This window comes from Trachinotus anak, unplaced genomic scaffold (assembly GCF_046630095.1).
Source record: "Trachinotus anak isolate AG129_WGS33_773 ecotype Australia unplaced genomic scaffold, CSIRO_AGI_Tana_v1 ptg000013l, whole genome shotgun sequence".
Lineage (NCBI taxonomy): Eukaryota > Metazoa > Chordata > Actinopteri > Carangiformes > Carangidae > Trachinotus > Trachinotus anak.
The window spans coordinates 1,768,713-1,840,801 of NW_027273864.1; the positions used below are offsets into that span (position 1 = coordinate 1,768,713).

General features: G+C 40.4%; 1 protein-coding gene, 1 long non-coding RNA gene and 1 other non-coding gene across 3 annotated transcripts; all 3 read right to left on the reverse strand.

Moving 5' to 3' along the window:
• Nucleotides 1-34,980: 34,980 nt before the first annotated feature.
• Nucleotides 34,981-51,418, reverse strand: LOC139630657 (casein kinase II subunit alpha). Its single transcript, XM_071494289.1, has 13 exons — nucleotides 51,265-51,418; nucleotides 49,616-49,911; nucleotides 49,409-49,520; nucleotides 49,206-49,307; nucleotides 44,269-44,319; nucleotides 43,914-43,973; nucleotides 43,530-43,613; nucleotides 43,199-43,309; nucleotides 42,507-42,608; nucleotides 40,468-40,568; nucleotides 39,904-40,052; nucleotides 39,726-39,815; nucleotides 34,981-36,527 (listed from the first exon to the last, which is right to left on the reverse strand). The coding sequence occupies exons 2-13, from the start codon at nucleotides 49,714-49,716 to the stop codon at nucleotides 36,409-36,411; spliced, it is 1,182 nt and encodes a 393-aa protein (XP_071350390.1). The 5' UTR covers nucleotides 49,717-49,911; nucleotides 51,265-51,418; the 3' UTR covers nucleotides 34,981-36,408.
• LOC139631411 (small nucleolar RNA SNORA57) lies at nucleotides 44,077-44,213 on the reverse strand. Its single transcript, XR_011693377.1, has one exon. It is a non-coding gene; the product is annotated as a small nucleolar RNA SNORA57 (small nucleolar RNA).
• Nucleotides 46,436-49,198, reverse strand: LOC139630659 (uncharacterized). Its single transcript, XR_011693202.1, has 2 exons — nucleotides 46,788-49,198; nucleotides 46,436-46,682 (listed from the first exon to the last, which is right to left on the reverse strand). It is a non-coding gene; the product is annotated as an uncharacterized lncRNA (long non-coding RNA).
• Nucleotides 51,419-72,089: the final 20,671 nt, after the last annotated feature.

Here is a 72,089-nt window from a genome sequence, read left to right on the forward strand (position 1 = left end):
TGTAATAAGTTAAACTTAAAAAAATTGCATTTAAAATTATAAACTCAAAGACTCTTCCATCATGCCACTATAAAAGTATTCCCTCCACTGCAGTTTGAATGTAGAATTTTAATCACTTTAGTTGTGTTTTTTAGTTCTTGACCTAAACAAAAATGACAAGCAGAAACTAAAAAGTGCTTAAAGTGTTTTTTGAGAATTGTGACTGTCTTCAGACTCAGAACTTTTTCAAATAAAGTCAAATTTTTATTATTTTTTTTGACAAAAACCATCAAAAAAAATGACACAGATATAACTATTCATGAAAAAAAATAAACATGAAACAGATTGTGTGAATGTCTGCTGCAACAAATTGTAGCAGCAGATTTTATTCATCTTAAGAGAGGTGACACCTCAGGGTGTGTTATAAACAGAAAATGCAGGCAGTGATGGAAGCATGTTCCAACTGTGTAATTCAGTCTGACCAACACCTGCACTGACACCACTCCATCGCCAGGATGCTACTAGTTGGTCAGCATCTGGCCTGTTTGGGCCAGCCAGCACCAGTCTGGCACGCACCCCAAGCTTCAGTGTAGAGCGTGTTCAACTGGGCACAACGTGCAACCAATTACTTGCAATCACAGCTGGCTTTTTGGTGGTGAGCCACAGCAAGATCGTCTTCAGTGTAGGAAAGAGGCCACATTCAGAAATCAAAGGAAAACAACTGTCTCCAGTTACCCCAATCCGAAACAGCTGACCTAGGCTGAGTTGAATATTTGCGTCTTTTGTGTTGAACCATTGCTGAAGAGCTAGTTGGTATGTGTGTAAATCCCACCATCTCACCATTTGCATAATGTTGACTGTCATATGTACAGTAACTGTGACACTCCAACACTGTCAGTCAGTCAGTCAGTCAGTCATAGGACTGGCCCCACTATGAAGCTTTTAAAAGTTGCCGTTAAGTCAACTTACAGAAATAACTTGACAGCAAGACAGACACATCACTCACTATTGATTTAATAAGAAGAAAGCAGCAACAAGAAATCAGCTAAGATGGACACAATGTCAGGCTGAATAAGTCAGGTGAAGAAACGGCTGATTATTGAGCCAACTGTAACCATTCTTATTGTTAATAATTCATATATTCATATTACAACAAAACAATAACTACCATGACCTTCCATACATCTCTCTCTCTCTCTCTCTCTCCCGACTACTTTATGCCATTAACTTTGTATTTTTTTTCTCTCCCCAGTAGTTTGTGTTTCTCCTCTCTCTCCCTCTCTCTGTCCTCATTCTGCAGGTATCTCTGCCTCTGGAGCAGCAGGATCCAGATCCACCACTATTCATCATTACTATTAACCACTGTTATCTGTCATTATTATTGATAACACTATTACCTATACAGCTGTTCCTGGTCTCTCTCTCTCTCTCTTTTCTCCTCTCTCCTCCCCCAACCCCCCCTTTTCTCCTCCTAAACCCAATTGGTCGAGACAGACAGCCGCCCACCCGTTCTGTTGGAGGTTTCTTCCTGTTAAAAGGGAGTTTTTCCTCCCCCCTGTCGCCAAGCGCTTGCCTTTACTTTAAGTTCCGCTCGTTTGCAATGCTGTGGTTCCGGCAAAGAGGAAACAGCCAGGTCGCTGGACTCGCCGCTCCTGTGTCAGCACAGAGAAGGCACACTTTGCCCCCCCCCCCCCCCCCCCACCCCCCCCCCCCACCCCCTTGTGTTTAGATGTTGCGCCGTAACATGAGTCACGTGACGTGACATGACTTAGACGCGCAAGGAAACAAACAAACAAACAAGCAAGTTGCCAGCTCAGGTTCATCAGCACAGAAATAATAAAAGAAAGAGAAAATACAACAGAAGAATGGCAGAGAGGAAGAGGAGCGCCGTGTGGCTGTATTTTCAAGCTGAAAATGAGACAACAGCAAAATGTGGGATTTGTAAAAAGCTAGTCAGGTATAGTGGAAACACTACCAATTTATATAAACATATAAAGAATAAACATCCAAAAGGAAACATGGAGCTAAAATGGAGAGAGGAGGAGAGAAATCCCCCACCCCCTGGCCCCGCTGCAAGACCCTCAGTCCAGAGGCAGAGGTCATTGGCAGAGGCTGAACATGGCAGAGAATATCCAGGCAGGTTATAGTGTTGAAAGTAACAAAGTGAAACTGTTATTTATTACTTTAGCCAACTCAAAAAGTATAAATTATACTAAGACCTTGATGTAATACATTTATCCCATTGAAATGTGTTAAGAAAATGAAATTGAAATGTGAGAATTTTAATTTAATTTTTGTATTATAGTTTCTCAACAGTACTTGTTTGTTTTAATTTGTTTACTGGTTTGCGTGCACTTTTTATTTAAGATTTTTCTGAAAAAAATTTGATTATAAAACATTTAATTATAAACTTTGTCCTAATCCTGTCCTGGGTTTTAACTATTTAATAGTAAAAAAGGAAACATCACAAAAAACACTTAAGGTCATGAAAATTAATTGAGATTTAGCATCCACCTTATTTATTGAAAAGTATCGGTATCGGTATCGGCGATACTGGCCCGTATTTACTTGGTATCGGATTGATACCAAAATATGCAGTATCGCACACCACTACTGTAAAGTGCCTTGAGATAATGTATATTATGATTTGGCGCTATACAAATAAAATTGAATTGAATTGAATTGAATCAGCTTTTGGTCAGCCCACACTGCCTTCAGAAATGATTTTTTGCAATTATAAAAAACAAACCTTGCTATATCAAATGACATATTTCTTACCAGATGTAAAGATAACAACAGTTACTACTGTATTTTATTCTAAATGCAATGAAAAGTGAAAGACATATAATATATACATTGCGCTGGTTAAACTAACAGCAAATTGTTAGAAAACGCTAAAACGAAAGCTGTTTGTATGTAAGTCTTAGTTCATCCTGAATCTTAAAATGTGGCAAATTGTTGTAAACTGAGCAACTGGTTGAGACAAACTACCCCAAGTTCTGTTTATTCTTTTTAAAGATGATCATCTAAAAAAAAAAGTTTTTAGCAATGATAAAGAACCTGCAATAATATGAGCTATAAAACTATAGATGAGGTAAAGACAAAATCCTGATGGTACCCATCCCAACAGCTGGTTAGTGGCTGATTTTGGGATGATGAGCTAATCAAAGTTCAAATCCCATCACTGTAAGTCTTGTTTAAACAGTGCTATTTTGTGATTATTATTTTTTATGGCAAAATTAATTAGAATTGACAGTTTTTTTTAATATCTTATGTCCTTGTAGCTTTTAAATACTCTCATAAAGTTATGAAGTCATCTGCTGCTGCCTTAGAATTTACATTGAATAAGTGTTGAGAAAATGTTTAGGTCAGAATCTAGGCTTTTTCTACAGTGACTGACCATGTTAGTATGTCATTTCGATTTTCTGGAGGAAAATTAATCGTTTGGATTAATCAACTAATCGAGTCAATAGATAAAGCCTTAGAAAAATCATGGCAGTTCTACAGTAGTGATTAGGGGATGGAGCTACAGTATTGAGGTCCTGCCCATACACCCACCGTCTCAGTCAAAAGTGCACACCTTTGAACTTTTAGTGAAGCCTGGCTGCTCCAATCTTGACAATTTTTGCTTATGGTTGTACTATGACTTAAAACTTGTTAAAACAAGGTAAACACAACAGCTAACCACATAGTCGCATTAAATATGACACATTTAAAATCATTTACCTTTAGCTCATACAGTCTATGCTTTAGCTAAATTAGCACATGTATTCAGTTTTAGCAACTGGTAGTAATTCAACTCACCTCTGATTTGAATGGATAGTTAGTCATTGTTGGTTGTAGGCACCAGTTTGACATCCTCCGCGGTCAGTTTATCATTCATTAATACTGGGTTTTTTCATTAACGGTATTAAAAAACAAAAAACAAGTGGCTATTTGATTTTCATTTTAATATTAAAAAATTATTTTCTTTTTCATGATCAAAAAGTGATGACTGACATTTTTTTTTAAATGTTTGATTCTTCTTTTCTTTTTTTTTTTAATGCCTTTATGTATAGTCACAGTGAGAGAGAGAGACAGGAAAGTTGTCACCAAGGCGCCCCCCTGACTTTCCTTTTCTATTGTGTTTAACTAAAATATCACAAAAAAACATAAATGAAAAATTGCCTGTTTTTTCATATTCTGAGACTGGATGTGAATGCTTTCACTTTCCCCTGAAGGCTGACTACACTGTCTCAGCTCGCACGTAGGTTGTGCCTGTGTGTTTAAACATGGGGAAGGCCAGGAGGGACTCAAACACACGGACATCCCACATTTCCAGCCTGGTTACCAAAACTAGGAGTACAAGACAGACTCAGGACACTGTCACCCCATTTAATCTTTATATAGATAATAGTTGTTTACTGTTATGTTATTGCTTAAAATGTTGTTTAATCTTATATTTACAACTTTTAAGCAGAATTCCTGGTAAAACTAAACTAACTGAAAATATGTTAGTGCCTGTTGTGTTCTCTCTACATTTTGCACAGTGCAGGTTGTCTGTTACTGTTACACACATTTTCAGCCATTAGTGCTTTGGTAGCATTATGGGCTCCTTGATGAACTCTAAAAATCAAAATGAGAATAACTAGTCATTCTCTGTGTGTGTCCCCATCTGTTCTTAAAGTGTTCTTCATGTACTGAGCGACAGAGTTTGAACTCAACATTGTTTTTTTTTAACCATTAAAACTTATTGCATTTTTACACCATTTTCTACCACAGAGGTTTGCATCAGTACTTGTGGTAGATGAGATACAGCTGACCTTGATGTAAAAATGTGTGTTTGTTTGGAAATCTCAAATTATGACACACACCATAATAAAATGGTTGCCAACTTATTTTCTTATTTATGTGTGAAAATTACCATCCATTGCACACTTGGTCATACAAACAATATGGCAGAATCCTTGTTTGATGGTCTGTAGCTGTGAAGGAGTCAGGGTGACTCTTTGAGTGACACCTGCATTGGTGAGCTCTCTGGTTGCTGCTTTGACATCTTGTAGGCTCACTACCTCATCTTTTTGGCAGTTACAAGATAAAAACATGATAGATATGTACTGTTTGTGTTTTAGGTCTTTTGGTAGTGGAGGTGGGGTAGAAGCCTAAACTTTAGTTTGAAAGGTTAGAAAAAGGGGAAAAAATAATAAGCAACAAAACCACATGTATGTAGCTTGACCAAGTCAGGGCTGCTTCTTATGAAAATCATTCATTTTTCAGAAAGGCTTAAGTAAAAAACCATAATGCATTTCACTGTTTGGGCAAGTGAGAGTGATGTGACTACTTAAGATGTACCTCATTCTCCATTGTTTGCCCCGCAACTCCTGAGGTCCTGCAGCAAGAATCTTTTGTGGATTTTGTTTCCAGTAGTGTGACCCTTTGGAGTGGGGGTGTAAACCAGGAAAACCATTACAACTTACAGATGTGTCCCACCTGTTGTTCCGTCTCACTCCAAAATTGCATTTCCCTGTGCATCAGGATTATTGACCTACACTGGCATCTTGACTGGTAGTTATTTTGTTTTCTAAAATGTTGTTGTGTTTTGACCTTCAGGGCCACCATAAGAGATTAATGACTCTTACATGCATTTGATATTGCAAAACAACCCAAAAGAAGTAAAGTTGTGGAGGAAATTGCACTGGGTATGTAAATTGCAATATCATAAACTACCTAAAATCTCAGAGGATGCCTTCCACAGCCATACAGTTTGTTGCCTTTACCTCTTGCATCAATTAGGAGACAACGTGGCATGGTGCAAGTAGAACTGCTTTACCATGCAGTAGTAATTACTTTTCTGTGGTGTCCTTCAGAATGATGATGCATTGGCAGAGAGGATGGGCGCAGAAAAAAGGGTTCTTCTCAGCTCTGAAGATGAGGATGGGATATGCAATCTGTTGTACTTGAAGTATTTCCTCCTGTTTGACTGGAAGAAAAATTATTTTGTGCCACTGACAAATCAAATTTAGATAGTGTTGTAAAGTTTGTTCTTTCCATTCCACTGGACAGAGAAGCAGCTGTACGTAACCTCAGTGAAGTCTGCAAGACAGACCAAGACAGCTGGGAAGTTATAATGAACCCATTTATGTTCAAATTCAAATTTCAGTCTGACTCTGTAAAGTTTATGGAGAAATGTGTAGAAAAAGAGAACCTGAGTTATAGCCTCTTCTGAGGAGGGCAATTGAATTGAGAGGGTGAATTTAGCAAAAAGTTGGAGATGAAGAAAAATATTTTATCAGCAAAGCCTTTCACTGTTGTATAGATTTAGATTTATTGTATACTTGATATTTGCTTCATTTATTTACTGTATTTGCTCTATCAAATGCAGTGCGATGTAGCATTTAAAATATATGTACTAGATAGGAGTAGCCACTGTAGTGAATAAATCAGAAATTATTTAAATAAATTAAAAAATATATTCATAATGAATCTTGATACACTATAATATACTGAATATAAAAATATGTATGTAACATGGAGAAAAACAATATCTATGTTGTATGGACAGTATTACAGATTTGTACTTGTATTTCTTGCTGTCGTCCAGCAGATGGTGCAGTTTGTCTCATCAGGGAAGAACCTGTTAAATTTCTAGGCAGATCTGAATCATTTAATATGACTGAATTTTTTTCTGTAAAGTATGGTTGGTGTCGGGCACAGAGTGACTACTCGGAAGGCACAATGATTCCTGGAGAGCAAGAAGGGTTCTCAGCGGAGCAGGCTCTATCATCTCTCTCATGTCTCCCTCCCCTGCAAAACTACGTTAGGTTCGCTCCTGCGCGGCACCAGACGGGAGCAGAGTAACAGAGTGAGTTCAATCCCGCAGCTGTGGGTCCAATTTTATAGAATAGGCGGTAGGAAGAAGACAACAGAAACCAGTCTGGGTTAATTTAGTAGGATAAAGTTGTATAGCTTCGTTTTCTGCTCTTGTTTCATCAGAAATTCTAATATGATAATTAAAGTACTCAAAGACTGTGTGATCAGATCTGACCTACAGAACATACAGGTGCTGGTCATATAATTAGAATATCATGAAAAAGTTGATTTATTTCAGCAATTCCATTCAAAACGTGAAACTTGTTTAATGAATACATTCATTCCACACAGACTGATATATTTCAAGTGTTTATTTCTTTTAATTTTGATGATTATAACTGACAACTAATGAAAACCACAAATTCAGTATTTCAGAAAATTAGAATATTGTGAAAAGGTTCAATATTGAAGACACCTGGTGCCACACTCTAATCAGCTAATTAACTCAAAACACCTGCAAAGGCCTTTAAATGGTCTCTCAGTCTAGTTCTGTAGCTACACAATCATGGGGAAGACTGCTGACTGCTGACCATTGACACCTGGCACAAGGAGGGCAAGACACAAAAGGTCATTGTTAAAGAGGCTGGCTGTTCACAGGGCTCTGTGTCCATGCACATTAATAGAGAGGCGAAGGGAAGGAAAAGATGTGGTAGAAACAAGTGTACAAGCAATAGGGATAACCACACCCTGGAGAGGATTGTGAAACAAAACCCATTCAAAAATGTGAGGGAGATTCACAAAGAGTGGACTGCAGCTGGAGTCAGCACTTCAAGAACCACCTCAAAGGCGTTTTAAATCGAAAGCAACTGGACTTGGTTATTTGTCTAGGAAGACGTTTCACCTCTCATCCAAGACTACTCCATATCGATACTATGACCTGGACAAACGAGAACATTCACAGGCTTCAAGAACCACCACGCACAGACGAATGCAAGACATGGGTTTCAGCTGTTGCATTCCTTGTGTCAAGCCACTCTTGAACAAGAGACAGCGTCAGAAGCGTCTCGCCTGGGCTAAAGACAAAAAGGACTGGACTGCTGCTGAGTGGTCCAAAGTTATGTTCTCTGATGAAAGTAAATTTTGCATTTCCTTTGGAAATCAAGGTCCCAGAGTCTGGAGGAAGAGAGGAGAGGCACAGAATCCATGTTGCTTGAGGTCCAATGTAAAGTTTCCACAGTCAGTGATGGTTTAGGGTGCCATGTCATCTGCTGGTGTTGGTCCACTGTGTTTTCTGAGGTCCAAGGTCAATGCAGCCATCTACCAAGAAGTTTTAGAGCACTTCATGCTTCCTGCTGCTGACCAACTTTATGGAGATGCAGATTTCTTTTTCCAACAGGACTTGGCACCTGCACACAGTGCCAAAGCTACCAGTACCCGGTTTAAGGACCATGGTATCCCTGTTCTTAATTGGCCAGCAAACTCGCCTGACCTTAACCCCATAGAAAATCTATGGGGTATTGTGAAGAGGAAGATGCGATACGCCAGACCCAACAATGCAGAAGCGCTGAAGGCCACTATCAGAGCAACCTGGGCTCTCATAACACCTGAGCAGGGCCACAGACTGATCGACTCCATGCCACGGCGCATTGCTGCAGTAATTCAGGCAAAAGGAGCCCCAACCAAGTATTGAGTGCTGTACATGCTCATACTTTTCATGTTCATACTTTTCAGTTGGCCAACATTTCTAAAAATCCTTTTTTTGTATTGGTCTTAAGTAATATTCTAATTTTCTGAGATACTGAATTTGTGGTTTTCATTAGTTGTCAGTTATAATCATCAAAATTAAAAGAAATAAACATTTGAAATATCAGTCTGTGTGTAATGAATGAATACAATATACAAGTTTCACTTTTTCAATGGAATTACTGAAATAAATCAACTTTTTCATGATATTCTAATTATATGACCAGCACCTGTACAGTATGGCTGGTGTTGTGTTTACTGCTTTACTGTCCAGTCTGAATTCTAACCTTACACTCTACGTAGGTGCTAACTTCTTTTGTTAATGTATTGTTCTACAAATTATCATAATTAATTTTTCCTCTGTTTACTCCATGATTTTTATAAAGTGTAACAGAGGCTGTAGCATATGTGATGGTGCCTCCAGATAGGTTTTGGTGAGTCAGTCTAAGTCAAAAATCCGCTTCAGTCTGCTTTTTAGCACATTTCTCATACGTAGACGTACATACATATTATACAATGAGCAAATAATGGCTGCAGTATTTACCAGAGATGCACTGCTGCAATCTTTGTTGCTGCAGATGTTCATGTTGTCTACTTGCATATTCTGGATCAGATTCGGACTCAAACATGTACTCATGGATTTGAGAAGTTGCTGTTTCCAGTTTTTTGTTTGTTTGTTTTTTTTGATACTTAGTAGTTTGCTTTCAGAACATCCAGAACCTAGTGGAGATGCAGGATAAAGATATAGAGCTTGAAATGGGCATGATAGGTTCATTTTAAACACCTGTCTATGTTTCTAGATAAAATAGCAGAGCCTTTGTCATTAAGATGAAGGCCCTCTGTTTTCAGCAAGCCAGTACTTTTCAATAGCCAGATCAGAATGCAGTTCACTGAGTGTAGCTCATAGGCCAGACATACACATAGTTCATATTCCTGTGATTAATATAGTTGTATATAACAGACCAAAACAATCAAATTACTCAGGTCTAGTTTGATGTACAGGCTGGGGTCTTAACCCAGTCTGGTCTCATTCAGGATAGCTGCATGCAGGGCCTTTCCTCCATAGCCAGTCACCATTTATGTCAATTTTATATTGACAGTTGGCTACAGTACCTACAGAAGGCTTGTTATCTCTGGATTTGGATGGTGCCAAGGTCAGGATGACCTCGCAGTCACCTTGTTGGGTCACTGTTTAATGAAAGCATGCCCTCCCTGATGTGTAAGGTTGCGGCCTATGTGCCATCCAACACCCAGTCACCACAGGAAAAAATGGGGTTGCCAGAGGTTAACCAAGTGCACTTTCTTTCTCTTAGTGCCATGTGCAGTATGTGTAGCAGGTGATCCGAGGAAGTTGGTCCCCCATGATGGTTAAGATGTAATGTTGCTGCCATGTTTAAGGCAATAAAGCCATCTCAGCTGAAGACAGCTCTCACTTGACAGACTCTGCCTCTGATAATTTATATCTGAAGATATCAGATATGGCAACGAGGATAAAGGCCAAAGTCAGCAAAACAATGAGACCCATTTGAATTTACCAAGTGAGGTGAAGCTGGGCTGAGTGCTAACGAGTCACTGTTAGCTGAGCTACTGATGTTATGCTGCTAGCTCATATCACTTGCTCAAATACATTTTCCACATGACACATTTGTCCAGCAACTGTAACTGCTCTTGCAAACATAGTCGTCAATTCAATTCAATAAAATTTTATTTGTATAGCGCCAAATCATAATATACATTATCTCAAGGCACTTTACAGGGCAAGGTCAACACCTTACATTTTTTTACAGAGAAAAACCCAACAGTTCCCACAAAGAACAAGCACTTGGCGACAGGGGGGAGGAAAAACTCCCTTTTAACAGGAAGAAACCTCCAACAGAACCAGGCTCAGGGTGGGCGGCCGTCTGCCTCGACCGGTTGGGTTTAGGAGGAGATAAAAAAGGGGGGATGGGGGGAGGAGAGTGGAGAAAGAGAGAGACCAGGAACAGCTGTGTAGGTGATGGTGTTATCAATAATAATGACAGATAACAGTGGTTAATAGTAATGATGAGTAGTGGTGGATCTGGATCCTGCTGCTACAGAGGCAGAGATACCTGCAGAATGAGGACAGAGAGAGGGAGAGAGAGGAGAAGCACAAACTACGGGAGAGAAATAAATTACAAAGTTAATGGCATAAAGTCATCGAGAGAGAGAGAGAGAGAGAGAGACAGAAATAGAGAGCGAGCGCCCAGTGAATCATGGGAATCCCCCAGCAGTCTAGCTCTATAGCAGCATAACTAAGGGATGGGTCAGGACATACCGAGCCAGCCCTAACTATAAGCTTTACTAAACAGGACAGTTTTAAGCCTGATCTTAAAGGTAGAGAGGGTGACTGCCTCCCGAACCCACACTGGAAGCTGGTTCCACAGGAGAGGAGCCTGATAGCAGAAGACTCTGCCCCCCATTCTACCACAAGTGGACCTGCATTTAGAGAGCGAAGTGTCCTATTGGGAAAATAGGGAACTATAAGCTCTCCAAGGTACGATGGTGCCTGACCATTAATGGCTTTGTAGGTGAGGAGGAGGATTTTAAATTCTATCCTGGATTTTACAGGGAGCCAATGCAGAGAAGCTAACACAGGAGAGATGTGATCTCGTTTCCTAGTTCCTGTCAGTACTCGTGCTGCCGCATTTTGGATCAATTGGAGATTTTTCTGAATTTTTGGGACATCCTGACAATAAAGAATTACAGTAGTCCAGTCTTGAGGTAACAAATGCATGAACTAGCTTTTCAGCATCCTTTAGACACAGAATGGGTCTGATTTTTGCAATATTGTGCAGGTGGAAGAAGGCTGTCCTAGAGACTTGTTTTATATGTGAAGTAAAGGACAAGTCCTGGTCAAAAATGACACCAAGGTTTCTGACCGTAGCACTGGAGGCCAAGGTAATGTCATCCAGAGTCAGTATATTATCACATTACTGTATCTCTGATGTGTTTTGGACCAATTACAATAACTTCAGTTTTGTCTGAATTTAAGAGTAAGAAATTACTGGTCATCCAGGTTTTTATGTCCTTAAGACACACCTGAAGCTTGGCTACCTGGTTAGTTTCACCTGGCTTCATGGATAAGTACAGCTGGGTGTCATCGGCATAACAATGGAAATTTATCTGGTGCCTCCTAATAATGTTTCCTAGAGGAAGCATATGTAGACTGAAAAGTATTGGTCCTAGCACAGAACCTTGTGGAACTCCATGACTGACTTTTGTGATGATAGAAGAGTCATTATTAACATGAACAAACTGGAGTCTATCTGACGAATATGACTTTTGGATTTAGTTGCTCCTCTCACCACTACTGACATGGGCTCATAAACTGGCCTGCAGGAGACTAGAGCGTTAGACTTGTTGTGTCTCAGGAGCTGTCATTTCACTCACTAATAATCTTCTTGAACTATTCCAGTCAGCCTTCAGGGCCTGTCACTCCACCAAGACAGTGCTCACTGAAGTAGTAAACGATCTTTCTATGGATTTCTATGGATTCTGACTCCCCTGTGCCATACCAAAGATCACTATATTCTCCTTGACCAACTGGAAAGCACATTTGGTGTCTCTGGCCTGGCCTTCACCTGGCTAAAGTCTTACTTATCTGACAGGACACAGTGTGTCTCCTACAATAACACTATATCAATATACTCTGCTGTGAAATATGGAGTACCTGAGGGCTCTTTCTTGGCCTTCTGCTTTTCTCTCTCTATATTTCACCTCTTGGCCAAAGTATTCGTAGTCATGGGATTAATTTTCACTTTTATGCTGATGATACTCAACTGTATCTGCCCATAAAGGCCGATGATTCCTCTCAGATTACAAATTTAGAGCTCTGTTTGTCTGCTGTAAAAAGATGGATATCTCATAATTTTCTGCTCCTAAACCCAGACAAAGCTGAGATGCTGGTAATTGGCCTGACCCCACATTGACACCAGTTTGCTGAAGTATTATTAACCCTCAACGACTTTGTGATTTCTCAGAGTCTCACAGCATTTGATTCTACTCTCTCCTTTAATCAGCAAATTAAAGACCTAACTGGAATATTATACATCTAACTTTCAGTTAGTTGTATGATATTCCACAACCTCAGACCCCACAACAGGATACCTGTTATTATCCTATCACCGATGGGTTGGCCTCAGTCTAAAAAAAAATCAATCATATCCAGTATATATACAGTATAGTCTAGGTTGTCCTGCTGATTAGATTATTGTGAACTTTCCGAAATCACTGCACTATTCTAACTGCTTGTTTTGTCCCTCAAGCACATGAGCGCCCAGGCTGTGTGCCCCTTTCCTTCTCCTTCTCCATCTCCCTGTGATTCTTTCTCTCCTCCTGTTATTCTCTACAGGTCCTTCTGCCTGCAGAGCTATAGAGTCTGGATCTGCAAATGCAAACCAGCCACTGTCCCCATGATCCTGCTCAACATCTGCTGCTGAATCTAAATTTCTACTGTTATTAGCTACCATTAATACTATATATCAGTAGCAGTATTATAGTTACCATTAACATTATTGTTGTTGCCGTTACTGCTTATTGCTATTATTACTATTAGTGCATAGTGGTCTTTTTTCCTCTGCTGTCTCTCTTGCTCTCTCTCTCTCTCTTGCTCTCTCTCTCTCTCTGTCTCTCAAACCCAATCGGTTGAGGCAGATGGCCACCCACTCTGAGCCTGGTTGTCCTCGATGTTTCTGCCTCTTAAAGAAAGTTTTTCCTTGCCACTGTCACCAAGTGCTTGCTCTTAGTGGGAATTGTTCGGTCTCTGTAAAAGATGCTATAAAGAGAAGGTCTAGACCTGATCTATTTGGAAAGTACCTTGAGACAACTTCTGTTGTGATGTGGTGCTATATAAATAAAAATTGACTTGATTTGACAATGTTATTAGTTGTTAGCTATGATATAACAACCACATCTGATTCCTTTAGACAATTCAGTATCACTCTGCATGAGAGGGGGTAAGGTGTCATACCAACTGCTACAAAATTGAAACATTTAAGTTCAACTTCAACTTCTGTGGTGGCCTGACTATGGGGGAGTGAACTGAGCAGTGTGTATCTCAGGGGGGGTGGGGGGAGTCCCTTGCTGAATCTAAAATACATGCAGATGTGCTTAAAAAGGAAGCCAACAAACTAGAAAAAAAAACAAATGAAAAGAACACCATTAAGCAAAAAAAAGGGCCGTCAAATGCTTTGAAAACCAGCGTAAGGATAAACGTGTAGTTGTAGACCTTAAGACAGTGTCAAAGCATCAGGTCAATAACATTTTGCGAAATTTCTATGACACTGCCAGAAACAGTAAAGGTGAGCCCTATGGCCTCAGCAATTATTTTAGACTTAATGGGACCTGGTATCTCCTCAAAGACATGGAGTGGATAATGTGCAACAATCTCCTTACCCAGTCCAGTTCCACAGAGTTTCTGTAAAAGCTATTAGAAGATATTTAGTGTCAGACTCCAAAGGTCTCCATTGATAAAAATTTAATGAGACCCTAGAGTGAGTGCTCTTTGATTACCTAGTTTTAAAACATATTATTTGGCTGCATAAATGCAACTTATTTCTTAATTTTTGAGGATCGCAATACTGTGGGCTTTCATTGCTCTAAAAAGTAAAGTTTCCGGTAATTTAATTTAGAAATGAACTTCAAGAACCATAACCACTATGACTGATAATCTAGTTTTGATAAATACAACCAAAATATGGTATGATGTCAGCAAGAATCATGGACTAGAATCTAATCTGTCACCCAAAACACCTTTAATTCTGAATCAACTCAGACCAATGACTCTGGACAACAAGCATTCGGAAATGTGGCAACAGAAAATGATTCACTATCAGAGATTATCATAATTAATTAACTTTTATGACAATGATGTCATTAAAGTCCTCTAAATGTCTTTCGAGATTGGATTTGTCTGATAAAAATATCTATTCATGTGTCCTGAGAACCCTAACACTTCCTGTTTTCTTCATCTGAAACTAACAACCAAACAGCTTTGACCTAGCCAAACAACTAGCAATGACCACAAGCCGACCTCTAACAGACCATAACAGCCAAGTTTGCCACACATTAGGGCTGTGGTAAATAAACTTAGATTGACATATAAGCTTGATGTTCATTTCTACAATGATACACTTGAATAACTGACAAGCTGGCATCACAGCCATCTCATACAAGAGGCTTCTTCAGTTCTAAAGACCAGTGTGGGAAACCCAGGTATTTAACTCTAGGTGGGAACAAACACCTTGGAGGTGGTCCTGAGAGTCGTTGACTGCCATCATGTGAGTCGTTCGGGTCACATGAGCCAAGGTGTGACTCAACAGAGCATCTTTGCCCCCCCCAGGTATCATGTGACCCGTTAAGGTCACATGGCTCCAGGTGTGAATGGGGGTTAAACTGTCTGGGGAGGGCTCCCAAGATAGCATTGTATGTGGTTGACAGATGGTGTCGTAAACCACCGCCTCTGTTCAAGGAAGGTTTTTCCAAGTGGACATAGATGGCGTCCTTTACTCCTCTCTCAAACCATCTGTCCCCTCTGTCCAAAATGTGGACATTGGTATCCTCGAACGAGTTTCCTTTCTCCCTGAGATGTAGATGTACCGCTGCGTTCTATCCGCTGAGCTGGCTCTTCCATGTTGTGCCATGCGTCGATGGAGGGGCTGTTTAGTCTCACCTATGTAGAGGTCTGAACATTCCTCACTGCACTGGACAGCATACACAACATTGCTTAGTTTGTGTCTGGGTGTTTTGTCCTTGAGCTGGACCAGTCTTTGCCTTAAAGTCTGGCCAGGTTTGAAATTGACCCGGATCTTTTGTTTGAGGAAGATTCTTCTGTTCTTCAGATAAGCCTGCCACATATGGGATGATAATGTTTCTTCATTTGTCGTTCTGTTCATCTGAAACTGTCTGTGTCATTGACAAAATAAAGTGGTAGCCAGTGGTTGTCAGCCTTTTCTGCTTATTATGTAACCAAACAACAGATGTCTTGTCTGTCTTCATTTTAGGCCGAGGGCCTCATAATAGGTTATCTGAGGTAAGTCTGTTTCTAGTTGCCTATTCAAGCTTTGTAAAGTTTTCTTTTGGAGTCATTCCATGGAAATGCCACCTAGTATAATAAATTGTCTTATTATTATTAAAATATATAATATGATAAATATATAAAAACATACATATAAATACATAAGAAAAATATGTGTATTGTTTCTGACACTCTGTGTAGTGGTTTGTTATTTGTTTACATACATTACCTTGGTGTTGCTTGAGTAACAGTACTAACAGTTACATTCCACCAACTGTAATAAAGCAGGTATGTGAATAACAATACAATGTTTGTTCAGTGTGTGAATTTGATGAAATTTTTGTAAATTAAAATAGAATAAATACTGTGAAAGTATTGAAGTGCTGAATCCACAGAGACATTCACACAACCCATATTCAGAAACTGTGCTTTTAAACAAGCTGTCAGGACTGCTGTTACTTTGAGACAACTATACAACTATATAGCCACCGCCCTCAGCCAAGCCCACAGCATAACCCAACTTGCCAACCATCCAGCCTTGAAGGAATTGGTTTCTCCTCGTGTTAACCCGAAATCTTCTATATTTTGATTCACTTTACTTTTTGATTGAGGTCTCTTAAAAACTGATGATCACTACAACGCCACTGTGATTTCCAAGGCTCTGGTGTATAGCTCCACATCAAATCCAGCTGGAGCATTTTAGTACGTTTGGCTAATTTCAGCACGGACTGACCATTGCCAATTGCATTTTACCATTTTTTTTTGCATTTGGCATTTTATCAAGCTACAGTAGTGGGCCACAATCCATTACCTGTGGTTGGCTGGCTATGCATCCAGCCATCTTCTGGGCTGACCTACCTGTTCTTGCTAGAGCTCCAGAGAGTCTATATCTTCATATGGATATCAACATACATTTGTTGTTCACTGTGAAATTGATGGAATTAAGGCACCCTAGTCAAAACCCTCTGAGTCTCTTTAAGTTGCTAATTGTAAGTAATTACAGTTTGCTGATGTGTTTTCAGGATTCAAAATTGACTTGCATTATATGTAAAAGTATGATTAAACTATTGAAAATCAATACCATAAATGCAAATGCATTGGTGAATGTGGCTTCCACTGCAAAGCGCTTTAAGTGGTTGATAAGAGTAGAAAGGTGCTATGTAAGTGAAGTCATTCATCCTCAGAGGATGATCACTTGTGTTATTTCCTCTAGCACAAGGTCAGGACAAAGTTATTGCTGCACTGATGGTGAGCATAAAGAAATGAGCAAGACTTTCTATATGTTTACAGTTCTCTACAACATTCAGATTGTTAGATAGTCAGATAGTGCTCTGAACATTGCAGCCTCTTTGGGGAACTACTGAGGCTTTTGTCATTCAGGACAAATGCAAACAGTACATCAGTAACTTCATTAGTTTGAGAACAGTTTAAAAAAGGTTTAAAGTTAAAGCACTACTAGTGATGTCACTTTAACCAGACTTACCTTTCTATTTTTTAATCTATAAGATAATATATATATAATATAAAACAGGTAGCACAGACTCCAATTGTCATATAGTAAACCTAATTGTACATCTATTAGTACATTCATATTCAAATGAATTTTAAACTTTCCCTCAGTACTTAATGATTAATTTGGCTATCTGGCTTGTATTTTCATATTAAAGTAGTATTATGTCCCTTGAGCTGAGACTGCAGCGGCAGCGGTGGCCAAGAAAAATGCTGCCTCTCAACTCCAAAACAAAGAACTTAAAGTTATTAAGGGACATTGATTTTATTTTATGAATTTGCACACTGCTACAGAGGGAGCGCTCTCTCTTCCCCTCTTTGTCTGCATCCTTTTCTCTCACTCTCTTCCTCCCCATCTTTCATTTCAGTATTCACAGTAGACCATTCTACTACTTCTGGGACACTGACATCATGATAATTTATATGTACTGCTATATACCATATGAAAAGGTTGTATGGAAAGGTTTGGGTGCCCCTGGGTAAATTCCATATTTTCTTTATTTTTTAAGGAGGAGAAAAGATGTAAATACATCCCCTGCAGCAAACACACATCAAAATGAACCTTCCTTCTCATATTTTTGTAGAATTATTTTTCATTTCATTACCTTAAAAAAATTACAGTAATTTGGTGTGAAAGGGTTTAGGTACTCACCTAAGTTCATAGTTAGTAACCTCCCTTTGGCAGATATCACAGCTCGATTTAGGATTTTTCACCCACTCCTTTGCAGATCACTTCTTTATTTCTTCACGCTCTATTCTTTGGCTGTCTTGCAATATGTTTAAGATCGCCTTGAGTACAAGTGAGGGCCACTCCAAAAGCTTCAGCTTATTTCTTGAAGTTCATTGTAGAGGTTGAAATCTGCTTTGGATCACTGATCTGTTTGCAGAAGCCAGGCTCTTTTCAGTTCCACTTTCTTGACTGACTGCATGACATTTGCATTTACATTATTCCCTGTATCCATGCAATGTTTCCTGTGGCTCTGGCCACACACAACTGCGAAGAATGTTTTCACCTTTGGTGATTGTGGCCAAAGAGCTCAATTTTAACTTCATCTGTCCATAGCACATGCTTCCATAACAATTCTGGCTTATGCAGATGTTGCTTTGCAGAATTCAGACTTTTGTGTTGAGGGTATAGGGAAGTTTTCCCTCCATGCAGACCCTCCTCCATGCATCAGTGGAAGGGTGCACCAGTCCTGTCAGCTAAACCTTCCTGCAGGTTCTCTTAAGTTTTTGATTAACATTTTCATGGTTTTCCGGATCTTGCCTTGACTTCAAGAGTTTCCCATAACTGCCATTTCTCCATCACATTTCTGCTGATCAGAATTTCATCATTAGGAATAACTTGCAGTGTAATATAGGTACAGTTTAATAAAAATTATTAAAGGTTTATGAAGAGGAATGGAAACAGGAAATTTGAAAGAAGCCAAAGCTTAGAAATCACATTCAAATTAAACATTACTACTATGCAGAACCATATATAAAATGAAATTTACAGAGAATGCAAAGGTCTTTGTGTGCTCAGTGAAGAACTGGGACTTTGCCACTGGCAGATATAAAGATGTTCCTGAAGAGCAACACATTTTATGTGATCTTGTGGTTATTGAGGATGAATTTCATTTTGTATTTCATTGTTCTCTGTAAACTGATCAATGGAAATATTTGTTTGACAAGAATCCTGATTTGTTTTGGTTGTCTGATTATGATATGCTGAGTTGGCTTTTTAATGTGTTTTGGTGTACATTATGATTTGTCTTGTGGCCATCTAAGATTATTGTGAAGTGCAGAGTTTCAAGGCACTCAAAATATCAAATATATCTTAGTATTTTCAGTATTCTCAGTATGTTGAATTGGAACATTAATCAATGGCACCCTCGTGCGGTTTTGCTCTTGTCCAGAGTTCAACAGCTGGGTGACCACAAGGTGATAACATAGTTCAGTCCTGTGGGTAATTGTAGCAGCAGATTAAAACATCAGTATCTCCATGTCGAAGATGGTGGTGCCAGGTCTAGCATATGTTATTCTTGACACCTTTATTATAGGGTGAGAGGTTCCTGAGCATACCTGAAAAAGATGGGAAGGGCACTTAATCAGTCTGGAGAGTGTGCACACTTCAATCATAACCCACCGTTTGTCTTTTAGTGGTATCTGTGATGAAGAAGAATTCTGTCCTTGCTGCAGAATTCTCAAAAAGGTTTGGCTTATCCTCTAAATGCACAATCCATGATTATAATAGTGATCTCTCTCTAAGTATAGATTTAAATGTTACACACACACAGTATATTAATATAAACAGTATATTAACATATAGGTTAGGGTTAGAGGGCTCTGTATAAGTTGAAGCACCTTAGTGGCACAAGCCTGTCAACCAGCTAACAGAGCAATGCAACACTTGAGGCGTGACATGACTGTTAACTGAGTTGGGGGGCTTCTTTTGTCAGAAATGGTTTGGGGATTCTTCTCACATTGCTCAAGAGGAATCTGCAGCTTCTGATTGTTGAGGCAATGTGGGGAGAGAAGTCCAGTCAGTTGTCCGGGAACACAACTCAGTTCTTGGTCCCTAGAGCCACGTACGCATTCTCCACAGTGATTGAAAGGTACTATGGTCTTCACATAGCAATAGAAGAATAGGATATGCAGGAGTCCTAGTGAGAACAGGAGGGTAGAATAAGAGACTAACCAGAATTATAACTACCGTAAAACTTCAATTAGGAGCCAAGTCCGAATTAAACACCAAGTCCCTTTTAGTGGCCTGCTGTGGCTACACATTTTGTCAAAAGGTCTCAATTAAACACCCGGTTCTTTGGATGTATTGTAGGGAGAGTGAACAACGTTCATGTTCAAAAACCATGGTGGCAAAGAGAAAAAGGTACAATGTGAAATTTAAACTGTCTGTTATCAAATTTGTTCTTGCAAATAAGGGTTTAAACAACTATGGTAACCTTCAACTTTCATCCTTTCTAAAGTACACTGCTCAAAAAAATTAAAGGAACAGTTTTTTATCAGGGTATGGCATGAATTCAGTTGCACTTTTCTGATAATGATTTGGTCAGTTAAGTGGCAGAGGGGGTTGTTAATCAGTTTCAGCTGCATTGGTGTTGATGGAATTATCAACAGGTGCTCTAGAGGGGCAACAATGAGACGACCCCCAAAACAGGACTGGTTTTGCACGTGGAGGTCATTTCAAGTTTCTCCCTCTTGATCTTTTTGAACTGGTTTTCCACTAGTGTTGGCTTTAGCTAGAGTCATTATCACGACTGGGAGCATGAGGCGATTTCTTAACCCTACAGAAGTTGCACAGATTGTCCAATGCCTCCAGGATGGCACATCCACGCGTGCCGTTGCAAGGAGATTTGATGTGTCTCCTAGCACAATCTCCAGAACATGGAGGAGATTCCAGGAGACAGGCAGTTAATCTAGGAGAGCTGGACAGGGCCGTAGACAGTCCTCAACCCATCAGCAGGACCGATATCTGCTGCTTTGTGCAAGGAGGAACAGGTTGAGCACTGCCTGAGCCCTACAGAATGACCTGCAGCAGGCCACTGTGTGAATGTTTCTGCCCAAACAGTCAGAAACAGACTTCATGAGGGTGGCCGCAGGGCGCGACGTCCTGTAGTGTGCCCTGTGCTCACTGCCCAGCACCGTGGAGCTCGATTGGCATTTTCCATAGAACACCAGAATTGGCATGTCCGCCACTGGTGCCCTGTGCTTTTCACAGATGAGAGCAGGTTCACCCTGAGCACCTGTGATAGACGTGAAAGGGTCTGGAGAAGCCAAGGAGAATGCTATGCTGCCTGCAACATCATTCAGCATGACCGATTCGGTGGTGGGTCAGTGATGGTCTGGGGAGGCATATCCATGGAGGGACGCACAGACCTCTACAGGCTAGAGAACAGCAGTCTTACTGCCATTAGGTATCGGGATGAAATCCTTGAACCCATGGTCAGACCCTACGCTGGTGCTGTAGGTCCTGGGTTCCTCCTGATGCACAACAATGCCCGGCCTCATGTGGCAAGAGTGTGCAGGCAGTATCTGGAGGATGAAGGAATTGATACAATTGAATGGCCCTCACGATCACCTGACCTAAACCCGACAGAACACCTCTGGGACATAATGTTTCGGTCCACATCCACATCGGCTGCTCCTCAGACTTTATAGGAGCTCACTGATAGCCTTAGACAGATCTGGGAGGACATCCCACAAGACACCATCCGTCGTCTCATTAGGAGCATGCCGCAATGTTGTCAAGCATGCATACAAGCACGTGGGGGCCACACAAGATATTGAAAAGCATTTTGAGTTGCAGAAATTGAATTTTGGCAAAATGGACTAACCTGCCACATAATTTTTTCACTTTGATTTTTGGGGTGTCTATATATTGAGCCTTCTGTAGGCTGAAAACTTTTATTTCCATCAAAAGATGTGACATCCTTTTGTTCCTAAGACATTAAACTGTCCATATCAGTATAGATATCCAACATATTATTTTTTCACATTGAAATCTGATGTGTTTTCAAAGTGTTCCTTTAATTTTTTTGAGCAGTGTATTTTGATATGGGTCTCTCTATCTCACTCTCTCACTCTCTCTCTGTGCACAAGGTTGGACTTGATGCGCTGTCTCTCAGAGCTAGGTCAAATGAATGATTCTCAATATGTTATTTGATAGCCTGGTAATATTTATACGAGTAATATTCATACTGGTTTAAATAATCAATTTGAAAGTATTTCCCATCGTTGCTGTGCACAAGTTTTGTGCAAAAGGAGTTAAAGGCCTGTCCCATGTAGATGCCTTTCCCAAATATAAGCCAATTGAATTCAGTCACTGAGGCAAATAAAGGCCCAGGCTATTAATTGAAGTTTTAGGGTATGTGGGTACTTGATACAGGCATTTTCTCCTTTAATGTATGTATGTATTTAATGTATGTATATGTAAAATATATGCGCATAATGTGCAAATAACATAACTTTCTAATTAGGAATATGTTGTTGATGTAGGATAGGGGCTTTGCTGCTGGCGCTCGTCTGGAGATAATGGCGGGAATATAACAGTTCAGGTTAACTGACATGGGGTTGTATGGGGAAGTTATCCATAATCAGTGTTTTACCTGCAGTAAGTTGCAAGTGGCCAGTAGGGGAAGCTTCTGACAATGGAATTATCTCAGGCCCACATGATAATCAAAAGACTGTCTTCGCTGCTAATTGCTGACAGTGAAGGTGTGGGAACATTCTGTGTGAGCTTGTGACAAGTGTCAGCACCTCTTTTCAGTTATTTATGCTAAGTTAAGCTTGTCATAATTGTTTTTATATTCCAAAGATATCGATGTAGTTGGAGATCATTTTATGATACGTGTTCAACAAGATCGCATGAGGTTTCATAATGCAGTGCTGTATTTAAAAGAAAGAAATTGTGGGGGATGGGAGGTGGGATGGATTGTTGAGCTGGAGGGAGCACTGTATTGAGAGTTGTCTAACCAGAAGGAAGGGCTGATTAAGCAACTGTTGTTGCCTGTAGTATTGCACCAAGAGGTGCTTACTCGCATGCATACAGATCATGGGCACCAAGGGGTTGAAAGAACATTCAAATTGGTTGGAATTCGTTGTTATTGGCCAGGAATGTTTAAGGATGTTGAAATCTTCTGTAAAGTTTGTGAACATTGTATTGTCTCTGAAGTGCCACAGCCAAGGATAGTCACAGCACTAGGGAGTTTGTTTGCCTTAAGACAGTTGTAAGTATTTGCAGTGGACATCACTGAGCAGAAGAGGAGGTGGGTTCAGTATTTGACTGAGTTGGTGTATGCTTATAACACCATTGAACATCAGATTGCTGGCTATTCCCCATACTTTCTTATGTTGGGAAGGGCCCCTGTGAACCCAGTGGACATCTGCCTGGGAAAGGATGTTTATGATGTTTAGGGTAATGTTCATGAATATGTTGAGGAGCATCAGAGGAGATTTTGCCATGCCTACTATTTGGAAGAACTTAGAGCAGAAGCTGAAGCTTGTAAAAGGTACACGTGGCCATCAAATTTACATGAAGTTTACATTACACTAGTTGATACTTGGTCATGTTTACAAATAACAAAAAACAAAAACACACAAATTTTTAATTTTTCATTCACATAAAATGTTGTTCCTTACATTTCATTTACATTTATACATGTTATTATTGTTGATATTGTAAAGAATATTACAAAATCTAAATACAATCTGTGCATTTTCTTTGTGCACAATAAAAAACGTAATATAATAATATATAATGTATAATATATGATATATAATACTACAATGATATTATAATATAATTAGCATTTTTGTCCCAGACAGGACAAAATGTGTGTCTTCTTTGCCAAGTATGTCCTCTCTTGTGTTCCCTCTCATGGCCTTCACCTTGTCGTGGTGAGTGGGCTTTAAATTGAGATGGGCTGCCTGCGTTGAAATGTTGGTTACATTTGTTCTGTAGCTGAAGGAAGAGAACCTCACAGAGACTTGTTCTTTTCATCAACCTTTTCATTTACGCGGCACTGTGGTTAATCAATGCCCAATCTTTTTACTTACACCCTCATCAGGGGACAAACAGGAATAGAGGGTTGAAAACCATATCTGAAACATTTTTAAACATGACAAAGCGTCCTATGGGATAATTACATCGTTCAGTAATCAAGCCATCATCAGTGTCGTTTTTATTGTTACCTGTTTGCTTTACACCCTAAAAACTTATGTTCACCTCCGTTTTCAATTGCTGCTAATAATTGCATTCTGACTGTTAAATGCTCTGAGACTTTGTTATGTATTTTATTATTTAATTCTTTTTAATGTGTTTATACTTATTACTCATTAATTTTTCTATGCTGAATACTTTTTATCTAGCTTTCTGTTAGGCACTTTGAATTGCTTCTGTGTATGAAAATCCCCCTCTTGCTTTTACATGCTATGGCACCATCTTGTGGTTAAATTAAAACACATCAATCCAGCCAAAAACAAATTCCAGTAATAATTTTCATGCTGTTTGGTTTGATCAAACCTCCAGTTTAAAAAAATGGATTAACAGAGCAGGTCTGTGTGCGGTCATTCTCCTTCAACTTCTTAAGTGTACCAAGTCTCCAAGCACCAGCATAATGATGATGTGGTGATTCTTCATTTGATTCATCTGTTGTACAAGTTACACAAGTCCCAGAACACGTAACGCTTTCAGGTGTTATACAGTGATTTTTTTCAGTTATGTAACCCACTCTTGGGGCGCAATACTCTAGATTCGGGAGGAGCTGAGTGCAGGGTGGAATGACCATAAACACACAGTTCATACCACTTATGACTTAATTCTCACTCGTTTTCAAACCTCAACGTGGGGACACGGAGCAATGTCCAGCTCAATGTGGCAACTTGAAGGCTTGGAGAAAGTCGAAAGCTTCGAGAAAGTCAGGAGCTTTGAAGAAGTGGAGGTACTCGGATGTGCTCGGAGTGACTCGGAGTGATTCGTCTCCCTCGTCTCATCACAACCCCTCCCCTCTCTCATTCACACACTCACAAATTCAAACATTTAAAACTTTATTAATTCCTTTTTTTTTTTTGATTTGTCTTAACCCATTTTTCAAGTGGGTTACAGTTACATAAAACAGTTTTTTTTTTATTACATGATCAACCTAAGTCTGTGAGAACCCACAGTGTTTGTTTTAACACTGAGTTTATTGAATACTTATTTTTTTTCCTGATCTACAAACTCTGTCATTACAATCACACTAATCAAATCGTTGCTGCCTGTTCCAGAAGCTTGCATCAGTTACATCACACATTCACAAACTAATCCTTGGGGCACCAATCATGACATGGTCATGTAACAGTTATAAAAATTATGCATAAACAGGAATTTAATCAGATAGTGACAAGAACTCTCTGCTTTGTCATGCTTTTGTTTTTAAACATCCGTATATAAAGCTGTCTTTAACTTTATTCTAATTGTCCTATGTAACAAATAGTTCGCCTGTCGGGCATACAAAAAATGATCAGAACTGTAGATTGAAAAAAATGTAACTCAGTTAGAAAACAGAGCAGTAAAGAGTCTGAAGTTTGTCCCAACAGCGTAAGCATTACATTTAATTAGTAATGTTTTTTATTATTATTTTTCTTTATGTATGTGATCACAGAAGGTGACCTAAGATTCACACCACTGTGCCACCAGTGACAACATGAATGACTCATCCCATGTGTAATACTTGACCACTGTTAAGTACAATGTAGTCACCACTGTGACTACACTTGGAGATGGACAAGTTAATACTGATCCTTTCGTATATGTTGCCCTTTACATTTATTGGCATGAACTTTAATTCAGTTTTGTGATTAAGAATCTCAGACAATTATAGCTTACAGCTTCTGTTCTCAACACCAACTAAATGTAGAGCCAGAGGGGGTGAGAAGAGAGTTTCCTTTGTTTTCTGTGAGAATTAATGTGATTTTGGGTGCTGTCATCTCAGTCCCCAGCGACCTCTCTTTTCTTGATGTGTTGGAGAGCATCTGTCATGGAGGTCCCTGGTCTGTCAGTCTCAGACAGAGGCTTGCTTGTCACTTGTAATTTCCAGTGCCATATTCAATCTTTAGAGAACCTCTGTTTTTGTCATTCATGCCAATATTGATTCTGACAACTGGGTGGAGGGTGGGGAATGGGGGCTTTTGTCTCACTCTGCTCAGTGTATATCTGGTGGAGAGTGGGAGTGAGAGTAGATGTAACCAGAGGAATTAATTTTTTTAATTCATGCCTGGTTGTGGTGTAATGTACAACTACATGTCACATTTGCTTGCATGTTAGAAGAGTTAGATCCCATTTCAATGTTGCACAGAAAAACACCTCAACTCACCACAGACAAACTAAGGATTATCTAGGTTTGTTTTTCATGACCTCTCACTGATTTCAAATCAAATCAAGCTGTGTACTGTGGAAAGAATTAATGGTCGAGGCTCTGCCCTCTCACTCTCACCACCCACATTTCTACAAGAGAGTGCAATCTCCAGAGGTGTTCTCATCAAACTGAACCACAACCAAAGTGATCTCAGCTTGGTTCATCTGTAAACTCTCCCCTAATAGAAACTGTTTGTGACGATTTATTTCGAAAGAGGTATGACCAGTGGGGAAACTCTAATTCAGCAATATGGCATTCAGTTGACCACTGGTGGAATTATGATCACTCAGTCAGTCAGTCAGTCAATGAGTCAGCTACATTCACAATTACAGGGCATGCCTTGCTGTTGTGGTCCAGCCCAAAAAAAACATCCCTGCCGCCTAGCTGCCCTGTTGGTTTTTTACTCACCACAGATCCTTTGACATAAATTTGATTTTCAGGTAATGTGTTGGTAATTTTCTGAGTAATCTGTTGCACTCCCTAAAGCTGGTGTGTGAACTTGTATTGAGTATTGTCAAATTCAAATTTTTGAAATGTTTCAACTTTGAAAATCAGAAACACTATGTTTGCCTCATGTTGAATATTTTATATTCATGCATTAGGCCTGTGTAGGACCAGTAATATTTGTATGCTGTTCACAAATAGCCTAATGGCTACACCATCTGTTGTACATCAGCTGTTCTAGGAGACTGATTACAAAAGAAACAACTGGCACATGGACAACTTGCAAAGTGTGGGAATAGTTGTCAAATTTTCATGTGCATATGGAGTAAGGAAGAAGGAAATTAAATTAAGAGTATAAACACCTCTCCAGGAACCAGGGCATCACTGGGCAGCAGTACTAAAAGAGAGAGGCTGATGACAGCTTTTCCTCTTCATACTGGGTAGTGCATAAGGCCTCCACCATCTCTCCAGGTCTCGCCCTGGTTCCATCCCTGGTTCTTAATTTCTTCCTCTATTGTCTTCCTGCAAGGCTCCTTGAGCCTGCCTTTGTTTCTCCTGCTGTTTGTAGTCCGTCTGAGGGCTACTTTTGGCAGTGACGTAGTAGCATGTGCAGCACATGTCCATCTACATTACTGCAACTGGACTTCCTGGGTGATGGGTCTTGTGACTGTTCTTTTGTGCAGCTCCTTGTTGGACATTGTGTTGGGCCAGTAGATGTTAAAGATTCTACTGAGACATCTGCTCTGCATGTCTCTGAGATTGTTACGGATGGTCTTCATCATCTTCCATCATTGTGCACCATACAGTACCAAGCTCAGGACATTGCTCCTGAACAGCCTGATCCTGGTGTTGGTGCTAATGTTCCTTGCTATTCAGCTATTCTTCTTAGTGCTGCAAAACTTGGCTGGCCTCTAAAACCTTACTATGACATTCTTCTTCAGTGTCTCCATTTGTGCTCATCTTGGGTCCAACATGCAAACTTTATCTTATACTTCATGCAAACGTTATCCATGACCATTCCACAACCTTACCTGTGTGTTTATTATTGTAACCATGATGACTAACCCAAGCCCGAACCCAAACCACAATCTTTTCCTAAACCTAGCTGTAAAGGTTCTGTGGTGGAATGGCCTTTACCTAACTTAGGATGGCAGCAGCCACTGAGACATACAACCAACAGGAAGAAACACAGCATCCAAACTTTAGTAGAGCTCTGTTTTGTTTTGTTTTTTTTACTTAATTGGTATGTTACACACAGCTATATTTACAGTGCTGGAGAGTAACATGGATCCCCCGTCTCTCCACAACCAGGACAAACACAAACTGACATCCACCCAGTATATAAAGGCTCCCACATTAACCATTACAAATAAAAAAAGGGTGGTGTCTATAACAAGGGGCGGCAGTAAGTATACACATTATGTACAGTAACTAATATTTACCTTAACACAGTTCTCCAAAAACAACGTAATGATATCTACATTTTATTCAGACTAGCTTTACCAACCCCAAACAAAGCAAACAAACAAGTATTTTTTGTGCTTAAACCTGACCAAACCATGACTGTTCCACAACATTAACCACATGTTCATTATTACCATGACAACAAAGATCCAGTACACCTGTCGCTGTGACACTCCTATGTGTGGTGTTGTTACCTTGATGACAAAGATCCGGGATGCCTGCCTCTGGTATGCTCCTGTGGGTCGTATCCTGTGGTAGGTACAAGCGACCTCCAGTATATGGTCGTTTAGGTTGGAGGTTTGGTGTAATAATTCCTATCATTGCCTCTGTGCAAAGTGTGTTTTAGAATTAGTTTGTGGTTGTTTTTCTATGGATTCTTGAATTATATGTGAAATCAAGCAGATCACTATAATCATCTGAGCTTGTTTCTTACCCTGTATAATTTATGTGTCAGGGTTCACTGGCTGAAATAATAAATTACAACAAATTGCAGTGCTATAATGATATGAGTGTGTAGTTGCCATGTTTTGTGTCTCTGTGAAGGTGCACAACAGTTCAGATCATACGTCTGGCCTCTGCATGGTGTGTGCATGTGTGTGTGTGTGTGTCATGTGGTGTTTTCCTCTAATGAGAACTGGAACTCAGCATGAATGCAGATGCCAGGGCCTCTAGCCTGAGCATCCTGTTCATTGTCGAAAAGTACTTGCTCTCCATTTGTAGCTGTGGGCAGATGGTCATTACATCATGGAGTCTGAGCTGGAGATGGTCTGTGTGCATGTGTATATGTACAGTCTGTCAGTGAGACATGTGTTTTCCTGGCCAACTGGCTGTATATTGGTGGGGCTTGGTGGAGGTTGTTAGGAGGCTAAGAGGAACATTGCTCATCTACTTTTCTGCATGGTGTCACTTCCACATGTGTTTCAGGATGTTTGAAGACACTGAACTGCATCCAGTCTGGTAGGGTGTATGTATTGACACAGCCTAGTTTCCTAGGAATTATTTCCAAGTATTCTGTGTTCTGAACATTTAATAAGAGCATTCATTACAGATCAGTAGTGTATGGTTCATTTAGTGCAGCACTAAGAATGTGGGGGTTGGGGCCAATATTCCTGTCTCACTCTATTGTCTGTAACCCATGTCCTAATAATCAGAGTTGACATTTTTAGTATTTAACAATCACCACAATTTTTCACCTTAACAAAGGGGGGTTACCTAATCATAGCCACACCAACTAGTACATCCATAGATAAATGTAGATTAATACAAATTTATGCAATCTATGCATTATTTCTTTAAATCAAATTTGTCTTTAATTCTCACAATGTCTTTTTAAAAAATCACTATATTTGACATGATAAAATCAAATTCAGAGTAATAGTTAGGAGCCAGGGTCAAATAACCCTTTCACTGCAGAAGTCCTGCTTGATTCTTCTCCTGCAGGATTTCCAACTAGACATGTCGTCCCTCTCCTATCGGCTCCTGCAGACTTTCTAGGACAGTAGATGGCATAAGTGTTTAAACAAAATCTTTATAATCATCTACAGTATATGACCATTCTAAAAAGAAACAAAAAGCGATCAGTGACAGGACAGTGAGTGAGTGAATTAGTACCTGAGCATTAAATAAGATTAAACTTTCACTTGCTACTTCATTTGGAGAATATAGTTCACTGGAAGACAGTCACATCCATTGTTAATCCCACTAAATGGTTCCTGGTGCACTGATTAAGCATGTTGTAGTGAGCATCAGCTTTGTCAAATTGACCGTGTGTTTTTAACCATTGATACTGATGCTAATCACAAATTCCTCATTCTATCATAATCCACAATTTCCATCAGTTACAATAACAGTGTTTTAAGCATAATAATTTATCCAAGAAAAAAGAAAGACAAAACAAAGGAATGTGACAATCAGAAAGTCAAAGACAAGTTGTAAACAAACCTGTTTACAACAAACTAGTTTGTACAAAGTGAAGTCAAACTGTGTCTAAAGGCAAAAGTGTTTATACTTGTTTGACATTAAAGGTGGCGTGAAATGCTTGCAGTCATTGAGAGGGACACAATGGCTCTTATAAATTTTCTCAACAGGCCTTCATGGTGTTGAATGTATATTGAGTGAAGCTCAAACCTTAGAAATGTTCTCACCTCCACACACTTGCGAACAGAAACATATTTTTTTTTCTAACTCTTTACTGTTTAAAAACAGTTTAAAAACATCAATTTCAAGGATTAGTCAATTCCATTTCCATAATTAATGCTACAGGAGTGCATAGTCATACATAATTTTTCTTCACTCTTGGAGAGTTTGTTTAGCACTGGGCATTTCTGTTGATCATACATGTCTTTATATAAAAAAAATATTTTCAAGTATACGCATTATTATATGCAAGTATAATAAGCAGTATACACAAGGGAAGTTGTGATAAAATGATGCAGCCATGCTAGCATGTTTTCGTAGTTTTTTTTAACTGACTATTTTCTTTGTAATTTTGCTGTTAGCATCACTTTCCACTTTCCATTTTCTGTCCATGCTGCTTGGTCATTAGATTAGATTTGGTTTGAGTCTCAGACTGTGGGTGCTGTGGCGTTGTGCAGTCTAATGGCTGATGGCACAAAGGAGCCACCCCAGCACTGAGGCATGTTGCTGAATGAGTCTGTGACTGAACATGCTCCTGAGCTGTCTCAATTCAGGACAGAGGGGATGAGAGGGGTTGTCCATAATGGCTTTCAGCTTTCCTCTCATCCTCTTCTCTGTCACTGCCTCCGCACGGTTAAATTCCATCCCCATCACAGAGCTGGCTGGTTTGTTAGCGCCGCGGCTCCCTATGCCTTACTACAGCAAAGAAGACAACACTGGCCATTACAATAAGGTAGAACATCCACGGCAGCCTAATGTTAACATTAAAAGACCTGAGCCTTCTCAAAAAGAATAGTTTGCTCTGTCCCTTCTTGTAGAGACCCTCAGTGTTGTCCGAAAAGTCCAGTTTATTGTTGAGTACCCAAGTACTTGTAACTACCCACCATCTCCACCCCCTCTTCACTGATGACAGCAGGGGCAGGGGGTCTCCTTCTGCATCAGAACTCCATCACCAGCTCCTTGGTTTTCATGATCCTATAAAGCCCTCCCCGGGTCTCTACTATTGTGTTCATGACATGTGTGATGACAGGCAGAGATGACGGCCTACAGTTCTGAGTGACTGTAGCTGCCCCATGTTGTTTTCACTTTGATTTTCCCTTCTCTTTTTGAATTTTATTTCTGGTGTGACACTCTGGGCCAGACTGTAGAAACAAAATAAAGTATATAGCACAACTTCACCTGCTTCCAAGGTGCATGGAGAAAGGAAAAGGCCCAAGGATGACCCTGATGAAGGCAGCAGGCCGAAACATGTTGGTCAAATAAAGCTGTTTACTACAAGTGTTGCCGGAGTTTTGACCACTCTAGGCCAGGCCACCAGGAATTCTCTTAATGCTCCCATTATCCTTTGTTGGACTACTGGTTTTGGAAAGTTACAAAAATTGTCAGATGCAGCCACTGATTCTGACAATGAAAAGTGTCAGGAGCATTGATGTTGTGACACACAAACACTTCTTTTGAAGCCTTGATGAAGCTTTTTGACTTAATCCAGATTAACTAACCTACTTTAGTTAAGGGGTAGAACCAAAAGTGTAACGTTTGTAATAATTGTACGTTTGTAATAATTGTACAAAATTGTACAGAAAAACTGCACACACATTAAAATGAAGTACCGTCAGTGAAAGTTAAATCAGGTCTATAAATGAGAATGGATCTGAGATCTAAGTTGTGTGTAAAGAGAATTGCCATGTACCAACACACAGTAATGTCAGGTATGTTGGGCATTCCCCCATATTATTTTTCATTGTTTTGGTTTATCATAGTGTTCATTCATAATCTGATTTACTCTCACTTGATGTTCATTTGCAATAACCACTGTATTACTTTATGGTTACAATGAGTAAAGCTCACAGAGGTATTTCGGGCAGTTTAGGGACCTTGACCTTGACCTTTGACAAACAAATTCTAACTAGTTCATCCTTAAGTCCAAATGAATGTTTGTGTTCGAGTTTGAAGACGTTTCTTCAAGGTGTTCCTAAGATATAGTGTTCAGTAGACTGGGATGGATGGATGGACCGAAAACCTATAAACATGATGCCTCCAGCCCTGGCTGTCACTGGCACGGAGGCATAACGAGCTTGTCACGAATCTTAACACATGATGCACCAACCAAACTAAACCAAATTACTAACGGCACCCAATGCGCACCAGGGCCCAACCAGCTGATCAGCACGCCATGTGCCAAATCAAACAGGTAACAAAGCTTTCCAACGATCAAACAAACACAACGTAACTTTACTTAATTGTAGACGAGCCCCCACTTTGTCACAGCCTGGCTCTCACAGCCATGACAAGAAGGGAGACACACCATGCCAACGTCAAACAAGGATGTTTATTAAAGGATCAAAGCAATAAAATCATGATTCCTAACAAAACCCAACTCATGGAGTGTGACAATCAGTAAGTCAGTGTGAAGTGTATGTTGTGTGAGTGGACATGGGTGTAAGTGTTGCAAGGTGCACAAAACAAACAAATGAACAACAGAAGACCTAAAGCAGCTCCCAACACCACTGGAGATGCCAACAAAGAAAGGAGGAGCAAGAGAGACATGAGCAACAGGAAGTGCCTTTTATAGGCTGGTGAACACTGGGCCCAGGTGTCACCAGTAGGCACAAACGACCAGAGGTGTACAATACCATCACCAACAATAGGGGTCGCCACAGAGCTGCACACCCTCTCACAAGTTGAGGCAATGACATCACATGCAAAAATTGAGGGATTTTTGTCTGTTTAACCTTGAAAAACTTAAGACAGTCAAAATGTTGGTGGGACATTCTTGAAAAAAATCACACATCAACTTGCTGGTTTCAGGACAATCATCAAATATTTTTGTAACTGATTTTGCATATTTTGAAAGATATAGTGATAGACTTCTGAATTGACCACAGATTGCAGAGAGGCAAACGGTGGATGTGCTGAAGAAATTTCAGCTCACTCAGACTAGGTATAAGTTTGGAAGCTTGGAACTCTGTCCACCTTTCTGTAAAAATCTTCATACACCACTGGCACCACTTTTTTCCCTTTGTCATTATGGGTATTGTGTGTAGAATTTTGAGGTAAAAAATGAATTTAATCCATTTTGGAATAAGGCTGTAACATAACAAAATGTGGAAAAAGTGAAGCACTGTGAATACTTTCCAGATGCACTGTATTTATGGTTCCAAACTGTGAGGTGGCAGTGGTGTTGGGGGAAGGTGCAGTGGGGTCATGTTACTGGCTAAGTGTGGTAAAAGACCATGGTGTCCTGCTTTATGAGAGAAATATGTTCTTCACAGGTCGCTGTTGTTGGTGCAGCTGAGTTGGGGGCCAATGGCTGCTGTGTTTCACACTGTACACAATGTATACACATATATGAATGAATGCACATATGATATGAATGCATGTTATACTGCTTGGGAAACATGCTTGGTAAATATTTTAACATGTTTTATTTGTTCCTTTCAAGAACATTGTGAATATCACAATGGAATCACAATAGAATCTCAGAAGTGTACAGGCCATAGCATTGTAGTGGTACTTGTAGTAGCAATAATGCAGTGTATAAATAATATTTTATAAGTAAAAACCCTGCATTCAAAATTGTACATAAATACAAGTACAGTATTCAAAGCTAAATGTACTAAAAGTATAAAAAAGTAAACGTACTTGTTCAGGTAGCACGTCAGTGAGAATAATATATTATTACATAATCTTTTTAACATTCAAGGTCAACATGTAACTATCCTTAAAGTATTTCATACATTGTTGAGAAATAATTGCATAGTATTTTATGATGTACTGATTATACACTTACCCAGTTTAGTAGGTGCACCCAGGTAAAATCAAGCCTAAGGGACTGCATGAGAATTAATGGGGGCTAGGGGGCATCATAGAAGGAGGGTTATGTTTGTTTATCCTTTTTGCTGTAATATAGCTGTTTGGAGTGCATAGGGAGGGTCTTGTAACAGTCTCATCTCATTTACTTTCCTCAGCATAATCAATTAGTCGCTTTATTATTATTATTATTATATTCTGATATTTACTCTGGAATGCCAAGCTGATATTTCTTCCCAAAAGGTCATCAGCAAGTTACCTTAAAAACTGGAAGAATTAGAAGGGAAACACAGTTTCACCAGAGTTCCTTTGCTGACTACTGTATTTTCTTTTAAAAGGATTGTGGAAACAACTTGGAAGATTTTTGGTGGGGGGTGAGGGGGGCTTCACAGGGACTGTTCCCATACAATTATCCTGTTTCCATTTGTGGTCATTTGATTAACAATTAATTTGTGAAATACACCATGTTATCACAATAAAAGATAAATTAATACAGTTGTTACAATTACATTTTTACAGGGCCATGGGATTACTTAATAATGCAGGGTGCAGTTGATAATGCACTGTAGTGGTTCAAAGTACCAATCTGCAAACAACTCGACAATGAAACTGTAACTTCTGGGGCCCTTGAGATCTGAGGCCCCAAAATAGTCCTAACTTAATGGTAACACTGAGTTTCCAATTTACGTCACAGCTCAAATTTTATCAAAGTAGAACTTAATGTATTAATGAAATGCCCACATGTATCTTTAAAGCTATGTGTCGTAATTATTCCTCCAAACACCAAGAAGGAACTTTGTACTAAAGGAAGATACCCACTAGATATGTCTGAGTAAGCTTGCAGAAACCTCATCAAGTTCATACAATCTAGAATCCATTTTCACGCAGGAGGATGACTGTGGTCTTTTAGTGTGACATTATGAAGGGATCACTGCAGCAAGTATGAACAGGAGGGACACTTACAGCAATCGATGACTAAGTGTGAATTTGGGTTTTGAAATAATGAATTAAGAAACTTGGGAAGAACTTTGATGTTATCATTAAAAACAGCATAGTTTTTGTTTAGTTTTTTTAATTATCATATGCACTGTGTAACCTTTATGCAGTGTGAAAGGTGTGTGAGAAGAGTGGTCTGTGTGAGCATGAGAGATATATAAATCAGTCAGATTTACCTGATAGATAAAACACGTGTTTATTTACACAAATATTTTCAAATACTAGTCTTCTACATAAGAACATAAAAATATATACAGTGATGTAGGGACTCAAACTGCTCTGTTCGCAGGTCAAAGTATTTTTTGTAAGTATTTTCTGATTTATTTGCAAGGTTTTGAAATGGAAAAAAAAAACATTATGCGTATGTACTGCAGGGTCTAAAACTTACACTTTCAAATTCTGACACTAAAACACTGCACACAACGCCTTCAAGTGCTGTTCAACATTTCAACTTCAATACTTCCCTCAACATGGTGGAAAAGTCAATAAACTGTATTACTCATCACTAAGCTCAACTATGTCAGAACACTAATAGCACTTCAGTCACCTGGAGATGATTATTTTATCATGCTGTCATCTTATTCACTAAAACCCACATTTTCAACTTGCATCAGGGCATCTCCCTAACTCCCATAAAATAAAACTAGGTTTGAATCTCTTCTTCCAACCATCTGGGTAAACTTTGGTTATATCTTGGAGTAATTCAAAAAAGCCACTTGAAGCAATTCAAGGATCTGAAAAGCAGCACGTTTGAGAAACTTTCTTTGAGAACCTGAATGAACTTTACCTGGTTTCTTAAGAGATCAGAGTACAGCACTGGAGTTGATCAAACCACTTGATGGTAATGAACCTTATCCACAACATTTCAATACAAAACAATTTAATAATGGATGACATGACGGGGAATCACATTATCAAAAGAAGACTCGTGATCTGGTGTGGTAAGAAAGGCAAGACACTACTCTGGCAGAGAAAGTGTTTTAGTGTCATTGTGTTCACACATAGCTGGAGCACAGGACAGCACCAAACACTTCCAAAATGCTGTGATATGGAGGGTGTTCAGACTCATCTTGGGAGGTAAATTAAGTGTTTTCATCAGATCTTGTTCTTGACAATGCTGCAGTAGGAAACTACACAGGATGTGCTTTTGGTCCTGGTGGCCAGCATCTCTTTCCTTTGCGTTCTGCTGATGTACCTATTGACCAGAGCCTTCATTATCCAAACTAAAACACGCAGGGGGTTGATGAGACCCAAATCAGCCATGGACAACACTCACTCTCAGACTCACCACACACAAACATACACCGATGTATTCACTACAACCTGTGGGAAAATGGAGGGAATACCTGTATATTTCAGTTACACAGAACATTCATTTCAGATGTCAGGTTAACATGTTCGTTCAAGGAAGAAAAGGAATGCAGAAACATCTTTTTTTTACTTAGACGACAGTGTCCTTCAGCCAGGAGCTGGTGAGGCGCAGTGACACTGAGCTGACCGGATGTGGTGAGGGCTGGCAGAATGGCACCTGTCTAGTTCTTCACCCAAGCTGGGCGGTGGTGGAGGTGGGAGGGATGAGGAGGGGTGAGTGTGGAAATAGATGCGGTGTCACTGTGGGGCACCAGCAGCAGCGGGCACTGGGGTGCTCAGGGCATTGGTGGCAACAGACAGGACTGGCGTGCCAGTGAGGGGGCCCAGGGCAGTGGAGGCTGGCAAGGCAGAGATACCTGAGAAATTACAGCCACAGAGATCATTAGATCATTAGAAAACTGGCACAACAAACTGTATCCTCAGCTGCCAGACAAATTAAATATGCAAAGAGGGTGTGGTGAACCAAGACCAGGAATATATGATGAACCCATATATCATGTCATTATGTTTGGAAATTCAGAATTATAGATATCCTGTCAACTACCCCCTAATGCAGCTGAAAACACAAGAGTCACATGTCAGCGCTGTGTGTGGCTTCATTCCAAACACAGTCAGCACTGTTTCAAAGTTCGCAGTAATTCCAGTTTTACAGAGTAAAAGGTAGGCAGAAGACAACAGCAATCTAGTCTGAGTTTAATTAGCAGTGTAATGTTGTATATAAGGTTAGTTTCCTGCTCATTTCATCAGAAATTCTAATACGTTCAGTTCAGCAGTACAGCAGAAATGTATTACAGAAAGATCCAATGACGGGAGAAAAACTACTAAGATTAGCATACATCTGGTGTTGCATTTACTGCTGTACTGTCCAGTCTGAACTCTAACTTCTCACTCTCTGCCTACTAATTTACACAAAGGAAAGTGACAGAAATGTGCTAGTTGTTTTATTTCATGTATTGTTGTATTGTTTACCATAATTTTATCCTGTGAATGAATACATTGTGACACGGCTGTATGTAATGGTGTCTCTAGATGGTTCTTGTCTTAAAAGGAAACCAATTAGATACCTGTGTTCTTTTTCTTTTTTCTATATTCTCTAGCTTTTTTATATATTCTATTGTTGTCTCATGTCTTATTCATTAATAAGACAAAGGTAGCTCTTATCGATAACTTGATTAATCGATGGAATAATCCGTAGAATACTCAATTACTTAAATAATCGACAGCTGCAGCCCTACTTTATGTATAAAATAGTGATGATAATGCAGTACCTGCTATGCTACATGTGCCTATGTTAAGAGATGAGTACAGACACACTGCTTGCATGAGACGCAGGTCTACTGCGTCTCATGCAAGCATGTGTGACAGGATCTACAAGTTCAGCGTCTCACCTATTTTTTTTATGCACAACACGTCTTGTAGCCACAATAGACAGAAAAGACCTGTTGATGTCATTTACGACATCATACCACCAATAATACACAAAACTGACACCTTTCACTATAGTTTCTATGTCTAGGCTGAATCTGAACTTCTCAGACATGAAAAAAAAATTTTTTTTTTACATTTTAGAAGCTGCATGTGGGAACAGCGGTGTTTTAGAGGCATTTTCTGTCAAAGACAAATCATTAATCTATAATGAAGAGAAATCCAACATTCAAGTGTCCTGCAAACTCCATATAAACAGAGAGAGCTGCAATAAGAGCAAAGGAGCAGACACATAGCCGGTTTGAACACACGCGTTTTTCCGTGACAATGAGCTCATTGAGAGGTTTCTGAAGGCTGCTGGATTATTGAATTTCCCCTTGGGTGGATGGGTGGGTTAGGTAGGTAGGTAGGTATCTATCTATGTTTTATTTTGGAAAGAGAGCTAACTGACCAGCTCTCCCCCAACATTAGTCCACAGCAAATGCCTGGACTTGTTATGTTTGTGTTTAGCAAGCCAACAGGAATAACAATACAATGCTAAGCAGGAATGGTTATTTAATTAATGTTTCACTTATGTCTTCCACCCAGTCCCCATGTAATGTACTTTTTTGCAGTAAAGAATACAAATGTTCACTGAGTTTGTTGTTGAGTGATATTTGCGTAACATTAGTGCTAATACAACTAGAAATAGCCAACATTAGTAGCATAGTAACAATATTTAACAGATTACTTGCCAGACCTGGTATGAACATCCGTCCTGAGTGATCCGATCGCCAGTGGACAGCTCTAAGTACAGGTGTGAACGTACCCAGGATGCATTAAAGACACATTTGAGATCCGGTCCACATTTGGAGATGCTCTGAGCCACATGTAGCTACATTCTTTTATCAGTGTGAACACAAATGCGTCCTGGCCACATTGAAGGACTGCCTATTCTACTGATGTCCTCTTCCACAGTCTAATGAGTCCAAACACAGTTTCATAATAAACCGCAAATATTTTACAATTTATTAAAAAAACCTTATTTCATTGTAGAGCTGTGCGCAGCACATTGATTTGTTCAACCTTTCAATACCGCCTGCACTCACTCACACTCGCACTCTCACTCGCACTCTCTCGCACTCTCTCGCACTCTCTCGCACGCACGCACGCACGCACGCACGCACGCACGCACGCACGCACACAACTGACCTGGTCTGCCGGATCAGCAAAAAACAACACAGCATACCTGTTTATTTGTATATGAAGCAGAGAAGTGAGATCTGATCACAAGTGGACACACCAGACACACGTGGAGAAGCATTTTAAAGCCAGGTGTGAACAGACAAACTTCAAACTGACCACTCAGGTCGCATGTTAATACCAGGTCTCAACAGGGCCTAAGAGTTGGTGTTATAGTTGATGATGGTAATAATGGTCGCAGCGCTAGTAAGTTTATCAGTCATAACCTCAACTTCTCTAGCAATAAAGCTTGCATGAATTGACGCTGCCTTTTTGCCCACAACTAAACACGCAATCTAGCAGGTCACATGAACGTGCATGTTAGGGTGTGCAGCAATGGTAGAGACAGAATGAAGTATTCTTACACACTAAACACACCAAAATCTCTCTGCTCACCACCCTCTGCCATACTACGTGAGCATGTTCTTAGTTAAGTTCTAGCCATCTATGAGCAAAACAAAAGCCATGTTACAGTGCTTTATGCCACACAACCAAGTGCTGTTGAATTAGGAGTACTGAGGAGTTATTGGAGACAGAGAGCTGCAGGGAATAATTCATTTTTTATTAGGTTTTACTGGCTTAATTTATGTTTACTTTATACATTTTTGCAAGAAAAACCTTCTGGGAGGTATTTGGTTAATTTTATCTATTTAAAATTTCAGTTTTTTAAATGCTGCACCCTGAACTTATTTTTTCAAAATATGTTATATATGTTGAAATGCTCCATTTTACAGTATTTAGGCCCAGTCTACCCCCTCTTATACTGAAATAAAGACAAGAATATGTAATTCAAATGGACATTTTGTATCTATTGCGTTGTGTATGGTTAAAGTTTAACAAGAAGCAGCTCTGAAAGATCTAAAGGATGCTTATAACAGTAACTTTATGGCATTTATGTTTCGTCTCACCTGTGATCATGCTGGCTGTGCTAACAGCTGTGTTCCCACTGGGCAGGTTGGCTGATCCGGCCACACGAGACTGATCTTTCACAATGGGGACTGCGGGAACAGCAAATAGAAATAAATCACTTATTTTATCTTTAGATTTCATTCTTATAAACAATACCCTGACTGTTTGAGGGCATACAGAAGTATGGGTGATCCATGGCCTCATGGGCAGTCAGCCGGGCTTGGTGGTCATAGCGCAGTAGCTTGTCCAAGAAATCCAGAGCCTCTGGGCTGACCAAGTGCTGGTTCTCACTGTGGACAAACCTCTCCCACCGCTTACGAGAATGCCTATATGCAAAAAACAAAATAAAAAACACTGACAATCAATTTTTGAAACACAACTGTGACAATCAAACCCACAGAACCAAAGAACTGGGACAAACCTGAGCTAAATTTCAAGTGCCATAGCAAAGTGTCTGAATACTTACGTCAGTGTGACATTTCGGTCATTTCTAAAATTTCTGTTATCATTTTGTCATTATGGGGTATTGACTGTGGACCAATGAGGGAAAATTATTTTTTTTAATTTTAGTATGAGGCTGCAACAGAACAAAATGTGAAACACATGAAAGGGTTCGGACACTCTCTGAATGCACTGTAGCCTTTTTTCTCCAATGTAGGTGCTAAGAATGCTAACAAAACAAAAGCATGCATAGCCATGACATCATCGTCATCATCATGTTACTGCAGTAACAACTCTCACCTTCCCAGAATGTCATTGAAGCGAGGTTCCAGCTCAATGTTGTACTTGTCAATGTAGTCGTAGAGGTCTTCAGTTCCCAGAACCTTGGCTATTCTCACCAACTAGAGGAGAACAAACAGCCTGTCACCTTACATAAAATACTGGGTAATCGCAAATAATGAGATCTGTGACCAGAAATATATCAATGCTACCCAAACTACCCACAATAACAATGGAGGAATAATACCATTTAAGTCAAGTTTCATTGTAAGTCATAGTTTGCCATTAATGGAGCAGCTTGTGACCATCACGGCCTTTCAAGAGACAAGACTTATGTGGCTTTTACTATTAAGTAGCCACAGAAAGTCTGTCCAAATACATCAGGCACAGTGTATCAAAAAACTTCAGACCCAGGGCTCCAGAATAACTTTTTTTTCACCACTGTCCTGAACCCGTCCCGAAGTGAGCGTGAACCATCGCAAAATCAAAATGCCATAAACACACACACAGACAGAGATTCTTGGTTTATAGATTAGATAGACATAAGCTGCCTGCAGCAGCCCTGTTTCTGCTCTTGATCAAATACATTAGAGGCTGTAGTTGTCAGTATTTCCTTCTATTCAAGGATGGAGTGGAAATAAAAATCAGCCAGAACCCATCTGGAGACACCTTCACATGTAGCCTGTGTCACACTTTACAAGAATCAAGAATTACGATGATTTCCAGAACAATACTTGAAATAGAACAACTGACACATTAAGTAGTTCTTATTTTTACCTTCCTCTGTATAAGTTTGTAGCTATAAGAGTGAGATATAAGAGTTCAGACTGAACAGTACAGTAGTAAATTCAACACCAGACATATTTTTCCTCCTTCACTAGGTCTTTCTGTAATAAAATTCAGTAGATCTGAGTGATCACACAGACTCTGCTGCTCTGCTCCTCCTGTCTGTCAGTGCAGTTACTGCTGCTGGATCAACAACTAGCCTTCTTGAAACATCTGGATTTTTCTGGATCTCACTTTTTCTCTCAGATTTTAAGCCATTGTTTTTTTTTTACTTTGTAATCCATGTAAATGAGTCAGACAGTCGACCGCTGCGTCAGTGTTTTAACAATGACAAAGATACAAACACATAAACGGTGAGCGGGTGGGAACCAAACTTAATTATATAGGGACACAGTGAGGGAGATGAGGCCACACAGAGCCACAGTGTCAGTCTGCTCCACCGGGCTGGTCACATCTCTCTCTCTCCCTCCCTTGTCCCCACAATTAGCTCTGCCCACCAGGAATCTTCCCGTGCCTCCTGATCAGCCCTCCGTGCCCGGTATTCACTGTCAGTCAGAACATGAATCGTTTTACTACTAATCAGTAGAGGGTGTGTCCCGGCTCACATCTCTGTTAGTCCCAAACATATTTTCTATTGCCCCCGGGACGTCATTAGTCTTGAGCCCACTTCATTTTTTTTTTCCCACACCTTGTTATGTTGCAGCCAATGTCAAAAAAACATTTTTCCCTCATCGATCTTCAATTTCTGTTTTCAAAGTGAAAACAGAAATTGGAGATGTTTGTCCTCCTGACGTAAATTCAGGCCCTTCTCTATGATTACTCAGTTTGGCCAAGCAGTCAGCTCTAGGAAGAGTGACTTCCTTGTTGTTCCAAGTTATTCCAAACTTCTTCCGAAATGTTTTTGTAGCCTTCCCCAGATCTGTGCCTAAACACAATCAAAAACACAGTCTCTGAGCTCTGCAGGCAGTTCCTTCCTCCTCATGGTTTTTGCTCTGATATGCAGTGTGAGCTGTGAGACCTTATACTGACAGGTATGTATCTTTCCACATCATGTGCAATCAGCTGTCCTAAACTTCTGGACTCAATTTTCAGTTTTATACACACACACACACACACTTTTTTTGTTTGTATGTTTTTTGTTGTTTTTCCTTTTTAATACATTTACAAAATAAATCTGTATTTGCATTGTCATTATGGACCATTGAGTGAAGATTGAAGGAGTCTGAAGACTTTTTAAATGCACTGTATCAGCTACTGAAGGGCTTTCTGTTTACCTGGTCATAGTTGTCATGGCCATGGAAGAAGGGCTCCTTCCTGAAGATCATGCTTGCCAGCATACAGCCAAGGCTCCACATATCCAGACTGTAGTCATACATCTGAAACACACAGAACAAGTCTTAAAGGAGCACAGATCAAATGAAAACAGGCAAATTTTCATCCAGACCTATTGTAGTAAAGCACCATCTATGGATAAGTACCTCAACCCAACATCAAATAACCTGAACTATCCCTTTAAGCTACAAGCTCTGCAAGAATGTGCCATATTTTACAACATGCGACTTGACTTCTATGCTTTGCTTTCTGCTGTGTATGTGTTGGATGATCTGCTAATTTCACTCCCTGGTTTATTCAAATGATTATAAAAAGAGCCAACTTTAAAAGGTATATAATTGCAGGTTTTGCTTATGATGTTTTGAAACACCATTCAAAGGTGACCCCTCTTACCAGCAACAAGACCTTGCCATCGGTGCACATGCCCAAACAACTGCAATGACCATAGCTTTGAGAAGTACCATCTGCAACTCCCCTCTGAAACACTAACATGTGACCAGCAGTGTCTCAGATGGTGTGACTGATAAAGCAAGACCAATGCAAAGCAAAGGGTCTTACAGAAGGATCTCAACTAACACCTAACAAAATTAAAATATGCCAAATCCACCTGAAGTATACTATCCCACAGGCATACCTGATAGTCCACCAGGAGTTCAGGTCCTTTGAAGTAACGTGAGGCGACTCTGACATTATACTCCTGTCCTGGATGGTAAAACTCTGCCAGACCCCAGTCAATAAGGCGTAACTATACACAAAGAAATTAAGCAAAGTAAATTCACATTTACTTATTTGTTTCATGTTACTGAATTAATGAATGCAAGCACATAATAAAGGAAAAGAACAGGCAAACAGAAACCTACACAACAACATAAATGATCAAACTTGGTTAATAGTCTAATTAAATAATTAAGATAATTTTTGTTTTGGCCAACAGTGCACAAACAGGGATTGTGTTTATCACTCACCTTGCGGTGTTCATGATCAATCATTACATTATGCGGCTTCACATCTCTATGCATAATTCCCATGCTGTGGCAGTAGTCCAGGGCCTACAGAAAAGTGTAGAGGGACTTTGTTATCCATCAGTCAAAAGGTTTTTCTTCCAAGTAATTCCAAAACAGTAACAAAATACACAAAGATGCTGTGTACTGGACAACACACAGTGTTGATGGAAAAACCAGAGATGAGGCATAGTACTGTGTGAGAACACAAGCATGCACAAAACCAAAAAAAAGTCAAACAAAAACAGGCTTCTTTCAAAAGTCTTGTTTGAGGACTTAATGCTTCACCAGCCTCAGGACGTTTAAAGGTTACAACATTATGAGCTCAGAGGCAGCTGGAGGACACACCTTGAGGATCTCATACATGTAGAACCGAATGTCATAGTCTGTCAAGGTCTGGTACAGTTGCTGGAAACCAAAACAAAGTCATTAGTCTTTCTATTGTAATTTCCCACAGTGAACAGGCAGCACACATTCATGGAACAGTGAAACATCATACAGCACCTGGTAAGATTGTGCCAGTGACTGAGGATAGAACCAGAAGATGGTTGACTTTCTGGCACCGAAGACATAACACTGGACTTTTATTTTCCTCCATCACATACACACACGTGTACAGAAAAACCACTAGTATGCCAAGAAAGGAGGTATCCATTATCTCATACAATAAAGGTTTATATAATATTGAAAGTTTAGTTCCTACCTTGAAGTCTGTGTTGTTGACATGTTCAAAGACCAAAGCAGGTGTGCGGGACTGGAAAATATAAAAGTTGTGTATTTAATATGTTGTGATCTCAACTAACAATATCAACCACTAAGTTAGTTAAATTAAATTACACTAAGCAGTTAAATTCATCTGTTTGGCTGAAACAGATACTGTAATACGCTATGGCACTAATGCAAACTCTGTATGAACCAAGTAGGCAACCACACTGTGAGCAACACTATGGCTAAATACAAATACTGTATGTCCATTCATTTCCTGTAGACACAACGCAGGGAACATCAGCCAGCATATGGACAATGGTCAGATATTGGCCATCACAATTCAAATTTCATTTCTTCTGATTTCTAATAAGAGGATTACCAGCTTCACCAACAATGAGGTAAAATGTAGCCGTTCAGAACTTATTTCTATACTTTGATTTTAAATTCTAGGTAACTGGCACCTCCAAAACAAGGCTTTTAGCTGTTGAATTCAATGTTGAGAATGTTTATGAAAACTGCTGATGGGTCATAACTCTGACCACAGCCACAAATCATAATTTGTTGCTTACAGTGTGAACTAGCAAATATCTTTGTTTTATATGCTATTAATCTGCATCTAAAATCACAAGTTGCCAGGGCCGAAGAAATGTGTTAAAACTGCCTGACTTGTCTGAACAATCAAAAGGTATTTAACTTAAAATAATGTAAATGGAACCATAAAATTTTATGGTGTTTTTACTTGTGTTTTATCTAAAAGCAATGGTCTGCAATTTATTTTCTGTACCCTGGTTATCAACAAACTGCATCATCAAACACTATTGATTATCTTATATGGAGAGAGGTGTTCTGGTGTCTCCTTTTCATTTCTTCACCAATTCAGTAAAACACTAAATACAAAGAACACAACGACTCTTATCATTTCCTTGTGTGTGAAAACTACATTGTAAACGCTGCTGATTTTGGCTGGACAGGCCATGAAACAGCCCTACATCTGCAAATGTCCATGGCTGAGTGGCAGAGTTGAGTGAGTGATGAAGTTACACCATTCGGGGCAGTGTTAGACTTTTCCCATTGGTCATTGCTCTTTCCAAATGATTTGGTGTGAACAGTTTCTATTATGTCATCCGGAGGTGTTTACAGTGGGTTGACAACAGTTTTCATTATTACTTCAAATAGCGATGGGGGCCATTATATACTTCAACTGCAGAAGGTTACACATACATGCATAGGCTCTATTGGGCAGCCTCACAGACACACCCAGGTAGATAAAATCAATCTGTCTGAACTTTATTAAATCTTACACTAGAACAACTCTTTAAAATTGACTAATTCTTGCCCACACGCCTGTCTGAGTTGTGTGTGCTGCAGTAACAGCAGTAACTAGTAAGTGGGGACAAGAGGCTTCCCTATATACAGCCACTTAGCTATCTACCATCATCTACCAATAGGCTCCATATGGGACATTTAGGCAATATCTGTAAATTGAAGCTACACAAAATAACCTGGGTTAAACTCCACAACTAAAAAGCAGCAAACTTTAGCTACCTAATTTTGCAGTGTCACTACAAACAACAAGTCAAGTTATTGTTGTTTGTTGACCTTGCACATACACTCACTGGCCACTTTCTTAGATACACCCTGCTAGTACTGAGTTGGACCCCCTTTTACCTACAGAACTGCCTTAATTCTTCGTGGCATAGGTTGCTGCAGATTTGTCGGCTGCACGTCCATGATGCAAATCTCCCGCTCCACCACATCCCAAAGGTGCTCTATTGGATTGAGATCTGGGGACTGGAGGCCATTTGAGTACAGTGAACTCATTGTCATGTTAAAGAAACCAGTTTGAGATGATTTGAGCTTTGTGACATGGTGCTTTATCCTGCTGGAAGCAGCCATCAAAAGATGGGTACACTGTGGTCATAAAGGGATGGACATGGTCAGCAACAACACCCAGGTCGGCTATGGCGTTTAAACGATGCTCAGTTGGTATTAAGGGGCCCAAAGTGTGCCAAGAAAATATTCCCCACACCATTACACCACCACCACCAGCCTGAACCGTTGATACAAGGGAGGATGGATCCATGCTTTCATGGTGTTGACGAAAAAAATCTGACCCTACCATCCAAACGTTGCAGCAGAAATCGAGACTCATCAGACCAAGCAACATTTTTCTAATCTTCTATTGTCCAATTTTGGTGAGCCCATGTGAACTGTAGCCTCAGTTTCTTGTTCTTAGCTGACAGGAGTGGCACCCGGTGTGATCTTCTGCTGCTGTAGCCCATCTGCTTCAAGATTCGATGTGCTGTGCATTCAGAGATGCTCTTCTGCATACCTTGGTTGTAACAAGTGGTTATTTGAGTTATGCCTGTGAATATTCTCATTTGTCCAGGTCATAGAGGTATTTAACCTCTGGGAGGGGTTTCACAAGGCTGATGATGTCATTGGTTCCCTTTGTGCTCCATGTGCCAACGACTGTCGTGAAGCCTTGTGAAACCCCTCCCAGAGGTTAAATACCTGGGTCTCCACACCAGATAGTTGGACCAGTCCCAGCCTGGTCAGGTGCGAGAAAGAACTGATGAAGCCTCTTGGATGAGAGGTGAAACGTCTTCCTAGACAAATAACCAAGTCCAGTTGCTTTCGATTTAAAACTCCTTTGAGTTATTTGAGTTATGTTGCCTTCCTATCAGCTCAAGGCGGTCTGGCCATTCTCCTCTGATCTCTGGCATGAACAAGGCATTATTGCTCAGAGTACTGCCGCTCACTGGATATTTTCTCTTTTGCGGACCATTCTCTGTAAACCCTAGAGATGGTCGTGTGGAAAAATCCCAGTAGATCAGCAGTTTCTGAAATACCGTATTTTCCGGACTATAAGGCGCACTTAAAAGCCTTTAATTTTCTCAAAAAACGACTGTGCGCCTTATAATCCGGAGCGCCTTATATATGGATTAATTCTGGTTGTGCTTACTGACCTCGAAGCGATTTTGTGTGGTACATGGCGCTCACGGCGCTCTGTCAAAATGTTTTAGTACGACTTTGGTAAACTACAAAGCCGCACCGCTTGCAGCATTACGGCTATCATAGTCAGGAGCGTCGCGGAGTAATACATACCGTGCTTCACCATAATATTACAGTGTGCGTGTATAAGGACCTATAAGGAGTTATTGTGAATACGCTAACATTTGATTTAGTGGTATCAGACTGTGTTTTTTTTTACGTGTTACAACTGAACAAGGTTGGGAGTTATTGTGAATACGTTCATTAACGTTTGAACAATGTTGGGAGTTATTGTGAACGTGTTTAATAAAGTCTGACTGACTTATCTGACTGTCTTGTTTCGCTTAATGCGCCTTATAGTCCGGTGCGCCTTATATATGAAAAAAGTTCGAAAATAGACCATTCATTGACAGTGCGCCTTATAATCCAGTGCGCCCTATAGTGCGGAAAATACGGTACTCAGACCAGCCTGTCTGACCCCAGCAACCATGCCACATTCAAAGTCACTTAAATCACCTTTCTTCCCCATTCTGATGCTCAGTTTGAACTTCAGCAGGTCGTCTTAACCATGTCTACATGCCTAAAATGCATCAAGTTGCTGCCATGTGACTGGCTGATTAGATATTTGCATTAACAAGCAGTTGAACAGGTGTACCTAATAAAGTGGCCGCTGAGTGTATACAATGTATAGTTTTAATATAGAAAATTATTTTTGAATAGCATTTTGTCTTGAGTTCATGTCACAGAAAAAAGAAGGCTTTGTCAAAACCTAGTATGTGGCTAGACCATATAATATGATCAACGTGTGAAATTGTAGGTGTAGATGAAAACTGTTATGGAAACGCTGTAAAAAACTGACATCTTCTGTTTTGTGTTTACATTCTGACTAGTGTAAGCTAGTTTCAGCCCATTATATGTTTGTTTCTCTCCTTATCTCTGTGCTCACATATACAGTATTACAGTATATACTGCTGAATTCCCAATAAAACTGTTTTCATTTAAATGTTCTTCTGTTTCTGAACAATCTGAAATTGATCCCGTGACGCACAAGCAGTAGCCTGATTGTTCACACCAGAAGCTCATTTCATCACAGTGGTCAACAAGCAATTCTGCTCCTCTGCTCTAATGTGATCACATACAAATTAGTCTTTATAATAACCTCATAAATGTATAACATAGAGCTGTTTATGTGTTCCTGGATGAGCACAGCCTCTCTTTAGTGATGTGTCAGTCACCAGCAATGCAGCTCTTTGAGCAATGGCCAATGGGGATACTCCCACACTTGGCCAGCTGACCAATGGTGTAACTTCATGACTAAAACAAAGAGCATTTGGTTGACCAATGATGAAATCCAATCATTCCAAATTCAGATTTAACTTTTTGGTCATGTCGCTCAGCCCTACATTCAACTTTTCACACAAACTGTTATGCTGATATTATCGTTTGTACTGGACTTTTTTTCTTACATCTAGTTTCTGTATCATTCTCCTACACATTGATCCGCTAAGGCTGCTAACCTGCAAGTTGCTCTTTATCCTTAAAAGTCAAAACAGAATTTTTTAAAATTTGGCTTTAAAATGCTTATAATGGCACTGACATAATATAATAACAGTGCACTTTTATTCCACTCTTTGGAGAAAGCCCTGGCACAATCGAATACAAGACTGTATAACTGCTTACATACATCTAGCTTAAAGCCATAACTTGCTGAGTACTTACAGAAACATACTTCTCCAAGCCAAGTGAAATTGATAAGCTTGCACAGGTGGCTGGTTCACCACGCTATTGCTACAGTAGTCATATTTCAGAAACCCCATAGTTTAAAAATGTAAAACATGTTATCAGATAAACACAAAGAATATATAATTTATATAAGGCAATTGCTATAACCATGATCAAAGATTCAAGTGTTCCTACAAATCATTATACTTTACTTACTACTGGGTCTTTCACAATATCAATGAGGGAGATTACGTTAGGACCTCCACGTAAATTCTCCAAAATCTTAATTTCACGCTTTATTTTCTTTTTCTTCACAGGCTAAAGGGGAAAGAGTGAGACAGTTAGATGTAATGAAAAAGAGGCTGACCATTCGATCAGAGACACTGACTCAATTTAGACCTGTCTTTGTATAGATTTACCTTCAGTATCTTCACCACCACCTTCTCATTATTGGTGATGTTGATTGCCTCAAAAACTTCACTGTACTTGCCACGTCCTAGCTTCCGCACCAACTGAAAGTCATCCTGGTTTCTGTGGAGGAAAAATCCCAACCAAACATCAGTTGGGTTGAAGCATTCCCCAACAGCATGCTGCAAGTGTTATGTGTGGGTCAACAAGATATTTACCCCCATTCAACCACGTGGGACTCGTAGTCCCAGTACTCCCTGGGCCGGTGAGTGTTGACCTCAGTGTACACACGGGCCCGGCTTGGCACGGGTCCTGACATGTCCGACAGCTTGGCGGATGTGGTGGGGAGATCTTACTGCAGCAGAAGGCGGTCGGAGTACAGGGAGGATGGGTGGAATGAGTGGAGCTGATCCCAACAGGCCAAGGGGTTTTTTTGTGGGGTGGGAGGGGGGAAGGGGGGGTTGTTTGAGGATGGGGGAGGGGGAGGGGGGGCACCAGGGGCACGGTGTAATAGCTAACAAAGAAGTTAGGAGAAAATTAAAGATTAGAGAAACCAAATTCCTGATTAATCATGCTACATCACAGTGTTGCAGTACCTTCATCACCAGTGTATGCACAGTGTCCATCCATACATACACAATGATATGAAATGAATAAACCCCACAAATTCCCACGCCAGTTTGTTTGGCATTGACCCTAATGAATTTATCAGAATCATCATGAATTGTCTGTTTGTCCATCCCTTGACAATGAAGAAAACAGCATGCTAGCTACTGAAAGGCTAGCTGAAGCTAAAAGACCTTTAACTTTTACTCTCTCACAAAGTAAATGTGAGATGATGTGGAAATAACTACTTCAGATCTAACATTTGAGTTAGGGTTCATGAGTGAGGGTAAAATGCAGCATATGATTTAGAGGTGGATTGTAGGAGCAGGCTTTTTATCAGACTGCTGTGGCGAGGGGGGAGCTGAGGCTTAACCTCACAAATTGTGCTCATCAGCTCTAGGTAGTGGCAAGATAGAGGTGGCCAAAATGAGTTTCAATCATAGGGCTCGCTTATGACACCTGTCATGCCATCTAGTACCAAGTCAGAGAACACCATAAAGCCTACATAGAACCCCACCGGTCCGTACACAGCTCAGCTTCTGTGCTGGTATTCTTCTTCTACAAACTGAGAGCGCACCGAGCTAGACCTACATCGGGTAAACCACTGACTATGTTTAAGTGTACCATACAACCCCACGTCGAATAACCCGAACTACCACTTTAACTTACCTTATCGACTGCTCCGAAGTCTCAATTCTTCCAGTGTAACACGCACGTAAGAATTTTCTACATAGTTCTAAGTTTCTGTTAACAACTGGATATTTAATTGTTTGTAATCCAACGCTTCATCATGAATGAAAATCCTTTCCGGATCGACCCGATCAACTCCTTCATTCGGCATTAGCTAGACCAATCGACACCAAATTCAGTAGAAATTTGAATTTCACAAAAGCTTGCACAGTCATCTTGCACCAAAAGGCATAATGATGGGTACATAAATTATTTGCACCATTTGCTCAAAGTTATTTGTACACAGTTACTCACTTGAAATGATTAGACATTCGCTAAGTTAACAATCTATGGAAATACGAATAAAACTAAAGATTTTGGGGTTTTAAGAATTTTTTTCAGACACTGACTACAAAACTGTAATTTCTTAATTTGGTGTAAACAGAAGGTGTGCGAAACTTAACGCCTCTAACTGGGCCCTAGTTGCTAGCCTGCCATCCTTAGCACATTTAAGGTTAGCACTAGTAAATTTCCACTGAGAATAGGAGCCGGCATTGTAAACAGCAGAAAAAAATTGCGAGTGGATATTTACCCCCTTGGTCACCTCGAAGACCGAAATGCTTCCCAACAAGCTGATATTTGTCAGGCCAACGGTTCTCGCCCCCTCCGTCGCCGGTGTTTCTGTAACAGTGTGTAATCACGACGGTACCAGAGACAAAATGGCTGACCACAGCCACCTACGTATCCGGGTGTTGTAACGGGGGCCTTGGAGGGACAACCACTACAAAGTCGCAGACCAAGGCTGCGGTCAAAAAGTCAAAAATTTACTTTCCTGACCACTAATCCTTGATCTACATGGAAAAACGTCACGAAGTGTAGGAAAGACGGGTAGAAGAACTCACAAGGACCGAGGAAAAGACAACCGAAGAGAATCTGACAGCACTTACTATAGGCTTTTTTAAAAAAAACAAAAAAAAAACACTTTATTCATAACACCTGGATGATTAATGCCCTTTTCCTAATCAAAAAATTAAAACAAACAGGATTGAAATATTTTAATAAGAAAACATGAAAGAAATATACAAGTAGAATATACAAGCAGTTGAGCCATTAAAACAATAATTCCATAAATAATAAGTTACTGAGTAAGAGGCCAGAATGATTTGTTATCTTGATATTGTTAACTAGAAACTCTATATGCCTGCTCTTCAAGATGGCTCCTAATTGGATTTAAAAGAGACAAAATATATTTGTGGATTTGGAGCTCGGCCAATCTTGCAAGGATTTCTATAAGTTTTGGATCGTGTCACCATCATAAAACAGGTCCTCTGTTGTTTCTAAATTAACGTAGGTCTGCAATGGTAATACGACAATGGTACATCATTTTAAATGTTGCTGCAGCAAGGAATTGTGGCAGCATTTTCTTTTTTCTTTTCGTAAAGGAAGGTCCAGTATGTCCTATGCTAAAGGAGATAAGATAGTAAGCACTGAAGCTCCTTACCTTATCACTTAGAGAAATTGACCAACTCTTACCACAGCTGTCGCTTGGATACTTCTGCATCATTTCACTCAGTAAGGACTCTTCTTAAGAAAAAAAGACTTTTCGACCGCAGCCCAAATTAAAACAAAGGAACTGTCACTGTTTGTTTTACTCCTATACTCCAGCACACCTAACACATTTTACAGCCAAACCACAATATATTCTTTACTGACCAGGTCAGTCACAAAATTATCTGATCTATTCAAGAGATTGTGAGTCCCACTGCCAAAGGCTAGAGGGCCCCAAGACAAGTGAACAGTGGTGGAGAGGCACTCACATTATTTCATTATGAAAAAGTAAAATTACAAATGTAAAATTAAAAATACTCCCTTACAAGCATAGGTATTTAAATTCCTGCTCAAGTAAAAATACATAGCCAAAGTCGTAACAGCTAATTAAAGTGAAAGTACTTCACTTTTGTTTACTTTAATTAGCTGTTAATTAGCTGTTAAAACTCATAGTGCAGAAAAACACGGTATATCCCACATGACTGATATATTTATGACAACATTAGATTATTAATACTGATCTAGAAATGTGTAAGTAGCATTTTCTTGTTGGAATGTATCGAATGGTGGAGTTGATTAATGCACCAAGAAAAAATAACAGGAAATGTAGTGCGACACAAATTTGTGTTGATTTTTTGGACTTTTCTTTAATCTTTAAGTAATTTTGAAAAAATACCATGCACTTTCACTCTAGCCTCTTGAGTTCTACCCTCACCTCATCCACTTGAGATTTGACCCAAGTGTGGAGGAAGTTGCAGCTGCAGCTTCAAGTTTGCAGTAGTTTGAAGATGTTGTAGAAGCTGCAGCCGAGGAAGTGGGAGAGAGAACAGGTGAGGCTGTGTCACACCTGTTGTACAACAGGTTGAACTCATTGGCTTAGTCCATATCACCTGGCTGTTCTTCTCTTTATAGTCAGTTATGGTCTTCATCCCCCTCCACACATCTCTAGTGTTGTTGTGATGTATCTTCCTCTCTACTTTCCTTTTTTAGTCATCCTTCTTCTGCTTTAATCTCCCCTTCAGCTCATGTTGCACACACCTATGCTCCCTTTTCTGGTTGAGGAGGGTCTCGATGTCCAGGGTGTATTGTTCGGAAAGCAGCATATAGTCCTTGCTAATAACACTATTACCTGTACAGCTGTTCCTGGTCTCTCTCTCTCTCTCTCTCTCTCTCTCTCTCTCTCTCTGTCTCTCTCTTTTCACCTCTCTCCTTCCCCACCCCCTCTTTCTCCTCTTAAACCCAATCAGTTGAGGCAGACAGCCACCCACCCTGAGCCCGGTTCTGTTGGAGGTTTCTTCCTGTTAAAAGGGAGTTCTTCCTCCCCCCTGTCGCCAAGTGCTGCTCTTTGTGGGAACTGTTGGGTTTTTCTCTATAACAAAGTAAGGTCTCAACCTTACCCTGTAAAGTGCCTTAAGATAATGTATATTATGATTTGGCGCTATACAAATAAAATTGAATTGAATTGAATCGCTGGTTTTACAGTGTCCATAAAGAAATAAATGTAATTGGTGGCGCAGTCTAGATTCTATCAAGATCAGTGTTCTTGCTGTTATCATTTTCCTGTGACTCCAACAGTACATTCCAATCTGTGCACTCAAAACAGTCCCTTAGAGAGCTACCAGCCTCGGGGGTCCAGTTCGTGAATGAGCAGGTGGTTGCAGCCTGCCTAAGTCCACAGGGTTTGTAGGAAGGATGAAGAAAGACCAGATTATGATCTGATCTGCCAAGTGGTGGAAAAGCTGATGTAGTATAAGCCCCCTTGACATTTGCAACAAATCAGACAGGTGAGAGGTGAGGGTGACGTGATTAAAATCACCTGATATTGCCATGAATGCATCAGGGTGCTGGGTCTGTACTCTCACAGTTTCATGAATGATGTCACAGGCCACTGCAGGCTCCGCCCATGGTTGAATGTAAACAACAATGGTGACTATGTGAGAGAACTCTGTTGGTACATTGTAGGGTCTAAGACCGACTGCCAACAGTTCAATGTCCAGACAGATCTTCTCCTTCACCATGATACGGCCAGGGTTGCAACATCTGTTGTTCAGAAGCAGAAGAGGTCCTCCACCTTCATTCTCTCCTCTTGCTCTGGTGTCACTGTCCGCCCTCACTGTACTGAAGTCGGGTACATCCACAAAATGAGTGGCCGTGTTGTCGTTTAACCGGGTCTCCATAAAACACATGAGATTACCCTCACAATATGTTCCTTATTTCTTCACAAGTGCCTCCAGTTCATCACACTTGTTAGCCAGGGAGCTGACAATTCCCCATGAGGATCAATGGTAGAGAAGGCTTGTATCTCCATCTCCTAGCCTTTAGCTCAGCCTTTAACCTAGCCCTGGCTCTGCATCTTTAGTACTGCACATTCAGCTCAGCCGGTATGGGATGTTTAACTCTATGTCTGGTACACTATAAAGCAAGGAGGTCCTTCCTCACTATTTTACATTATTTTCTCCATCATCAGACAAAACAACAATGCAGAATAAAGATGCCAAATGTCCAAAAAAACCCCCCACTAATACTAAATTTGAGGAAATATACAGTATAGTCATTCATAACACTGTATTCTAACGCATAACATAACACATAAGACCCAAAAAGGGATAAAACTTGTAGGATTTGATCAGGCTTTCCCATCAGGGTTCTTAGACTTCTTAAACATGACATATGAGCACAGGGTTTACAGTCCCTGCCATTTTAAAAGCATTTAAAGCCATGTGACTGCCACTACTACTACTGTAATCAAAAATTTTCATTGGTAAAAGTGATACTGCCGCATACACCGTAAATTAATAAGTGAAATTTTCAGGGTTGGTTTAGAATGGTGCACATGTCAGAGACCAATGTCCACCTCCAGGTGGCACTATAATCAACAAAGGAGCGTTTTTCCACTCTAACTTCTAGATTTGTACATTTCAGGGGCTGTCTCCAGCAGTGGAAAACAGTACCAATGTTAACCCTTGTTTTTCCTCCATCTTCATCATTTTTTTTCTTCTACTGAAGCTAGTATGCTAACCAGCTAGCCCTGTCCCATCCCATCTGTAGTACTGCTCTAACATCCAGTTTGTCCTCAGTTCAACATGAGAGGATGAGGAAGTATTCTAACCTCTTGTTTGATGCAACAATTGAATAAGCTCTTGGCTTCTTGTCTGCAAGAAGTATCAAAATTGACTTTTTATGTTTTATGGCACATTTTAACAAAACGTTTTTCTGATAATGGTTGTTTTTTTTTACCTCATATATAAAGCAGATGAAGGATTTTAGTCATTGGACATCTGGAACTTATGATATCAGATAAACAAGCTGAGCAAATGTTTGTGGCACTCCACTTTAGGACCCAGAAGATCCATTGAGTTAGCAGAAGATTATAGGTCAGGAAGGAAAAACTGTATTGGGTCATAAAAGGCCAAGGTTGAGGTGTACAGATCTTTTGTATGAGGCACAAAAGTGAAGTGAAGGTGGTGTCATAAATACTGTATGTCAACAGTCAGAGCTATGGGAGAAGGAAGACATATGAAAAACTAATTTGGCGGACGGAAGGTCTGTGTAACATGTCTCGGTTCAGTTTTCCATATAAAAAATTTAAAACAGAAAATTTGAATTTAAATTCTAATTTTCTAATTTTCAATTTTTTGTTTTGTAAGATCAATGTATAATTGAGATTTTTTTTAAAGTTGTTTTTTTCATTTTCTATTTGTGGAATGATGGATAGAAAAATGGAAAACTGACTCAATGCACCGCCACAACCCATCACGGTCATGCACAGATCCTACTGTTAGTTGTCACATGAGGAGAGTCAGTTTTCCTTCTAAATGTACATTTGCTGACTCATGAGGAACACTCTGTGTATATTTAAAAAGACAGCATATAGCTTGAGAGCCATATATAAAGATTGCCCAATATTCCCCAGGGTTAAAAAGCTATATACACGAGCCTGTGAAGCTAATGTCAGCCTTGTTATGCAGTGTGTCCTACCTAAACACTTGCAGATACTGTCGCTGCACAGTTTGAAGATTGTAGAAGTTAGATCATCAATGTAAAGTTGATGAGCTGATAAATCCCCTCCCCAGCCCAGGTACGTACCATGTAAATCAGGAACAATATAGTTTTCAGTAATGGTGAGAAATGACCAGAAAACTGTGCTATTATAGATATTTTTTAAAATGTTTTCCATCCATCTATACTCCATCTAAGCTGTGAGGAGTGCTGCTTTCTGCCCCCTGGCTGCACATTTGCTCTTGTGATGACGCTGCACAGAAACACGTCTGCAGAAGTGAAAGTACAAAGATAAGAGAGAGGCAAAAAATTTTTTCATCACACAAAACTGAGAAAAAGCTTCATAAAGGAGTTTAAGTTTTTCAGATGACTAATTCACAGACAGGAGCGCAAGATGGGTTTTTTTTGTTTTGTTACTATATATCCTGAGAGACTCTTGACTCTAAATCCTTTATTTGTTATTTTAACATCTATCTGGACATATATTTCTGAATTACCAAAATGGGTGATGGTTACTTTCTGAATGAACACACTGAGCTAAGCAAGGTTTGTCGACTCAAGATAAGACTTCCCATAAGCAATTTCAGTGAACTGCTTGTGCTAGAATATGATGCAACATTACAAATCACAGCCCAGAAATCTACATTTTTGAATACAATTGTTAAATATTTCACTGGGTGGCAGCCAGTCATTTTCAATACATAGAGTGGCTTTAACCCACCCTGTCTCCTCCTATTAACAGTTTTTCCAAATGTGTTTTGGAGGAAATGTGATTGTGGGTTATATTCAACTGTGGATTATGTGCTATGTTTTATACTGCATAAAACTCATAGAGAGGTTGGCATAGGACACAGGGGAAGATTGTTGTTTTCATTAAATATATAAATATAGTAAATGTAGTATTTTTATTAGTTAATATTTTTCTCAGAAAGTGTATCTATGAAGTCTGCATTTTTATGAAGTCATTGTCTCTTGCTTTTTTCCCTTTTTGCAGAAGTAAGTGCTGCAGGGAGAAAGTCATGGATATCGAAATTGAAGAGCGAACTTGGAAAGAGCCCTCTTGGATCAAATGTGGTTTATAGTCTCATTCTTGTTGGCTTGGAGAAGTTAGTGGAGCTGGAGTTTGCATGTCCTTGCAAGCCTAAACTGAGTGCTGTTTTTGCATCTGCAGTTTTCATTATCCCTGCACTTATTGCATCTCTACTGATTTACATAAGCAGAGAGAGGAAAGAAGACGCTGCGATTTTCAGCTTTGTTCAGTCCATCATGTGGCTAATCCTGTTGTTCTTGGATGGCCAATACTTTGTCTGCGCAAATACAGACTGGTCAGGCAGGTTTGTAATTGCTGACAAAGCAGCTCCTTTTAAATGGTGCGAACCAACTGACCGCAACTCAACACAGATGTTGACCGAAATACAGCGATGGTATTCTGTGTCTCAGGTAAGGAACAATATGATGCCTCTACAGATAGTTTGGTTGACATTTGTCTCTGAAAAATATCAACTCTCTACAAAATTTGGCTGGTTGTATATGTGCTGTTTACTAGCTTAGTTTACTTAGTTACTGTTATCTCTTTGTTGGTCTGTGCTTTAGACCATAGGAATTGTGCTCTCATGCCTTCTTGCTGTATTTGGAGCAATCTGCAAATGTGCATAGAAGGAAGTCCAGAGAGACGATCACTCAACAGCGGAGAGAACGACCTTAAATTTCGAAGAGGAAAGAGTCTAAGAGTCTACAGCCATGCTAGCAGCTTTGTGAGAAGTATTTAGGCTTATTGATGCTTTGAGCTAAATGTTGTTCATATCAACATGCTAACATGCTTATAATGTCTTTACCACTTATTGTTAAACACAAAATATGGCTGAGACTGATGGGAATTCATCAGTTTTGCAAGTTTGTAGTCCTAAACCAAATTATTAGGAAATAAAATTTTGACCTTGTGGAGGTGCTACTGAATCACCACAGTGGTTATATTTCATTCTAAGGAGAATATGTACAGTACAGGCCAAAAGTTTGGACACACCTTCTCATTCAATGCGTTTCCTTTATTTTCATGACTATTTACATTGTAGATTCTCACTGAAGGCATCAAAACTATGAATGAACACATGTGGAATTATGTACTTAACAAAAAAGTGTGAAATAACTGAAAACATGTCTTATATTCTAGTTTCTTCAAAGTAGCCACCCTTTGCTCTGATTACTGCTTTGCACACTCTTGGCATTCTCTTGATGAGCTTCAAGAGGTAGTCACCTGAAATGGTTTTCCAACAGTCTTGAAGAAGTTCCCAGAGATGCTTAGCACTTGTTGGCCCTTTTGCCTTCACTCTGCAGTCCAGCTCACCCCAAACCATCTCGATTGGGTTCAGGTCCGGTGACTGTGGAGGCCAGGTCATCTGGCGCAGCACTCCATCACTCTCCTTCTTGGTCAAATAGCCCTTACACAGCCTGGAGGTGTGTTTGGGGTCATTGTCCTGTTGAAAAATAAATGATGGTCCAACTAAACGCAAACCGGATAGGATGGCATGTTGCTGCAGGATGCTGTGGTAGCCATGCTGGTTCAGTATGCCTTCAATTTTGAATAAATCCCCAACAGTGTCACCCCCACACCATCACACCTCCTCCTCCATGCTTCACGGTGGGAACCAGGCATGTAGAATCCATCCGTTCACCTTTTCTGCGTCGCACAAAGACACAGCGGTTGGACCCAAAGATCTCAAATTTGGATTCATCAGACCAAAGCACAGATTTCCACTGGTCTAATGTCCATTCCTTGTGTTTCTTGGCCCAAACAAATCTCTTTTGCTTGTTGCCTCTCCTTAGCAGTAGTTTCCTAGCAGCTATTTGACCATGAAGGCCTGATTCGCGCAGTCTCCTCTTAACAGTTGTTCTAGAGATGTGTCTGCTGCTAGAACTCTGTGTGGCATTCATCTGGTCTCTAATCTGAGCTGCTGTTAACTTGCGATTTCTGAGGCTGGTGACTCAGATGAACTTATCCTCAGCAGCAGAGGTGACTCTTGGTCTTCCTTTCCTGGGGCAGTCCTCATGTGAGCCAGTTTCGTTGTAGCGCTTGATGGTTTTTGCGACTGCACTTGGGGACACATTCAAAGTTTTCGCAATTTTCCGGACTGACTGACCTTCATTTCTTAAAGTAATGATGGCCACTCGTTTCTCTTTACTTAGCCCATTGGTTCTTGCCATAATATGAATTCTAACAGTTGTCCAATAGGGCTGTCGGCTGTGTATCAACCTGACTTCTGCACAACACAACTGATGGTCCCAACCCCAGAAATTCCACTAATTAACCCTGACAAGGCACACCTGTGAAGTGAAAACCATTTCAGGTGACTACCTCATGAAGCTCATTGAGAGAACACCAAGGGTTTGCAGCGCTATCAAAAAAGCAAAGGGTGGCTACTTTGAGGAATCTAAAATATAAGACCTATTTAAGAGTTAAGAGTTATTTCACACTTTTTTGTTAAGTACATAATTCCATATGTGTTCATTCGTAGTTTTGATGCCTTCAGTGAGAATAATCATGAAAATAAAGAAAACGCATTGAATGAGAAGGTGTGTCCAAACTTTTGGCCTATACTGTATATTAACCAAATTTCATGGCAACTATCCGTCTAGTAGTTGGTGAGATATTTCACTTAAAACCATAACTGTTAACCTAATGGTGGCACTACAGGAAAACTCAGAGGATCACCAAAGACATTGCCATCCATAGAACCCACAACGTGAGACCTGACCTCTGAAACAAAAGCGATTGTATCATGGTCAATCTTCTTTTTTTTTTGCTATTGGCATTTAGAAAGCTTCAACTTCTTTGGTTAACTATAATATAATAGGTTACATATTTGGAGCTGTTGAAGGAATGGAAGTTTATGCAATTGTTGTTATTATTTGTCAATGTTTATTTAGCATTGTTTACTTAGCAGGTTTCCTGATAATTTAGAGGGACAGCAGTAAAAGACTCCATGTCTTGAGCTGCTTTATTGCCATGATAGATCAGAGGGATGGGATTCTTTCCAAAACAATGACAAAAAGACAAAAAACAAAAATGTAAGGAGGATTCCTCCACAAGAAAAGTGCTGACAAGAATATTGTCAGACAAACCATTTTATGTTATATTTTGTGATACATTGCTCTTCTTATGATTTAGGATAGGATGTTGGTCTCCATAGGAAGGTTTAAGTAGTTTTTCCTTTAGTATAAGATGGTTATAAGAATGTTAGAAATGCCATATCATTTTTATAATTTATAAGTTAGTCATTTATATTCTACTCATACACGACATTGTCATTTAACTTTGATCATTTGAGCATATAATGAATTTGGTCATCATTATCTTTGTTAATCATTATTATCATTTTACCGATGTTATTCATTTATTCATCAACATGGTGTACATTTCCTTTTTGTGACTATAACTGGCTTTGTTCAGACATGCATGAGATGGCTTAACAAGTGTGACTCTGAGGTAGCTCAAAATGGCTGACAGGAACAATTCATGTCAATATAAGTGAAGAGGAGAATGCAAATTGAAGATATAGATTAACCTATCAAAGTGAGAGTTGGTATATGTCCCCCTCGAGGGGACTCAACTGCAGATGTTTCCTGTGTATGTGCAAGAGCCTGTACTGAGAGCTATCAAAGGTCAAATTGAGTTGAACAAGTGCAGAGAATTTACTAAGGTCAGATTAAAGTCTCTGCAAGAGGTGTGAGGAAAACAAAAGAAAAAAAGAAGCTTGCAGGTTCTGCCTATGTGCATGCATGATACATGCACTTGTATAAAATGCTCAGCGAAGAAGAGTATACAAGCAGCCACTTCCTGCCGCTGGGCGGTCTCTCAGAAGACTCAGACTGCAGGGTGCGTGGGCAGTTAACAGGTTGCATCTTTGCAAAAGATCAAAACTGGTGAGAGTTGATTGCTTACTTAGGTAAATGCATCATACCACAGGTCTGGTAACCTGTAGTATGATGAGCTGAAATGAAATGCATTTCCTTTTGTGAGTGACAGATGTCAGCCAGTTAAAATACAAAACACATAAATTGGATCACAAAATCAAACTAAATTAAATTAAAATCAAGAGCTCGAGCATGTGTAAAGACCAAAGCCAGTTCAACTCCTTATTTTCGTTTTCATATTTTTTATTTTTGTGGCATTGTGAATTAACTCCAGGGTAATAAAATTACTTAAAACTTTCTAAGCCCTTGTCAGTTTTTCATTCTGAGAGTGAACACAAAGGCCTAGAACAGAAGGTTTTCCTCATCAGAAGACATTGCCCAGCCCCCAAGAGGTAAGCTCCAGTGCATCCACACTACGGCAACACCACTGATGTAGAATCACATAAGAGGGTTTATAAAAATTTACAAAATAGCAGTACATCAGATATATTGCACAGTTGGCATGTGTTGATTATTGCACATGGTAAATTGTAAGTTGTCAGTGGTCTACTGAGTGCTGTGTTCATTACACAGTATGACAGCAGCAGGACGGAAAGACCTGCGGTATTTCTCCATTGCAGACCACAGGTGCAGCAGCCTGTCACTGAAGGAGCTGCTCAGTGCTGTCAGAGTCTCTTGCAAGGGGTGGGAGATGTTTCCCGACAGGGATGATGGCTTAGCCACCATTCGTGTGTCTCCTACTACCTCCACTGAGTCAAGGGGGCATCCCAGAACAGAGCTGGCCTTCCTGATCGGCCTGTTCAGTCTCCTCCTGTCAACAATGGAGATACTGCTGCCGCACCAGTACACACCATAGAAGATGGCTGACGCCACCACAGAGTCATAAAAGGTCTTCAGGAGTGCCCCCTGCACTCCAAAAGACTTAAGTCTCTGTGGCAGATACAGCCTGCTCTGTCCTTTTTTATAAGGTTTATAGGGTTTATAAGGTTACCAATGATCTCCTCACAGCCTCAGACAATGGACTTGTCTCTATACTTGACCTGCTAGATCTTAGTGCTGCATTTGACACTATCGATCATAAGATTTTATTACAGAGACTAGAGTATATGGTTGGCACTAAAAGAACTGCACTAAGCTGGTTTAAGTCATATTTGTCAGTTAGATTCCAGTTTGTTCATGTAAATAATGACTCTTCTATGCACAGCAAAGTCAGTCATGGAGTTCCACAAGGTTCTGTGCTAAGACCAATACTTTTCACTCTATATATGCTTACTCTAAGAAATATTATTAGGAAGCACCAGATAAATTTCCATTGTTATGTAGATGACACCCAGCTGTACTTATCCATGAAGCCAGGTGAGATTAACCAGGTGGCCAAGCTTCAGGCGTGTTGTAAGAACATAAAAACCTGGATGACCAGTAATTTCTTACTCTTAACTTTCAGACAAAACTGAAGTTATTGTACTATTGTACTACTAGTTATTGGCCTCCAGTGCCACAGTCAGAAACCTTGGTGTGATTTTTGACCAGCACGAGTACTGACAGGAACTAGGAAACGAGATCACATCTCTCCTGTGTTAGCGTCTCTGCATTGGCTCCCTGTAAAATCCAGGATAGAATTTAAAATCCTCCTCCTCACATACAAAGATATTAATGGTCAAGCACCATCGTACCTTATAGAGCTTATAGTTCCCTATTTTCCCAATAGGACACTTCGCTCTCTAAAGACAGGCCTACCTGTGGTTTCTAAGAGCAGAATGGGGGGCAGAGCCTTCAGCTATCAGGCTCCTCTCCTGTGGAACCAGCTCCCAGTGTGGGTTTGGGAGGCAGACCCCTTCTCTACCTTTAAGATCAGGCTTAAAACTGTCTTCTTTGATAAAGCTTATAGTTAGGGCTGGCTCGGGTATGTCCTGAACCACCCCTTAGTTATGCTGCTATAGAGCTAGACTGCTGGGGGATTCCCATGATGTACTGGGCTCTCTCTCTCTCTCTTTCTCTCTCTCTCTCTCTCGACTACTTTATGCCATTAACTTTGTAATTTTTTTTCTCTCCCATAGTTTGTGCTTCTATTCTCTCTCCCTCTCTCTGTCCTCATTCTGCAGGTATCTCTGTTTCTGGAGCAGCAGTATCCAGACCACTACTCATCATTACTATTTACCACTGTTATCTATCATTATTATTGACACACCATTACCTATACAGCTGTTCCTGGTCTCTCTCTCTCTCTCTCTCTCTCTGTCTCTCTCTCTTTTCTCCTCTCTCCTCCCCCCACCCCCTCTTTCTCCTCTAAAACTCAACCGGTTGAGGCAGACGGCCGCCAACCCTGAGCCCGGTTCTGTTGGAGGTTTCTTCCTGTTAAAAGAAAGTTTTTCCTGCCCCCTGTCGCTCTTTGTAGGTTTTTCTGTTGTGTTCTGTAAAGTACCTTGAGGTAATGTATATTATGATTTGGCGCTATACAAATAAAACTGAATTGAATTGAATAAAGTGTGTTGGAGTCCAGTCCAGTTTATTGTTCAGGTGAACAACCAGGTACTTGTAAGTGTCCACAATCTCAATGTCAATTCCCTGGATGTTCGCTGGTGTGAGTGCAGAGTGTTTGTGCCTATGGAAGTCCACCATTTTTGATCTGGAGGCAGTTCCGCGGGCACCAGTCCTAGGTCAGTCTGTACTCCCTGTTGACCCCATCAGCAATGAGGCCAACAATTGCAGAGTCGTCAGAGAACTTTTGCAGTTGGCAATTAGCTGAGCTGTAGGAGAAGTCTGCAGTGTAAAGGGTGAAAAGGAACGGAGCCAGAACCATTCCCTGTCAGGCTCCAGTACTGCGGATGACCCTTGTCAGACACACAGTCCTGGATCCTCACATACTGTGGTTGGTTGGTGAGGTACTCGAGGATCTATGTGGTGAGATGGTGGTCCACTCCTGTGGATTCCAGCTTGTCCTTCAGGAGCGTGGGTTGGATGGTGTTGAAAGTACTGGAGAAATCTAAGACAATGATTCTTACAGTGCTCCCGGCCTTTTCCAGGTAATAGAGGAATCGAAGTAGGAGGTAATGCCAGGCTAATAGGCAAGCTGAAGTGGGTCCAGGGATGGGCTCACCAGAGGCCAAAGATGAACAAGGACCAGCCACTCCAGGGTCTTCATCAGATGGGAAATCAGTGCCACCGGCCGTCTTCAGCACCGATGCCACGCAAGATGTCTTCCACAGTTGTGTCACTCTCCCCAGCTTCAGGCTCAGGTTGAAGATGTGCTCAACTATCCTGCACAGTTGGTCTGTGCAGGACTTGAGGAGCCTTGAGCTGATATAGTATCTTCATAGAACCCACAGATTTAACCAACAGGAGCTTTTGTCAAACTGCTGCAACAATCATTTCCTCCACAAGACTAAGTAAATTGTTTGTTTTTTACAACATGTTAATGAACGTACACTTAACTAAAACTCATTTAAGACAGTTTCACTAGTATTATAACCCGTCTCTCTTGTATTGTCATCTAGTGTTAATCAGTCTTTGCAGTTTTTCAAAACAGCTGCACCCATGTACTGAAAAAATTCTCTGTCGGTTTTAGAAACCTAATCAGAAACCATTAAAACACTACCTTATCCTTTACTATTAAATAATACTGATAATATTTAAAGGGCACTTAGGGCAGCTAACAAAGTGAGTCAACTATTTTACAATCAAATGAACTGGTCCAGATTAAAACAGAAAAAACTAATCCCACCAATATAGAGGTACAGTGTGTTCTTTAGGTTTGTTTTTTCTTTTGACAGAGACATAATTTCTGTAGTATTGTTTGGTACGGGACATTTTGTTCATAAAATCACTATATACTGTAGATTTAACTGAGAACTAAAATGAATGTAACTGTAAATTGAGATCTGATCAGCATAGATGAATATATAATATCATGTACATGTGGATTACATATTAGATATCAGCCAGTGGCCAACTTAAGCCATTTTTTCCATTGATAAGGGAGAATGGGAGAGGAACTATGAACAATGTAAAATTATCGTGGTAAGCTGAATTTCACTTGTTCACCTTTTCTTTGTTTGTTCTTTGGCCTGTGGTTTATAGTATTACAATTAATAGATCACTCACTCTTGCAGGAGTTTATTTAATCTACTACAAGAGCATATGATCAACTCACACAAGGGGAACCACAGTAGTTTTACACATCAAAGTGTGTTTACAGGCCTTAGGGAGTACCACTGCGAATGTGAAAGAAGTTATTTAAAACCTTCTGTGGCTCCAGAGGGAGATGTGTGAAATCTGAAAAACTACCAGCTGGGGCTGAAGACAAGACTGAAAATGATGCCACTGCAAAAATACTACACCCCTCACCCAACCTATGGGTGACCACACCTACAACCACACACCACTCCAGTGCAAATCCAGGTGCCACAACAAATGAAAACCAACTCAAGTTCACCTACTGCCACCAGAAAACCTCAGAGAAAGAAAGACAGAGGGACAGAGGTTGTTAGTATTATTTTAAAAAGTGTTAAGACACAATATTCGCAAGCACTACTGAAACCTACTGGATAATAATATGTACTTGAATGGTATTAAAGAGACAAAAAGAGGCAATAATTTTGGAGCACAACATCAGTGTAAAATAATTTCAGTTTCATATGCTCTCTGGCTTATGTACATATTTAATACCAGAAGTTTAGGTCCACACAACCCAAAGAGCCAGAGGTTTGTGTGTCCTCCAGGAACAGCAGGGCATTCACTATCCAACCAATAACAACAATTATTCAATAATTCAACAATACTTAGTATTTACTAAACAAACACTTACGAAACACTTTTCCAGCCACAGGATTCTCAGCCTCTCTGTTCAGTTTACCAGCATTTATAGTCAATATAATGACCCTTTTGCAGACTGACATTAGACTTCATGATAGACAGTACTTATGACACTTCCTGCATTTTCCTTACCATGGATCTCAATGTGTGCCTCATACAAGAGACCTGTACACCTCAAACTTGGCCTTTTATTACCAAAACACTTTGCACCAAAACAGTTTCTCTGTCCTGACCTATCATCTTCTGCTAACTCTGTGGATCTTCTGGGTCCTACAGTACCACTGACATTTGCATTCAGATATCTGATGACTAAAATCCTTCATCTGATTAAAATATAATAAAGATAATAAAAGATAATAAGAATCAGAATCAGAATCAGAATCAGAATCAGAATCAGTTTTATTGCCAAGTATGTTTTCACATACAAGGAATTTTTTCTGGTGATTGGTGCAATTGATCAGCAACAGTGGGGCTCTCTAGCCTTGTTGATGAGGCTAATAGCAGATGGGAAGAAGCTATTTTTGTGGCGAGAGGTTTTGGTCCTGAAGGACCGCAGCCTCCTGCCAGAGGGGAGTGTCTCAAAGAGTTTGTGTCCAGGGTGGGAGGAGTCAGCTACAATCTTCCCTGCACGCCTCAGAGTCCTTGAGGCGTACAGGTCCTGGAGGGATGGAAGATTGCAGCCAATCACCTTCTCAGCAGAGTGGATGATACGCTGCAGTCTGTTATTGTCCCTCTCCGTGGCAGCAGCGTACCAGATGGTGATGGAGGAGGTGAGGATGGACTCAATGATGGAGGTGTAGAAGTTCACCATCATAGTCCTTGGCAGGTTGAACTTCTTCAATTGCCTCAGGAAATACATCCTCTGCTGAGCTTTTTTGATGAGGGAGCTGATGTTTAGCTCCCATTTGAGATCCTGTGTGATGGTGGTTCCCAAGAAGCGAAAATGCTCCACGGTAGCCACAGGGGAGTCACACAGGGTGATGGGGGTGGGTGGGGCTGGGCTCTTCCTGAAGTCCACTATCATTTCCACTGTCTTCAGAGCGTTTAGCTCTAGGTTGTTCTGCCTGCACCAGGTCACCAGACGCTCAGTCTCCCACCTGTAGGCAGACTCATCGCCATCAGAGATGAGTCCAATGAGAGTGGTGTCGTCTGCAAACTTCAGGAGCTTGACAGACTGATGGCTGGAGGTGCAGGTGTTGGTGTACAGGGAGAAGAGCAGAGGAGAAAGAACGCAGCCTTGCAGGGATCCAGTGCTGATGGTCTGGGAGTCAGACACGTGCTTTCCTAGCTTCATGTGCTGCCTCCTGTCAGACAGGAAGTCGGTGATCCACCTGCAGGTGGAGTCAGGCACGCTCAGCTGGGAGAGCTTGTCCTGCAGCAGAGCCAGGATGATGGTGTTGAAGGCAGAGCTGAAGTCCACAAACAGGATCCTGGCATAGGTCCCTGAGGAGTCCAGGTGCTGGAGGATGAAGTGGAGAGCCATGTTGACGGCGTCGTCTACAGACCTGTTGGCTCTGTAGGCGAACTGCAGGGGGTCCAGGAGTGGGTCAGTGATGGATTTGAGATGGGACAGGACAAGGCGCTCAAATGATTTCATGACCACAGAGGTCAGGGCAATGGGTCTATAGTCATTTAGTCCTGTGGGCCTTGGTTTTTTGGGGACAGGGATGATGGTGGAGGATTTGAAGCAGGCTGGCACGTGGCAGGTCTCCAGTGAGGTGTTGAAGATGTCTGTGAACACTGGAGACAGCTGATCAGCACAGTGCTTCAGGGATGATGGAGAGACAGAGTCAGGACCGGCTGCTTTGCGGGGGTTCTGCTTCTTAAAAAGCCTGTTGACATCTCTCTCCAGGATAGAGAGAGACGTTCCTTTGGTAGGGGAGGAGGGGGGTTCTGATGTGGCTCTGATGTGGAGGTTAGTGTCAGGCTTGTCCCACTGTCTTTCAAAGCGGCAGTAGAACTCATTCAGATCGTTGGCCAGACGGAAGTCATTAATGGAGTGGGGGGGTTTAGGTTTGTAGTTTGTGATCTTTCTGAGCCCTTTCCAGACAGAAGCAGAGTCATTGGCTGAGAACTGGAGCTGAAGTTTCTCAGAGTACAGTCGTTTAGCTTCTCTCACCGCTTTGCTAAACCTGTACTTGGACTCTTTAAACTTGTCCCTGTCCCCACTCCTGAAAGCTTCCTCCTTTTGCCTCCTGAGCTGACTGAGCTTAGCTGTGAACCAGGGTTTGTCATTGTTATAACTCACCCTGGTGCGTGATGGGATACAGCAGTCCTCACAGAAGCTGATGTATGACGTCACAGCCTCTGTGAACTCATCCAGACTGTTGGAAGCAGTCCTGAACACCTCCCAGTCAGTGCAGTCCAAACATGCCCGCAGATCCTCTATGGCTTCACTGCTCCACTGCTTCGCAACAGGTTTACACAGTTTTAGTTTCTGCCTGTATGTGGGAATCAGGTGGACCATGACATGGTCAGAGTGGCCCAGTGCAGCCCGGGGGACGGCGTGATAAGCACCACTGATTGTGGTGTAACAGTGGTCCAGAGTGTTCCCCTCTCTGGTCGGGCAATTAACAAACTGTCTGTATTTGGGCAGTTCATGACTGAGGTCACCTTTGTTAAAGTCACCAAGGACAATAACTACGGAGTCCGGGTTGGTCCGCTCCACACACAGTATCTGGTCTGCGAGCGCCCGCTGTGCCTCCTGCACGTTTGCCTGTGGTGGGATGTAAACACCGACCAGGATGATTGAGGTGAACTCACGGGGGGAGTAGAAGGGCCTGCAGTTTATGATGAAAGTCTCCAGGTCAGGAGAACAGTGCTGCAGGATCACTGTCACGTCTTTGCACCAGCCACTGTTTGCATAAAAGCAGATTCCTCCACCTTTGGTTTTGCCGGACAGCTCTGTGTCGCGATCCGCTCTGAAGAGTTGGAAGCCGGCCAGGTCCAGCGCAGAGTTCGGAATCGATCCACACAGCCACGTCTCCGTGAAGCACAGGACGTGAAGATAATAAGTACTTTATTTACCCCTATAGGGAAAGTCACAATATGTTGTTTAAAACCAAACCAGTATCTGAAAAGTTTATTGTAAAAATGTGGCTTATGTCATAAAAAGTAAATTTTGATGCTTCTTGTAGAGGTTGACATTTTTTTTCATCACACAAAACTACACTGAGCAGCAGAGAAAAAGCTTCACAGAGGAATTAAAGGATTTTTAGGGCATATAACTTTGCTCAGTAAAAGTATTTTCAATATTATGTTGTGGTATATATTTTCAGGAGGAGGAAACTTGAGCAAGTGCTGACAAAAGAGGTTTTGTGTTTTGTGTGATACATAAATAATGTACTTCACATTATCTATGTATCACACAAAACTTTGAACAGCTTCTCAAGTCAGATCAGAACGAGCATCACTGTGGACCTGAAGTCTTTTAGTTGAAACAGATTTTATAAGAGAGTGAAAAATATATAAGGTAAGTGTAACTTAGAACCAGCACTCTCCCACAGTTATGGCTGATTGATTCCACATAGTCAACAAATGTAATGAAATGTTATAAGCTAAAATTACCCTACAGTAAACACTGACTTTATGAAGGTGGTTGCCTGAATAGTTGTATGTTGGTTGTTTGTTAAGGAGATTATTTTCAGGTCATATCAGTCTATAAAAAACAAATTTTCCTGGGGAAAAAGAAGTTAGAAAACTCTCATACAACCTCAATAACAATCTGACCAGCACTCTCTCTATAAAGTTTCAATTTTCATTCATGCCAGCCCATGGATGAATAATTGAATACTCAGCTAAAACCTTTACAGCATGTGAGTAAGAAAGAAGTGAACAAGAGTTCCAACATCCTGCCATTCATTGTGTACTATCAAATTCAACAAAAGCAAAACTCACCCTGTCATAATGTTAAATGAAAACTGATATGGAAATGTATCAGTGAGGGTGATCAAAATGCTTATACCACTTGAAATATTACTCGATGCAGCTCTGAAGTCATATTTTCATGATTTCATCTTTTTCTTTTCATTTATGCAGAATTAACAACCTCAGTACAATGTGTCAGCCATCTGCTCCCCAAGACTAATTTCAACTAATTCATTTGACAGGCTTGTTACTGTGAATAATCTGGAAGTGGAGATGATGCTTGCAAACACTGTGTAGATAAACAAGTTTACATCACATGGGTGTTTATTAAGAAGAGATGTTTTATTTCGAGCTTTTTAGGATTCAGAGTGAAATTCAGCTCTTTAAATGCATTTAAAAGAAACACTGCCAATATAAAATTTCCTGTAACCTGTCACAGTAAATACTTTCTGTGGCATTGTGTTATCTGCCATTTTCATTTGTTGATATTTATTTATTTTATTTTGTATTTCTCTCATACCTTATTTTATGTTTTCGAATAAAGCTTAATAATTTTGCTCTATATGATTTGTGCTTATAAAATGTATTTGTTTTGCCCTTTTTATTCTGCTTTTGCACACAGTAAGAATACTGTCATTCTGGATCTATTTCCTGATTCATTCACTGAGTGTTCATTGTGTATAAGATGGCTGTGTGAGAGATGCCAGGGAAAGAGAAAGAGAAACATAATCTTTTCACATACATTCAGCAGACATGTTACCCATTCTGTAGCACTGGTGCACCAAAATGCAGGGGTATACACATGAATCTCTAAGCAGAGCCAGATATGACACAGTCACACAGAAGCTGCAAGAATAATGAGCTACTGTGCAGTGTGATGGAGAGTGAAGGGATGACAACAACGCCACCTCAGGGAATTTCACCCCAAGTAAATTACTGGGGGCTAGCCCACTTTAAGGTACACTATTGTACAATACCCTACAGACCCATAAAGTCATCACTGGATAAAACAGAACACCAGGAACAGGACCGGGGGCTTACCGCAGTGAGAAAATTTGCAAAGGGGAAAGGGGTCCTGATGCCCCACTGCACGTGAATACCACACACCATCCAAATGACACCCAAAGTGCTGTACAGTAAAGGGATCAGTGACGGAACACCACCACTGGGTAATCAGCTGCCATCCAACCCACAGCTCCTGTCCTGCGGAGGAAACAGCAACAGTTAGTGCAGCTACACAGTAGGGTAGTGAAAACACACACTGAAGCTCAGGGCTCTCTAATACACCTACACTTGACCAGAAAAAGAAAAAAAGGAAACAATAAAATTAAATCAGCAGAATAAATGTAAGAGTAAACAATACAACAATACAAAAGAATGAAACAGCAACATACACAAGAATACAGTCCATGTGAACAAAATTCCGAAAACAGTCTAAAGAACAAAGGAAACAAAAGAAAAAATCTAAGTCAGGGTACAAAACAAAACACACTCAAAAAAAAAACCCCACAAAACAAACAAACCAAAAAAACAAAGAAAGAAAACAAACTACCAAACAAGATACATAACTATAGCCATGGTTCTAATTACCACACAAAATAAAACAGCAATAGTAGCAGTGGTAGTAGTAGCAGTAGCAGTTGTAGCAGCAACAGTAGCAGCAGTAATAGGGACAGAACAGCATTCAGGCCAGGGCTTGGAGGCTGAGGACTTAGATAAGGCCATATGCATTTTGATACACAGGCTGGGCCACAGAAACTTGCCAAACTTGCAACAGGTACCTGATAGACTACTGAACTCCATGTGTCTTGAATTTTATGGTGACCTCTAGTCAGGGATGAAAGTAGTTTTAAATTCTTGCCGATCAAACGTCCCAGTACAATAAATCAAATGCACCAATCCCCTCAGCAACCGCAGTGTTTCGGAAGTAGACGCATGCACAGTCACGTGCTGCTAAGAGTGAAATCCCCGATCATTAGCTCATACACAGCTTGTTCAAGCTGTTCTCTGTGTTGTTAAAATTGAATGAAATAACATGAAACACAACTGCTTATTCTGCTATTGATTTTATTTGGTACATTTTGCAATGAATGGAATGACATTAAACGTAGTACTGCAGGTCTCGAAGGCTGGGCTCATAGGAGACCACCGGACTCTCTCCCAGGGGAGAGGGAGAGAAGCAGGGCAAGAGCCCTGAGGAAGAGAGGGAAATGTCAGGACAATGCTCCGTCCAACATGGACCAAAACACAGCACGGTTCAGAAGCAATTCGGAACGAGTT

Coding starts and splice junctions, on each gene's coding strand:
- LOC139630657 (XM_071494289.1), bottom strand. CDS start 49,716: ATGTCAGGACCCGTGCCAAGCCGGGCCCGTGTGTACACTGAGGTCAAC. Junction 44,320..49,205: donor ATATTGTGAAAGACCCAGTA/GTAAGTAAAGTA, acceptor TATATTTTCCAG/TCCCGCACACCTGCTTTGGT. Junction 39,816..39,903: donor CATGGATCACCCATACTTCT/GTATGCCCTCAA, acceptor CTGTTCCCGCAG/TCCCCATTGTGAAAGATCAG.